The following is a 72,089-nucleotide window of genomic DNA, read 5'->3' as shown; positions in this document are numbered from 1 at the left end:
GCACCCAATAAGTACCTGTATTTGTAGACAGTGATGCTTACTGAACAGTATTTAGCTCTAATCTTGAGTAAAGCATCTTGTGTAGACACATCTACTGTATCCTAGAATGTTCTCAGTCTGGCCCTGGGTATCTAGCCCAAATTCTGGAAGACTAGAATGGACTTTGCAATATTTCTGTGCAGGTTATTATTCATGGAAATGCTGTTAGTATATTAAGCCCTCCACCTCTCAGTTGGTAATGTTTATTTTGTCCTTTTGCTTAAGAAAGTATTTGTATTGGTGTTTTGATTGCCTGGCTTTAAAAAAAAAATTATCCTGGATCTTGAATAAGTGCATATTTTATATTAAGGTCAGGGCTAACTCGATGAGTTTATTAACTAAGCATTTATACAGCTCACTCTGATTGATCAGGTTTGGGGTTTTCAGTGAATACAGATACCCACATCTCTGTAAATTACAATAGGGACTGACCACCTAACTCCTGCAGGCTTCTTTGGAAAAAAATATCAAAGCTAAGTAAAATATTAAAGTGTGTGTTAACACTTTTACTTGTTTCTGTCAGATATGCTGAACTGTGTTCTGTGATCATGTCACTGCTGACTGCTATTTCTTTTCCCATGACATTCCTTTTTTCCTTTTTAATTACTACCTCAAACACCAGCATCTATAGCAAGCCCTTACTGAATCTAATTCCCACTTTTTATTTAACAATAAAATAAGAGGAGGAAGAAGTTTCTTCTGTGAAAGGAATAAAGAAGACATCTGGCCCTTTGACTACTTTTCCATGCTGCTCATCCATATGGCCACTAATGATACTGCCAGGGTAGACCAAAAGTGACTGCATGGCTCTGGCTGAAAGCATGAAGGGTGCAGGAACCTAGGTGGTCTCATCAATCCTTCCAGTTAAGGGTAAAGGCCCAGCTGGAGAAGCTTTATTCTGGAGATCAACACATGGCTTTGCATGTGATTTTGGCTTCTTTGGCCATTCCAAGAAAATGAACTGCTGGGAAGAGGTGGGATCCACCTAATGAAAAGAGGAAAGGGTGTAATCTCATACAGGTTTGCTAATCTAGTGAGGAAGGCTTTAAACTAGGTTTACTGGGCAATGGAGAAAAAAACCCTGAGGTAAGCAAAGATCCAGGGGACCTGGCTGAAAATTTAGTAAAGGGAAAAAATAGCCCAGGAGGGGCACTTTTGAGAAGCCCTAGTGTAGGCGTGGCGAGCCCTAGAGAGGGGCACTTTAGAGAAGCCCAAGTGTGGGCGCGGACAGCCCCAGGAAGGGGGCAACATTGAGAAGCCCAAGTGTGGGTGCAGAGAGCCCCCAGGAAGGGGGCAACATTGAGAAGCCCAAGTGTGGGCGTGGAGAGCCCCCAGGAGGGGGGCAGCCTTTTAAGAAGCCCAAGTTGGGCACGGCAAGCCCCAGACAGGGGGCAACATTATCGAGAAGCCCAGTGTGGGTGTTGCGAGCACCAGGAGGAGGCACTATTGAGAAGCCCCAGTATGGGCGTGTTGAGGCCCCGAGAGAGGGCGACGGCGCAGAGAAGGCCCCGAGAGAGGGTGAGGAGACCCCCAGGAGGGGGCGGCAGTGTATGTAGAGAGAGAGATAGTGACAGTCCAACGTCCATTCCAACTGCGAGGCTTGGGGCGTGGTATAAGAGGTAGTTGGAGCCACGCATAGCCCATAAGGCTGGGTGCTCCGAAGCACCCGTTTGCAGGACAAGACCCATGAGGGGTCCAGGAGTCTATAGGACCAGAGGGTACAACAGACCGTGTCCAAGAAGACGTGAGGCAGCCTCCCAACTGATTTAAACCATCAAAGACATGGTGGGCGAGAAATAGAGGGTGCCCTTGGGCCAACTTGGCACAGAGAGGGGGCCTTAAGGAGATCACAGCCCTCCTGTAGGACCCTGCCGTGACAATTGGTGCATTGGCCGGGAACAACGGCCGTGCACAGGGAAGGAACCCATGTCCCCTAGGAGGGGGGGAATGAACCTTAGGGCTAGAACAAATATAAAGAAGGGTGAGGCAGTGTGATTGGGGCTTGTGAGGATAAGCCCAGATCAGAGACAAGACTGCCAGTTGAAATTATAGAAGAGAAGACGTTGGGTCAGGTCTAGAGAAAAAAAAATAGAACTATGGCAGAAATAGCAGCTCTAGGAGGCAGGTGGCAAGAAGCCTTCACCTGGCAGTTGCGGGTGGATGAGGCAGAGGAAAAAGCTGCCCGTCTAGAGCTGGAGTTAGAAAAGATGAGGTCATAGAAGGAGCAAGCCAAGGCAAAAGTGGCCGCTTTAGAGCTGCGGGTACAATCCGGGAAGAAAGAATGTGCATCTAAAGAGATAAAGTGCCTGATTGCAGCAGAGGCAGAAAAGACTCGAGCGCTGGAACGGCTCGTGGCAAAGGAGGCCAAAAAGAGCAGACAGCAAGAGGAGAAGCTGCAAGAGATGCAGAAGGAGATGGCTGAATGGAGGAGGAAGTCTCCCGAGCCCGGCATGGCCCAAACGGGAGGACAAAAGGAGGTAATACAAAAGCTAGAGATATCTAAGAGCCTCATAGGAGCCCTCCAGAAAGAAATCCATAGTAAAGTGGAACAGATAGAGAGCCTGCACGAGGACCTGGAGAACTGGCAAAAGCAGTGTGGCCAGGCTGAACACCTGGTTGGAGAGCTGAGGGAAAAGCTTACAGAGAGCCATACCCAGGCAGAAGAGACCAGGAAAGTGATAACAAAAGAAATGGAGAAAGTGAGAGAATATATGGCCAGTCATGAGGCATTAGAAGAGCAGAAGCAGTCCCTGGAGACAGAGGTGAGAGCCAGAACAGAGGAGTGTGCAGTGCTGCAAGCCCAGGGGAAAAGGGTAGAAAAGGAAAGAGACCAACTGGGGGAAGAGATACAGTCCCTGAGGACCGTTTTAGAAGAGAACACAGCCAGGGAGATGACATTGCGAGTAGAGATCAAGCAGCAGACGGTACAGGCTGCCCAAATCCAGAGAGAGAGCCTGACCACAATAGGCCTGCAATTGGAGGAACATGCACCCAGGGCTAACACAGAGTACCAGGAGCAGTTGCAAGAGCTGGAAGCCTTGAAAGGATTTTTGATAGAGACTGAGAGATGGGTAGAGACAGCACAGACCATATATCTAAAGGGCCAGGTAGGCCCAGAAATCCACAAGAATACTGGGCTAGGAAGCTCCAAGGAGGAGAGGGGAATAGAGAAATGAGTTAAGGGTACAATGACGGAAGGACCTCCCAAGACAGATGCGGCAAGAATGGGGAAAGAGGGTATCCTCACAAATATCAAGTACCTTGAGCAAAAGTGGAGTCGCTGGGCAAGCCAATATGCAGAGGAATTGAATGGCTTGAGGGGAAAAAGTAGAAAAACTCGCAAGAATGTATGATGCTGGGGTACTCACCATACCAAAGCCTGTACCGCAGAGCGAGGTAGATAAGGGGAAGATGGTAGCTGTGCAAGACAGTGAGAAGGTCAGTGGGAGAAATGAAAACAGTGACCCAAGCTGCCTCGGCCATGCTCAAAAAGGAGGACAGTTAAGACAAAAAGGCCAGAGTCCAAAAATGGCAAAGGCTCTGGTATATAATAGAACAGATAAAGCTTCTAAAGGGGAGACAGTGGCAGAAGCCCTGAGTAAAGGAAGGGTACAAGGGCCTGAGTTGGAAAGAAGGGGCCAAAACCTCAGCGAACTTAAGGGGGGAGGAGAAGGACATCTCAAGCTCCACCCTCAGAACGAAAGATCTAGCCCTGCACAACAGCTGAGACTGGACCGAGTACAGATGGCAGGCCAAGTGAAGGAGGCTGAAGGACCCTCTACACTGAAGGTAATCCGGTCGGGAGAAGCTCAAAAGGGAGAAAGGAGGCCATGTGTTTACATTAGTAACCTCCCAGGACAAGTCCAATGGTGGACTTTAAGGAAGCTTGTGGATGCAAGAATTAGTGGGGTAGCCTATGTGAAGATCTATAAAGGGCCTAAAGGAAGACCCGCCAGCCGAGGTAAGACAGCGTTTTGGGGAGAGGAGTATGCCCAGAAGGCATTGAAGAAACAGTGGGAGCTTTGGGGAAGGCTCAGGGACTGGCAAGAAACCTCAGGAAGAAGGGACTCTTTACAAGGGGCCCAAAGAAGAGGAGGTCCGGGGCACATGAGGAGTAAGAGGGGAAAAAATGCCCCAAGTAGCAGGGAGTAGCTCTCTGAGGAAGAGAGAGGAGGCCGGCTTGTGAAATTGAGGGGGCTGTGGAAAGGAAAAAAGAAAGTAGGCCCGAATTGCACCCTACCAGGGATGGCTAATGTGGGGGGACTACTTTTGGCAGGGTAACTCCCGAGAAATCCCACGTGGTGCGCCCTGGGTAAAAGGTGAGGAGGAGGCGCCTCAAAACCTCCGCCTCTGGCATTTGAGTCACCAGGTGCCAGAAGACAGGCCAAGAAGAGACACCGAGTCCGGCAGCATCTGAAGAGAGTGAAGATCCACCTCGGTGAGTCGGGATCTTAAGGGGGGAGGTGTGTCGCAGAGCACCAAGGTGCCCTGCTCCTAGAGAGGAAAAACTGCTAGAGGAAAAGCTCTGGCAGTGCATAGGGAGCCCTAGCAGTGGCTAAGGTGTGCAGCTGTGGGTTGCTGGGGCAATCGGGAAGTCAGCTGACGGGAAGGGGCAGGGCTTGGCCCTCATAAGGTCCAGGGACTGAGGCTAGGCTAGCAGTTACCTGCCAGCAGGCAAACTGAGATGAGCTTCTGAAGCTAAGATGCAAGAACTGCTGGTACTACTCAAGCTGAGTAAAGGATGGTGGCTCCGGGACATTGGAGCAATGTTGTTATAGCCAGGCGGCCTTAAGTTAAGTTGTAGCCAAGAGGCTTGTGTTTGCTTTGTTGTTAGGTATTAAACCGGTGGTTTGGGTGAGGCTATTAGGGGTTGGAGGAGGCCTCAGGGGGAACCCATAGCGGCGTGGGGACCCCGGTGCCAGTGAGGGTGCAGTATCCTCAAAGGGGCCGCACAGCAGAGTGTGAGGACCCTGGCGCCCAGGAGGGCACAGCATACGAGGTGTATAGACCCCAGCCCTAGAGAGGGGCACTTTTGAGAAGCTCTAGTATGGGTGTGGCGAGCCCCAGGAAGGGGGCAGCATTGAGAAGCCCAAGTGTGGGCACAGAGAGCCCCCAGGATGGGGGCAGCCTTTTAAGAACCCCAAGTTGGGCACGGCGAGCCCCAGACAGGGGGCAACGTTATTGAGAAGCCCAGTGTGGGCGTTGCGAGCACCAGGAGGGGGCACTATTGAGAAGCCCCAGTACGGGCGTGTTGAGGCCCTGAGAGAGGGCCACAGCGCAGAGAAGGCCCCGAGAGAGGGTGAGGAGACCCCCAGGAGGGGGTGGCAGTGTATGTAGAGAGAGAGATAGTGACAGTCCAACGTCCATTCCAACTGCGAGGCTTGGGGCGTGGTATCAGGGGAGGTTGGAGCCACGCATAGCCCATAAGGCTAGGGTGCTCCGAAGAACCCGTTTGTAGGACAAGACCCACGAGGGGTCCAGGAGTCTACAGGACCAGAGGGTACAACAGACTGTGTCCAAGAAGACGTGAGGCAGCCTCCCAACTGATTTAAACCATCAAAGATGTGGCGGGCGAGAAATAGAGGGTGCCCTTGGGCCAACTTGGCACGGAGAGGGGGCCTTAAGGAGACCACCGCCCTCCTGTAGGACCCCGCCGTGACAAACAGTAAAAGAGTATTGTATAGGCACTCAGAAAGAAAATTAGGGAGGCCAAGGCACAATCTGAGACGCAACGGGCAAAGGACATAAAAGATAATAAAAAAACATTTTACAGGGATGTCAAAAGAGGAAGACCAAGAAACCATAAAACTCTTACAGCAATGGGAGCCAAGCTTCTTAGCAGGCATGCCAAAAATTAGCCTCGCACCCTCACTGAGTGTCAGTCCAATCCTCTTTCTCTGCCTGATTAGCTGCTCTGCATTCTGCTGTCTGCTCTGTGCTCCCTGCCCAATATTTTTGTTTGGGTTGCTGCTTCCAGCCTGTGTTCCCTGCCTGATCTCCTCCTCTGCCTTCTTCTCCCTTCCCTATCTACTGCTGTGCTTCTGTCCCCTCCCTGATTTGTCATGTGTCACACAGAGGCTGCCTGTGCCACTGAGGTGGGGTCCAGGTCATGTAAAGGGACCTGTGACAGGGCCCAGGTTCACAGTGGGGCCTGAGGTTCATAAAGGAAGCTAGGTGTGAGGCTTCAGGCGCAGGGGACTGAGGCCTAGTGTTGGGCAGGGGATGAGGCCCCAGTGTGGCCACACCTGCAAGGTGCTAAACAAGTACCTCATGGCTGCGCAGTAACCAGAGTTACTACGCAGTCATGCCTAGGAACAGCTTTTTCATTCTGCTGACTGCTTAGTAGGTCATGACTATTGTGCCTTAGCAACTCATTATGCTTCCTGTCATGTATGTATGTATTGCAGGTAAGCAGTAGTACACTTAAAAATGAAAAGAGAAATTGTTTTTAAAGAAAAAGAAACTATTGCTTCCTTTGCCACCTCAAGCCATTATTTAAGAGTCAATCAATCCCTCCTAGAAGGACCGGGCTGCCTGTTGCTGCATGTGTCTCCCCTCTCTCTCTCCCTCTCACTCTCTTTACCTACTTGGAAAAAAGGTAAATCCTGGTTTCTCCAGACCTCCGTTCCCAGCGCTGCATGCTGCACCAGTTGCTTCAGGGTTCCTCTGATCCCCTCTCACCCTCTCTCTGAGGCCTGCCTCCTGCAGCTCTTCCAGAAGACCAGCATCGGGAGGGGAGTTCCCCTGTGCTCCAGACTTCTTGGTACAGGGATCACCCCCAGGTTGCCCCTCTCTGGCTGAAAGTCCTGGCTGCAGTGCTTCCCTGGTCAATCTGGATCTGGCATTCGCTCTGGAAGTGCTGTCCGGCCCAAGTGTGCCCTCCAGCAGGCTGACCTGGGCCAGCTCCATGTGACATAGGCAGTGTGGGGTTCAAGGCAGCCGGGGCTACACCGCACCACCGGGAGGCTCTGCCAGTAGTGGGCTATGAGTTCCCTGATGGCTGCTGCTGCTTTTGGTGGGGGAGGGGCTGTGCGCATGCTGGGGGGCAGGTGGGTGACCCACCCCTTCTGAACAGTCCCTCCACCCCCACAGTCCCTCCACTCACAGTCCCTCAATCCCAACATGCCTACTTACTGGTTACAGAGCCTGGGTCTGATCCACCCCTGCAACCTTGTCCTGCTCATATTTGCCCCAGCATGCTGTGGCAGTAGGGGCACAAGGAAGTCATAGAGATTCTCTGGTGGGTGCCAGATCACCTCTCTGGAGGACAGCCTCCAGTAGCTTCAGGGCACACTCCAGGAGCATGCTCTGCACCACTTTTTTCTGGTGTGTGGGTTTTTTTTGATATACCAGGATTTCCCAGTATCAAAATTAGAGTCCACGCTGCAAATATGCAGCACAAGAAACGTTTTTTCATTCCCAGTGTGCCTCCTGCGGCATCTCAAACTGCTTTGAGGCACTGCAACAGGCACATGCTCGCTCATCTGGATGTGCCCCAAGGGACTGTGCACCACCCTGATCCTCTGTCTTAATCAAGCCTGTGCATTCATTCATACATTCCTCACAGGATTCTTGAGGCTCTCGGGAGGGAAATCCTTCTCCAGAAGACCTTAAAAGACATGGGATTTGATAAATCCTCTGTCTAATTTATTTTTTAAATCACGTTTTACAGAAGATGTAACCTGTACCCCCAGACCTACTTTATCAATGCTGAAGCCAATATCACTTTTATGTCACCTTCCTAAAATTCACAAACAAAATGTAACTCTTGATGGGAATTTAGTTACAATCTTATACTTGGGAGTCATGCATCATTCCCCATAATTTCTCCCATACTTGGGAGTCACTCACAATAATGCACAGTACAGATCTATTTTTGAAAAAAAAAATACCATCCATCTTGGACAGATGAATTCAAAGTGGAGCAGACACAAAGAAGGGCTCTAAGATGACCAGGGAATGGAAAATAAAGAAAAAGTTTCTTTAGCCTAACAAATGCTGAGAAGGGCAAAACTGCTCTCTGTAAAAACATCAGAGGAATCAACACTAGGGAAGGAGAAGAGCTAGTCAAGCTGGCAAGAAAAGAAGTGGATATAAAGCGTCTATAAATAAGCTTTGATAGGTTATTTCAGAAAGTTTCCAAGCATTAAAGCAGCAAACAGGCTTTCAACAGGAGTAATAAGAGATTCAGAATGGAGGCTGGTAAATCAATGAAAGGGCTTATATAACGTAGCTGCTTGTGATAGTAGGGAACTTGATTTGATCCAAACTTTGAACCTAGGGTCTTTGTTGCAAAAATAAATTAATGAAATAAAATATGAAAGAGAATAAGGAAGTTGCATACGAAATGCTTTTCTGGAATGTTCTGGCTCTGACTTGTGTCTTCACAACTGCCAACAAATCTACAGTTACAGTTAATTCAGCTCAAAGCACACAGTTTGCATTGGTTTTTTTCCCCATAGCAGCAACATATGTCAAGGAAAGAGCAATTAATTCATCCTGGGATGCTCTGAAGCTCTAAAGTTTCTGGGTTTGAACACTTTTGATTATAAATTTAATCTTTAACCAGCTGTTGGTCCCTGCTGCAGGTCTGTGTGCACTCAGCACAAAGGGGCTAGAATAGCAACCTGGGAATGTCTTAAGGGCAAGGATGCTACTCTTTGTCTTTACTTGGGCCTAATAAGAAAAAGATAGAAAAAGAAAAAAGTGATAGAAAGAGACAGAGGAGAGTCAGGAAACAGAAGAGAGATATGGAAAAAGCAAAATAGATTATAAACTACTGAAATAAACAGCCTCCCTGTGTCTTAGACTAACGATCCTGGTACATGTTGATATATCTAACCACATCCACAGTCCGTGATTACAAATTCATAAGACACTAATACAGCTGAATCCTTCCAGCTCTCAAGCTCTCAATGTACAAGTGAATTTTATATAAGAAGACAAGAACTTAAAAAGGTTTTGCTCCTGGACACTGTTGGGGAACTTTGCAGCCCACACACCAGGTACCAAACAAATTATACTATCCCACAAAGGCTGTTTCAAAATTCGTAAGGCATAAAATTAGCTTGTAGGTTTGAGATGTGGCCATATGTCCACTGAGTGCAAAGGTAATCCCATCAAATATCCTTGTGACCCAACTTAGATTTAAATTTGTCCTCAGGGCCAAACAGCATATTGACATAGACCCTGGACATCAGAAAAGCAGATTTTGACTCCCTCAGGGAGCTGATGGGTAGGATCCCCTGGGAGGCCAGTCTGAGGGGGTAAGGAGTCCAGGAGATCTGGTTGTATTTTAAAGAAACCTTAACCTGAGGGTGCAGGAAGCAACCATCCCAATGTGCAGGAAGAATGGCAAATGTGGCAAGTGATCAGCTTGACTCAGCAGTGAACTCTTGGTGAGCTTAAACAGAAAAAGGAAGCTTACAAGAAGTGGAAGCTTGGACAAATGACTTGGAAGGAGTACAAGAATTTTGCTTGGGCATGCATGGATGAAGTCAGGAAGCCCAAAGAGTGCAATTGGAGTTGCAGCTAGCACAGGATATGAAGGATAACAAGAAGGGTTTCTTGTAGTAAGTATGTAAACAACAAGAGGAAAATCAGGGAAACTGCGGGTCCCTTACTGAATGGGGGAAGCAACCTTGTGAAAGATGCTGAGGAAAAGGCTGAAATACTCAATATTTCAGTCATCACAGGCGAGGTCAGCTCCTAGGCTACTGCACTGGGAAGCGCAGTTTGGGGAGGAGGTGAGTAGGCTTCAATAGTGGAAGAACAGGTTAGGGACTACTTAGAAAAGCTGGATGTGCTTTTCCATGAGGCCAGATGCAATGTATCTGAGGGTGCTGAGGGAGTTGGCTGATGTGACTGAAGAGCCGCTGACCATTATCTCTGAAAACTCATTGTGACTGGGAGAGGTCCCGAACAATAGGAAAAGGGCAAATATAGTGCTCATCTTTAAGAAAGGGAAGAAGGAGGATCCAGGGAATGACAGACCAGTCAATCCCTGGAAAAACCATGGAGCAGGTCCTCGAGGAATCTTTTCTCAGCATCTGGAGGAGAAGAAGGTGACTAGGAGTAGTCAGCATGGATTTACCAAGGGCAAGTGATGCCTCACCAACCTAATTGCCTTCTATGATGAGATAACTGGCTCTGTGGATGCAGGGAAAGCAGTGGGCATGATATATTCTTGCAAGCAAGCTGAAGAAGTATCGATTGGATTAACGAACTGCTAGGTGGATCGAAAGCTGTCTGGATTGTCGGGTTCAACGCAATAATCAATGGCTCAATGTCTAGCTGGCAGCCAGCATCAAGAGGAGTGCACCAGCTTCAGTCCTCTGGCCACTTTTTTTCAATATCTTCATTAACGATCTGGAAGATGGAGTGGATTGCACCCTCAGTAAGTTCACGGATGACGGCAAGCTGGGAGATGTAGTAGATAAACTGGAGGGTTGGGCTAAGATTCAGAGTGACCTAGACAAATTGAAGGAATGGGCCAAAAGAAATCTCATGAGGTTCAATAAAGGCAAGTGCAAAGTCTTGCATGTAGGACAGAAAAATCCCATGCGCTGCTACAGCATGGGGACTGACCAGGTAAGCAGAAGCTCTGCATACAAGGACCTGGGGGTTACAGTGAACAATAAGATGGATACAAGTCAGCAGTGTGCCTTGTTGCTAAGAAGGTTAATAGCATACTGGGCTTCATTATTAGGAGTGTTGCCAGCAGATCAAAGGAAGGGGTTATTTGGCTCTATTCTGCACTGGTGAGAGCACATCTGGTACTGTGTCCAGTTTGGGGCTTTCCACTATAGAAGGAATGTGGACACACTGGAGAAAGTCCAGTGAAGGTCAGTGAAAATGGTTTGGGAGCTGGGGCACAAGGCTTATGAAGAGAGGCTGAGGGAACTGGGTTTATTTAGTCTGCAGAAGAGAAGACTGAGAGGGAATTTGATAGCAGTCTTTAACTACCTGAAGAGTGGTTCCAAAGAGGATGGAGCTAGACTGTTCTCAGTGATGACAGAACAAGGAGCAATGGTCTCAAGTTGCAGCAAGAGAAGTTTAGGTTAGATATTAGGAATAACTTTCTTACTAGGAGGGTGGTGAAGCACTGGAATAGGTTACCTAGAGAGGTGGTGGCATCTCCAAACCATCTTAGAGATTTTTAAGGCCTGGCTTGACAGAGCCCTGACTGCAATAATCTAGTTGGGGCTGGTCCTGCTTTGAGCAGGGGTTGGACTAAATGACATCCTGAGGTCCCTTCCAACCCCAATTTTTCTATGACTCTAATACACTATCAGGACACCATCAACTTGAAAATCATGCTTCTGTCCAAGCTATCATTGAACTATTATTATAAATCATATCTACAATAATTTCAAGAAAGACAGAGTATACACATATAATTTATATATAACATGCTTCCTTTGTTCAGTTTATAGAACTTTGTGTGTGTTTAGCTAATAGATGATTCTGCAGTATTATACACTTGATGGAGGCTTGAAAGTGTGCAGAGACCCCCTACTTTCATTCACACTGCCAGTTTGGGGCCTATTTTGGTCAACTACCAATATTGTTTGTATGGGTCTTTTGAAAGACAATGTTGGCAAGAGAAGAAGGTGAGAAAAGAAACATTCTAAATTGGAAAATGTAATTATAAGACCTCAAAAATTGACAAAGGTACCTGAGGGCATATGTACTCACTGACAGTGAGTTTAAGTCATGTTATTTAAAATGACTGGTTGTTGCATTGCTTCATCCTGCTAATATCTTTCACCATTATCTAAATAACATGAATGTTGCACCCTGCACCTACTAATTATCAGCTGGAAGAAACTGGTCAAAGATTTAAGTAAGGCCTTCTACAGGAACACACTGTAACTCCTCTCCCAGACATTGTGAAACTAATGAAAGGCTCAGATTTCAAACTGTTAGATGGCTGCCTCTTGCCCAGAACCACTGTTGTATTTCAGTCTTTTCCACTAGGTGATCAGGGAATAGAGGAATTATCATTATAGAGATGAATGGTATGCTCTTGGGTGTATTACCATACTTACAAAGATAGATAGAGTATGAGCTATTTGCTGCCAAAACCACTGCTTCATTGCAGAATTAAGTATCGTAGAGGGACATGGTGTGGCTTGGCTTATATTTTGGACATTTGATTCAGATACCCAAATATAATCTGTTTAGAGGACAATAAAGCTATCTGAAAGTTAAACTGGCTCAATTGTTTGATTTGTTTTCAAAGCTATCCCTTCAGCAGTGCTGAACACCCTGTCATTGCTCCCTCGAGAGGCAGGCTAACATTTGCCTTCTGAAACCTGCAATAGGATCTATATTAAAAGTTACAGTTCACTAGAAATGATATTATACAATCTATGGTTGCTCTTTGTCTGGAACATGCTGCCAGAGCAGTTAAGGTATTTTGCCATGGACCCCTTTTAGAGCTTGCTGTAATTTTTTCATTTGTCCATAACCCGAGTTTTCCACTCAGACAATACCGGCAAGATTGTTCCATAGCAAAGCCCAGTAGAGCACACAGTCTTTCTCCACCAACCCACACACATTCTCTCACAGGGGAAAATTGCCTTAGGGGTTCCTTATTTATTTAAAAGCTTTTCTTGCTTCTTGCATCTTAATTCCCCTGCTGTCACTGCCAGTCTGTCTAGTGTAGCTGAAGCAATCTGATGAGTGAACTCTACCAGACAAGGTTTTTTGTTAAAAGAAAGGTCATATACTGAATACTGTTGGTAGGAATCCTTCATTTAAAAGACAGTTTTGCTAGTGGTCTAGTACAACTAATAGAATTAAAAGAGGAGAGCAGCATAGTAAGGGGTAGAAGGTAGGATGAATAGTGGTCAAGAAAAAAGGAAAAACTTTCTGGCTATCTGACTTAATATAAGGGTAGCCAACTACATTTCATTTTCCAGATACTAGTCTCAGGCACTCAAAAAATGTTCTTATACTGTGTGTGTAACACCTGAAGAAATAAAGCTGAGGCAATTTATAGTTGTGTTGCCAGTAACTGAAAATAATGATCAGCCTCTTACTCCTGCCCCTCCTACTAAATGTTATACTATTATTACTTCATATTTTTAACACCCAGTGTTTAGGATTGTTTCACAAAGAAACCAACATGCTTTTAACTGGGGTTGTTGTATATTCTTTCTGAAGACCTAACATAGTAGACTTAATGTGTAATTCCAGTTTTATGGTTTGCCTGGCTGTGAGAGACTTACTTAATTTCATTGTAATTTAAACCTAGACCCTTAGGGTGTGCAAAAAGAAGTCAAGAGAAGAGTCGTAAACATAAACATCCTTTTCCTTCAACCTGTAAGAGCTCTGTCAGTGTTTCTTTCCCAGTGGGAATGACTCTTAGATGCACTAGACTTGCCCAACTGGCACTGCGCATAGTTAGGATGATCATATGGGACAATGTGAAATCAGACTTTGATCCCACCCCACCTTTCAAATTAGTGGAGCTGCTGCAGGCAGAATCAGGGACAGGGCTGTGTGGTGCGGCTCTAGTATTACTGTTCAGGCAGCTAAGGGAGTCAATGACTTGCTAATGACACATTGTTTTTTACTTCACAGGCGTCAACAAGCAGCTCCCCTGTTTAATGGTGATTCCACTAATCAAGCTAACCTATTTTAGAGTAATTCTGCTGTCCACTAGAGATTTCCGTTAACAGATGTGCTGCTGTGTTGCTCTGCCTGCCTGCCCTGCACCTGGGATGCTTGTTTTAATTTTCACTGGCTGGCTAGGACCAGCCTCTAAAATCTGAGACTGTACCAGCTAAACTAGGACATATGGTCACCCTATACATGGTGCACCATGCTTTTAACTATCCTGAGCTGTCTTTATAATGATTATTGGCTAACAGCATATATGCAGGAGAGGCCAGAGACTTTGTGATCTTATACTCCAAAAGCTTTTACAAATAGATCTAGACAATTCTGCTTCAGATCTTACAGGTCTGATTGTATATCAAAAATGAAATAGAAGTACATAAAACCACTCTAGGAGTACATTAATACAATTCATGGATTTCATTGTGTCCTTTGTCAATGGGCTAGATCCACAAACTACGCTACGCAAGTAGTGTGCCATATAAGTGGGTATAAATTGCTACTGGACAGGAGTCATTGCTTGCTTCCACTTTATACCTAATTTACTTTCACTCTAAGCAACTATAAAACGTATAAAGATTCAGATGTGCACATTATTCTCAATGCAGATTACTTGAAAACGATCTGAGGGGGGAACATAAAAGTTTTTTGTGGCAAATATCGAATTAACTGGTATTTAAGCTCCAAGCGTCTGATTGTGGCCATATTTGGTCTACTACAAGTTGCTGAATGAACCGATGTGGCATCTGTGGAAGCCCTAGCAGATTAATATCTTCCAAATAAATGCCTGAGTGAAATAACGTACTAAGGGATAGGCCTGTTCATTGCACTGCTTCAAAAGTAGGTGCAAGTTAAAATAGAGTCAAGTGTTTTACAGAGTGCCCTGGCAACAAGAACTAATTGCAGTGAGTTGTAAGTCTTAGGAATGCAAGGAGAGTTGGGCAAACAAACTCAACTTCTAAGTTATAAACACAGGCTGCTGCACAGAAAGGCAACAATAATAATGAAATGTGTAAAGGAAACCTCTGAACACCATAAATCTGATGCACTAATGTAAGGAAGGGGCAAATATCAAAATGAAATTAGAAACTTTTTTTAAAGTAGGCTGCTCTAGATAAATTTTAGAAATACAGATAAGGCAACTAGAATAATTTTCAGGTCAAAGTATTTCACATACTCAAATTCTAACATTATGTTTAATTGATTTATCTGTGATATTAATTATTCCTGACATTACAGAATGTTTTTGTTTCAGAAAGTCCTTTTGATTGATAGGTAGGAAAATTTTCCAAAGTGGCAGGGTCCCAAGATATTTCCTAGACTGATCCTGGCAACATCAGAGTCAGTGCTTGGTTCTGGTATTTTGCTTGGGGAGTATCCACCTGTAGTTTGCAAAACTAACTAACATAGTTTATTTGCAAGATACCGGGCACGTCTACACATGCCCCTATGGCACCATTGTTACAACACCATCATTTAGTACTTCCTAAAGGACTTCCTACAGGTGCCAGAAGTGCATGGTTATTTTTAGCTGCTATGTCACTGTAGCGACACTCTAGCAAGGGGGCATGTCACTAGGGTGATGTACCTGCAGTATCATGGTTTGTGCCTGCTGATGTATGCACAATAGCATCTTGTGTAGACATGCCTATGGTTTATGATGATGCATGAACATATGCATTAGAGATCTAATCAAGTTGTTTAATTCCAACTTATTTTGGATGCGAATATACTGAGTATTGGACCAACACTGTGATCAAGACATTGTAAAGTGAATGTCATGGTTTACAACTGTGAAGATTTAATTTCCCCTATTATGAGTGTGCTCTCTTTCTGTTTCAGAAGCACTGAAGAGTAATTAACATGAAAATATTTTCTTCATTTATAGGTAATAATAAAGAAAAGAAAATTAACCGAATAAATCTGAAAAAAACCCCCAACATTTGGTCTGTATTCTGATTCAGAGAGATTATGAACAGAAAAATATGTTATTGATATGTTTAAATAGCACTAAAACGTTAAGAAACCATCTACATTTCTTTTATTGAATGTCACAGTTAAACGAGAAAAGTGTATTTCCATAAAACTGCATGACAAAGGCATGCAGTCTATGTGCCTTGTTTGCTGTGTTTCCTAGACAAGGGCATAATGTTAACTGGTAGAAACATACAATTTATTTGCATTTCTAAAGCATACACAAAAAATTCAATGTACCTTCAATCCTGCCAGATTATTCCATCAATTTCCAAAGCTTGGAGGGCAACTCTAGTCTACAATGCAGTATGGATACTGAAATGGTAAGTCAAGACAACAACTGACTCTCAGTAGTCATTAACTCACTTCAGTTTTTCTTATTTTTCTCACCTTATTCTGCATGTCTCGATGTCCAGCACATCAGCTTTGTCCCCTGAAATATGCCAGACTCCATAGATTCATAGATTCATAGTTGTTAGGGTTGGAAGGGACCTCAATAGATCATCGAGTCTGACCCGCTGCATAGGCAGGAAAGAGTGCTGGGTCTAGATGACCCCAGCTAGATGCATATCCAACCTCCTCTTGAAGACCCCCAGGGTAGGGGAGAGCACCACCTCCCTTGGGAGCCCGTTCCAGACCTTAGCCACTCTAACTGTGAAGAAGTTCTTCCTAATGTCCAGTCTAAATCTGCTCTCTGCTAGCTTGTGGCCATTATTTCTTGTAACCCCCAGGGGCGCCTTGGTGAATAAAACCTCACCAATTCCCTTCTGTGCCCCTGTGATGAACTTATAGGCAGCCACAAGGTTGCCTCTCAACCTTCTCTTGCATAGGCTGAAAAGGTCCAGGTTCTCTAGTCTCTCCTCATAGGGCTTGGCCTGCAAGCCCTTAACCATACGAATGGCCCTTCTCTGGACCCTCTCCAGGTTATCCACATCCCTCTTGAAGTGTGGTGCCCAGAACTGCACACAGTACTCAAACTGCGGTCTGACCAGTGCCCAATAGAGGGGAAGTATCACCTCTTTGGATCTATTTATCATGCATCTGCTGATGCACGATAAAGTGCCATTAGCTTTTCTGATGGCTTTGTCACACTGACAACTCATGTTCATCTTGGAGTCCACTAGGACTCCAAGATCCCTTTCCACTTCCGTGCCACCCAGCAGGTCATTTCCTAGGCTGTAGGTATGCTGGACATCTTTCCTCCCTAGGTGCAGCACTTTGCATTTCTCCTTGTTGAATTGCATTCTGTTGTTTTCTGCCCACTTGTCCAACCTGTCCAGGTCTCCTTGCAGCTGTTCCCTGACCTCCAGCTTGTCCACTTCTCCCCAGTTTTGTGTCATCAGCAAACTTGGACAGAGTAGACTTCACTCTCTCGTCCAAGTCACTGATGAAGACATTAAAGAGTATCGGTCCAAGGACCAAGCCCTGCGGGACCCCACTGCTCACACCCTTCCAGGTCGAAACTGACCCATCCACCAAGACTTTCTGGGTGCGACCCTCTAGCCAATTCGCCATGCACCGGACTGTTTAGTCATCCAAGTCACAGCCTCTTAACTTGTTCACCAGTATGGGGTGGGATACCGTATCGAAGGCCTTCCAGAAGTCTAAGTATATGACATCCACCCCTCCTCCTGTGTCCAGGCGTTTCGTAACCTGGTCATAAAAAGAGACTAGATTAGTCAGGCACGATCTGCCTGCTACGAACCCGTGCTGGTTTCCCCTCAGCATAATTTGTCCTGCCGGGCTCTCGCAAATGTGAGCTTTGATCATTTTTTCAAAGACTTTGCCAAGGATGGAGGTGAGACTGACTGGCCTATAGTTGCCCGGGTCCTCCTTCCTCCCCTTTTTGAAAATGGGGACCACATTGGCCCTTTTCCAGTCCTCCGGGACTTGGCCCATGTGCCATGAGTGTTCAAATATTCCCGCCAGTGGCTGTGCAATGATGTCGGCCAGTGCCTTCAGTACCCTCGGATGGAGCTCATCCGGGCCTGCCGACTTAAAGGCATCCAGTTCCTCCAAGTGACTCTGCACCATCTCAGGGTCTACGCATGGTAGTCTGGCATCTTGCTGCTGCCTCTCTACAACCCCAGTGAGAGACTTGTCGTGCCCCTCTCTTAGGAACACTGAGGCAAAGAACTCGTTGAGGAGTTCAGCCTTGTCCCCCCTGTCAGTCACCAATTGCTTATGCCCATTCAGTAGAGGTCCTATTCCACCCTGGGCCTTCCTTTTACTCCCTATATATCTAAAAAACAATTTCTTGTTATCCTTTACTTGGGATGCCATCCTCAGCTCCATGGTAGCTTTGGCCCGTCTAACTGCCTCCCTACAAGTACGAGCAGAGGAGGTATACTCCTCTTTGGTAATCTCTCCCTGTTTCTACTTTTTATGTGCTCCCCTTTTGGCCCGTAGGCTGCCCTGGATTTCTCTGGTCAGCCAAGGAAGCCTCCTGGCCCCTTTCCCTCTTTTTCCTCGCATTGGGATCGTCTCCCTTTGTGCTCGAAGGATCATTTCCTTAAGGCACAGCCACCCTTCTTGGGCTCCCATCACTTCAAAACTCCTATTCTGCAGTGTGTCCTTGACTAATCGTCTAAGTTCATTGAAATCAGCTTTCCTAAATTCTAGCACTTTCACCCTACTAGTTACCTTACCCACTCAACGTCTTATGAAGAATTCTATTATTAGGTGATCACTGTCCCCCAGATGGCCACCGATCTGTAGGTCCCCTACCATATCATCCCCCATTGCCAATACCAGATCCAGTAAGGCATTCCCCCTAGTGGGACTGTGTACCTCCTGTGTCAGGTGGAGGTCCTGTACACAGGATAGGAACCTGTGTGAACGGTGGGACTTTGCTGTCTGCGTCTCCCAGCAGATGTCTGGGTAGTTTAGGTCCCCCATGACTACCACCTCCTTAGCTTTTATGGTCTCCGAGAGCTGCCTCAGGAGCCCTGAATCTAGTTCTTCCCCTTGGTGTGGGGGTCTGTAGCAGACCTCTTCCACCAAATCCCTTTCTCCTTGCCCCCCATGTAACCTAACTCACAATCCTTCTACTTCCTCATCCTTTGATTCTGTCTTGATGAGGGTCGATGTATATTGCTCATTGACATAGAGCGCAACCCCTCCCCCTTTCTTCCCCACCCTGTCCTTTCTGTACAGCCTATAACCCTCAATATGTACCGCCCAGTCATGGGACGAATCCCACCAGGTTTCTATTAGCCTACTAAGTCATAGGTGTTTTCTGCAAGCAGGAACGCTAGTTCATCCTGCTTGTTCCCCATGCTCCTAGCATTAGTATATAGGCACGTGAGCCCTGTGACTGGTGCCTTTGCTGCCCCCCAGCTCCAAATCCCAAGGGGCCCCTTATTTCTTACCTGCTTATTGCTTACCTGTGCTGTACTGCTGGCCATCCCATGGCTTGCAGGTTCCCAATGTCCTCCTTCTTCAGGCTGGGCTGTCCGTGTGGGTGCCACATGGTTTGGTGGTCCACAGCTTCCCCCACCTTCATCTTCCCCTCCCCCCGATGAGCCTAGTTTAAAGCCCGCCGGAGGAGATCCGCCAAAATAGAAGAAAACACACGCTTACCTTTGGGGGACAGGTGAAGCCCATCCCAACTGAGCACGTCCCTCGTCGTGATGTGCGGGTCATTGTCCAGGAAGCCGAAGCCTGCCTCGAGACACCATTGCTGAAGCCACCAGTTGGTCTCTCTAATGCAATTCTCATGCCATCTTCCACATCCACTCACTGGTAGAATGGAAGAGAATACCACCTGTGCACCGAACTCCCTCAGTGCGCCGCCCAGAGCATTGTAGTCTGTCATCAGGTGATCGGGGATTCTCCTGGCTGCATCATTAGTACCCACATGGACTAGGACCATGGGGTAGTAATCGGTGGGCTGAATCATGGCCTGGATTACTTCCGTCACGTCCCGAATCTTTGCTCCGGACAGGCAGTAGACCTCTCGTGTTGAGGGGTCCTGGCGACAGATGGGCCCTTCCATACCTCTCAGGATGGAGTCGCCTATGACGATCACTCGTTGCCTCCTCCTCTGGGTCCGCTTGGATCTCTTGACCTGTTCAGAGTGTGGAGAATGTGGTGTTGCTTCCTGCCCAAGGGTTTCCTCCTCTCCTTCCATCTCCTGAAGGGTCACCAGGGCCACGTACCTGTTCTCCAGTCTTAAACAGAAGTATGATCTTTTCACCAGCAGACAGAATCTTATGAAAACATTTCCAAGTAAACTTTGATTCCCAGAAATGCTAATTAAATTGTGTACTAATGGTATCATTAAAATACTTTATTACATACATCTAAAGATGAATATTTTGAATTCCTCTGCAGTCAGAGCACATAGTCACTTCCTATAAAAAAAAGGATCAGAGAGTGAGTGACATTATATTATGACATAGTTCGTGGTGTGTTATCTATGTGCTGCAACTGGCCTCAACATTTACCACCTTTTTTTTTTCTTATTTATGGTACTTAAAACAAATTATATAATTTCAGGGGCATCAGAGCATGCTTTTTTATAACTTCCACAAACAGCTTCCCTTTGATCTTTAATGTCACAACCTTTCTGTTGTATTTTGCAATGTTGCACGTTATATAACAAGTTCTACATTCTTCCCTGGAAACTCTGATTTTCCATTCTACAGAAGTAGAAGGGGCAAAGTGTCAAGACATTTTTATTAACCGCACATTTCCCAGTTATATAGACTCACAGGATATGGCAAGCTCATTTCAGTATGACACTCCCTTCCAATACGTGTAATTCCAAACTGCTGAATTTATAAATTCTGGCATTGTAAAACCAGAAACAAGCAGCGAGATCATCTAGTCTGATTTCCTGTATAACACAAGTCATAGAGCTTTCCTGAATTAACTCCTATTTGAGCTAGAGCTTGCAACAATATCTAATAAGAGAATCATAGAATAGTAAGATTGGGAGGGATCTCATGAGGTCATCTAGTCTAACCTCTTGCTCAAAGCAGGAACATCCTTGAGCTAAACTATCCCGGTCAAGTATCTAACTAACCTACTCCTAAAAACACCCAAGGATGGTTGTGGCAGAGCACATTTGGTTCTCGCTATTTTAAGGGCAAGAGCAGACAGCAGGGCCGGTGTGGGCCAGCCTTGATGAGAAGGTCACATGACTTCTCATCAAGCCATGTCATTGGAGCCTTGCAGGCCATGCAGGCCACATCATCGGAGCCTTGCAGGCCGCGCCATGTCATTGGAGGAGAGAACTGAGCGGCCTCCATTTTAGCTCCGGCATCAGGCCTAAGCCAGCAATCTGTTGCTGGCAGCTAGGGCAACAACACCTAGCTGAGCTGCTGCTCACAGAACAGCTTGGAGGTAAGTGAGGAACTATGGGGATGGTAGGAGGTTCCTATGGGCTCAGTGGGGTCCCGAGCCCTAGGGAGAAGGCTGAGGCCTAGAGAGAGCTAGGCCCAGCCTAGCGAGTGGGGCTAACAGCTTGTAGGCCTACAAAGGGTCCAGGTAGGCCCTAATTTGATTGGGCACGGGTGAATCCAGGAGGCTAAAATGAGCCCAGTAGAGAGAGGCCCCATGCAACCTTGCTGGGGGCACTAGAACAGCCTGGGTTGGGGTGATGGCTCTATGGTGAGGTCTAGTGAGGCCTCACCATACTACTTTAAAGTATGCCTCCTACTTTAAAGTATGGAGTGCAGTGGCTGCCACACTGACCTTCTGATCCCTCAAATGGTCAATGTAAGGGGGCCAGGGCCATATGGCTGAAGGGCAACTGAGCCCACCACAAGGGGCAGGGCTATGGAGAGCCATATGGCACCCTAGCTGGCCTGGAGGCAGGGCCAGAGCCTATATAGGCTCTGGGTCCTCTCGAGGGGAGGACATTACAGCCAACAGAAGGTAGAGGTCAGTCTGCAGAATGCGGAAGTGCTGAAGGAGGCTTGAATACAGCCTCTAGAGGGGAGTATTCCAGAAAAGGGGGTCAGAGATGGGTCCATGAGAGCAAACAGCCTGAGGATTACATCTAGGACCCAGGAAGGGAGTTGGACTATTAGCAGGTAGTCCTGCATGGTTCTGGGTAAGACTAAAAACGTCTGGGCAAAGGTAGTCTGGGGGGCTGTTTGTAGCAGGACAGTCCACGAGAAATGCCAGACTGTTACCTCACCGGTGAAAGGTGGGTAGGGGTGCCTTAAAATGCTAGCCCCCACCATCCAGTGGGTTGTTAAGACTGGAGAACAGAGGAGCCAGGAATGCCCAGAGGGGGCACCTGAGCCTACTGTGAGAAGTGGGGCCAGGCACACCTAAGGGAAGGAACCTGAGCCCAGTGTGAGAGTGGGAGGCCAGGTATACTTGTTAAGAAGCACCTGAGCCACATGTGGCCCCAGGGAAGGGCAGTGGTAGCATTGTGGGTCCCAGCAAAGGAGCCAATTAAGAGTACAGAGCCAGGCATGCCTGTGAGGAGGCACCTGAGCCCAAGGGGTGCAAGACCCCAGGTGAACCCAGTGAGGGGAACAGTAGTAGAGTTGTTCCCCAGTAAGGAGGTAGCAATAGTAGTGTGGAGGGAAGCCCCAGGAAGGGGGAAGTTAGGCCAAGGTAAGTCCTCAGATGCCTGAGGCTGCAAGTGGGCCCAAGCCAGATTGATGCAGTTCAGTGGGTGTTGTGGATGAAAGGGGTGAGAAATTGGCCCTAATGAGGGAGTGAGAGTGATAAGTTACCCAGAGAGGGGTTTAGGTCAGAACTTTGCTCAGGGTGGGGTGTATTGGCTGGTCACTGTAAAGATGAGGGTTGTGAGAGGGCCCAAGTGGCTGCGTGCTGAGTAGCCAAGAAGTGGGAGTAGACAAGCCTGATGGCCCATGGGAGCCACTCAAGGGAGCAGGGCAGGTTGAGTGTGGCCCAGTGTGGGTCAGCATGTAAGAGGCCCAGTGAGGGCGAGCAGAGTGCGAGAGGCCCACTGAGAGTGAGTGGTATGAATGAGGCCCATTGAGGCAAAGAGAAAGGATGAATGTATGAGGCCTAGCAAGGAGTTTGGCCCAGCCTTGAGCTGGAGAATAGAACAACTCAAGGATGCCATCTGCAAGGCATGGGACATGATAAGGGAAGGTTGGAATTGTGTATAAACCCCTAGATATAGAGGTCTTAAATGGGCAGCCTCCCGCTTATTGTAACACCATTTTGCATTACATCAAAGGTGTGGCAGGTGAGACGGGGCAGACTGCCTTAGACAGGCAGGTGGGCTGGTACTGTGACTGGGCACGGCAGTTATCCCCCATCACAATCATGATTCTATAGTCTCTATGCATAACCTGTTACAATGCTTAACTACCAAAATTTCCCTTTCTGCATTGGCTCCTGATACTGCCACTTGCAGTCCATTATCCCCATGGAGAGAATAGTCAATTGCTTCAAGACAGGTTTTCAAATTTCCCCTCAGTTTTCTCTTCTCCAGACTAAACAATCCTAGTTCTTTCAGCCTATCCTCATAAGTCATGTTTCCCAGATCTCTAATATTTTTTTTGTCATTCCCTGCTTGGCTCTTTCTAATTTCTCCACAGCTTTCTTGAAGTGAAGGGCCCAAAACTGGATATGATACTCCAAAGATGTAACAAAGCAGCCAGGTGCCAGAGCAGAAAGACAGTTAGGTTACTGCACTACTTCAGGTGAGGTCTCACCAGTGCCAGATAGAGCAGAAGAATCACTTCCTGTGGTTTGCAAATGATGCTCTAGTTAATACAGTATGCTATTGGCCTTTTTTGCAGTAAAAGCACACTGTTGGTTCATATTCAACTTATAGTCCACTGTAACCCTAAGTCTTTCTTTTTATGCAGTAGTATTGCCTAGCCAGGCCTTCCAAATTTATATTTGTGCATACAGTGAATTTGTACAGACTGTATTATACAGTTTGTATATGTGTAATCTTGGTTTATAAATTTCCAGTGACAGAGAACCCACCAGAGCCCTTGGTAAGTCGTTTCAGTTGTGAATTACCATACTTATAATACATCATAATCTAAATTCCTCTAGTTTTAAATGCCAGCTGTTCTAATATCTTTATCAGACACAGCAATGTATTTAAAACAAGTCTATTTTCTCTTGTATGTACTTATAGATTGTGACCAAGTCATCCTTTGACTTTCTTCATTTAATAAGCTTCTTGGGCCTTCTTCTGTCTAACATATTTCTCAATACTTTAATCATTTTTGTGGATCTTCTCTGAAATGTCTTTAAGTTTTCAGCCTTTCCTGACATGATCACAGTACATATATGGGAAGGGACTGTAGGCAAGGTACCACTCTCTGAATAAACAGGTTTTATCATTTTATAGCTTAACTCCTTAACCTTTTGAGAACAACACATGGTACCAGGAGTGAGGTGTGAATAAAGAAAAAAAATGGAGCATTTTAGAATTCCTGAGGAGTTAAAGTTGTGCAGCAATGTAGCAGAAAACTGAAAGAAATGTAAGCACAGTTTCACCATATATATGATGTCCAGTGGAGCTACAGAGAAGGAAGATAGTTTTTCAAATATAACAGGCCTAGAAGTTCTATCTCTCTTTATAATAGCCTACAACTGTCAGAAGCAAAACAGAAAAGCTATGGCACAATAATAAAAAGTTTGAGGAATATTGTATACCCAAACAAAATGAAATCTTTGAATGGCATACCTTCCACATGAGACAGCAGAAACAATGTGAAACAATAGAGGTGTTTGTCAAAGACCTCAGACTACTGAGCCAGGCATGAAACTTTGGAGACCTAAAACAGTCCATGATTAGAGACCAAATACCATTGGGTATAAAGAATACAAGCCTCAGGAAAGGACTGCAGGAGGATCCTGAGCTTAATTTGGAAAAGGCAGTTAGAATGTGCCAAGCAGCTGAGATAACAAATGCCAGGCTGCAGAAGCTGGAGGAAAAAACAGAACAAACTGAACTAGACAGGATTACAAGATTGCAAAACCTAAGGCAACACACAAACAATACAGAAAGGTGGACCTCACTATGAAGCAAGCAATCGGAGGCCAAAGAGAATTGCTTGAAGAAACAACAGTCAGCTGCAGATGCTGTGGGGGGTTACCACAAACAAATGCAATGCTCTGCATTTGGTAAGCATTGCAACAAATGAAAAAGATTCCATAACTTTGCAAGAGTTTGCAGAAAGGAGCAGAATGCAACACACAAGAAACAGCAGGTGCATGCTCTATGTAACAAGGAAAAGGAAGAATTCCTCTTTGGCATAATGCAAGAAGAAGTTAATTCTTCTGAGGATTAGACACCAATGGACAATTGGTAACTTTTAAATTAGATACAAGGGCACAGGTAAATGTAGTACCAGAATACATTATTAAAAAATGAAAACTAAGCCTGTGTAATATGAAAACAAGGAAGTGAAACTTAGAGCATATAATGAGAATGTGATTGTAACCAAGGGTGTTTGTGCACTGCTTGTTAGACACAAAAGACCTGTCCAGACAAGCGTGGCCATGCGATATGTGGTGCTGCAAACATGTCTGCTGCCTCATACCACACAGTCATGTGCTCTTTGAGCTGCAAGGGAGCACTGCCTGTGCATGCGCTGCTCTGGGTTTTTTTTTCCCCCTGTGGATATCCAGAGGTCAAAAAAACCTTGGGGGGGGGGGGCGGGAGGGGGCGGAAAACCAAAGCAGTGCATGCACAGGCAGCATGCACTGCTGAAACATGGAGCCGGGCTGCCTGGAGCCAAATGGCCAGGAGGTCAGCCATCTCATTTGCCTTCTAGCTGGGTCCTTGGTTCCAGCCCCTGGGCAGGCTCCTCTGTCTGGGTCCTGCCACTTGCCTCACCAGAAGGGATCTTAGTGGTCCCCATCTTAAAAATTGCTAATACTCTGATTTTTAAAAGATCCCAAATTCACTCTTTAAAATACCCCCAAATCCACGTTCTTCCATGATGAAAATGAAATGCCACCAAATATATAATGGCATATATATCTATATAGATAGAGATATATATCAGTTGGGCAATGCTTTATTGATATGTTTGCAATTTTAAAGCAATTTGGAAACCTACCAGTGCCTGTATCATTATAATAAAATAAATTCTAAATATCTATATGCTTGGTGTTTGCTTTTGGTTTTTTATCATAGAAAAATCAGAACTCCCTCTGGCCCCTTCCCAACTTGAATATGGAGACAGGTGCCCCTGTGGCCACAGCTCCCACCAGCAGATCCCATCCTGTCTGGAGCTGGGCATGCAGGGTATGAGATGTGGGGTTTGCAGGAAGGGGGTGGGGGGTTCATGTGGGATTCTTGGGTGTGTGTATGGGGGGGTTCATGAGTGGGTGTGTGTGTGGGTATAGGGGGGATGAGAGAGATGGGTGTGTGGGTGAGTGTATGGGGTTTGTGGGGGGTTATGGGTGTGGGGTGATTATGGGTGTGGAGTCTGTGGGGGGGGGGCTGCCACATGCCTGCCCCATCCTTATACCCTGCAATGCACAGCCCCTGGCCCTGGTAGCTAGCCAGGCAATCAGGGCCATGGCCCCCTGCAGGCACAGCACTGCCTGATCCAGAGTTTGTACATGGCGAATGGGCCTGGCCTGGCCTGCCCCACTAGTGCATGGCTTTGGGAAGGAGCCACGGGTGGTGACAGGAGCAATCCTAGTTCTATCAGGCTAGTGGGGCGGGCCAGGCCAGGCCCATTCACCATGTACAGACCCTGGGTCAGGCAGCACTGCACCGCCATGGTGCTGTGTCTGCAGCAGGCCATGGTCCCAATGGCCCAGCTGACTTTGCTGCCAGAGCCAGGGGCTGTGTGCAGCAGGGGGTGGGTATGTAGCAGTCCCCACAAGCCCTCTCCACAAACCCTCCACCCACAAACCCCCCTCACCACCCACACATCCCACATCCCCCCTACATACCCACCCACACACCCCACAGCCCTCCCCAGAAGCCACACAGTCCCCTCACCCCACACATCCCTGCTTATCTGAGACAGCGCCTGGGTCCAGGTCATGCTGCTGCCTTGCTCCATTTCTATTTGCCCCAGCACGCTGGGGCAGCAGGGACACCATAGAGATACTTTGTCCAGATGCCAGAGCATCTCTGTGGAGGACCCAGCCTCTGGTTGCTTTGGGGCATGCTCCAGGAGTGTTCCCTGCACTGCTTTTTGGGGGGATTTCCTGGTATCACATTTAGAGTCCACACTGCAAATATGCAGCCCAGGGAACATTTTTTCATTCTTAGTGTGCCTTTTGTAGCATCTCAAACAGCTTTGAGGTGCCACAATAGGCACCTGCACGCTTGTCTGGATGTGCCCATAGGTAATATAGTAAAAGTTCAGTTTGTAACAGTCCCAGAAAAGCTACTGCCAATTATTTGGTTGCAAACATGTAAAACTCTAGGGTTGATTAAGAGAATGGATGCCACTTAGGGACTAGAAAGCAAGAATACAGAAGTAGAGTTTTAAGGCATAGGGAAACTGTCAACTTAGTACAAGATAGAATTAAGAGAACCAAATACTAGGGCTGTGTGGAATTTCACTGGCTGTTTTGATTCAACACTGTTTCAACTCATTTCAAGCTTGAAACAGTGAAATTGAATAAAAATGAAGGGCTTCAAAATAGCTTTGAAACAAAATGAGGCTAGTCAAAATTTTTCAAAGCCAGCAGCAAGTTGGTGGAAGACAGGTGAGAACCAGGGCTGTGCTCCCAGAAGCAGCTGGGAGCGCAGCCCTGGCTCTCCACATCTCCCACCACCAGGCTGCAGGAAGCCGATCACAGCACAGGGGAAGGAACTGAGCCTGAGGTTAGTTCCCCTCCCAAGCACTGTGATCAGCTGGGGATGGGAAGTCATCCCAGCTGGGCTGAGTTCCCATCCCCCGTGCCAGATCAGGCTGTGGATGGGAAGTCAGCTCGGCTGGGCTGAGTTCATTTCCCCAGCCCTGACCATCACGCCGGGGAAAGGATTCCCAACCAAGCCCGATGATCAGGGCTGGGGAAATGAACTCAGTGAGGCTAACTCAGCCCAACTGGGCTGAGTTCCTTTCCCCAGCGTGATGGTCGGGTGCAACATTGAAACAGCCTCACTGTTTCGACAAAGGGAAACGGAACCGCTGTTTTGACTTGAAATGAAATTTGAAACGAAATGCTGTTCTGTTCAAACCTCAAGACTCAAGTCAAAATGGAACAATGCTGTTTCACACAGCCTTACCAAATACTCCCACCATACATGCTCCAGGAAATGTTCCTCTTGTACTACGGGAGAAACTGAAAAAGGAATTAGATGGATTAGTTAACAGGACATTGTTGAAAAAGGATAACAACCAACTGCTTGGGTTCATTCACTAGTTACCTAGAAAAAAAGATGGATTCTTGAAATTGTGTGTCTGAATTCTAAGCAAATGAAGAGGTACATCAAAAGGGAGCATTTTGCCATTCCCACCATGGAAGAGGTTTTTGGCAAGTAGTAGAAGCTAAATATTTCTCCACTTGACATGTCTCTTTTGGGTTCTGGCAAGTTCCCCTAGAAAAGAATAGCACTAGATTATGTACCTTCAATATGCTCTTTGGAAGGTCTTGCTTTCATAGGCTTCCTTTTGAACTGTGTTCTGCATCTGAAGTATTTCATAGGAAGGTGCAACAAGTTTTTTAAGGTCTTGATGGAACTATGGTTTATACTGATACTGTATTAGTTTGTGGAAATACCATGGAAGAACAAGACTTGAGGCTAACAAACAAAAATGCAAATTCAGGGTCAAAGAAATAACATATCTGGGAGAAAAGCTCTCTGAGAAAAGGGTTCAAATCGATTCTGCAAGGGTTAAAACCATTACAAACATGTCACCCCTTACAGATAAGGTAAGAGTGCAGAGATTACTGGGAATGATCAATTTTGTAAATCAATATCTACCTAATTTAGCAGATCAAACCAAACATCTTAGATCACTCCTACAAAAGAATGCTCAGTGGATATGGGAACATGAACTTGAAGCTTGGTAAAGTCCTTTGAAAAAATTATCAAGGCTCACATTTGTGAGAGCCCGGCAGGGCAAATTATGCTGAGGGGAAACCAGCACAGGTTTGTGGCGGGCAGATCGTGCCTGACCAATCTAGTCTCTTTCTATGACCAGGTTACAAAACGCCTGGACACAGGAGGAGGGGTGGATGTCGTATACTTAGACTTCAGGAAGGCCTTCGATACGGTATCCCACCCCACACTGGTGAACAAGTTAAGAGGCTGTGACATGGATGACTACACAGTCCGGTGGGTGGCGAATTGGCTAGAGGGTCGCACCCAAAGAGTCGTGGTGGATGGGTCGGTCTTGACCTGGAAGGGTGTGGGGAGAAGTGGACATGCCGGAGGGCAGGGAACAGCTGCAGGCAGACCTGAATAGGTTGGACAAGTGGGCAGAAAACAACAGGATGCAGTTCAACAAGGAGAAATGCAAAGTGCTGCACTTAGGGAGGAAAAATGTCCAGCACACCTACAGCCTAGGGAATGACCTGCTGGGTGGCACAGAGGTGGAAAGGGATCTTGGAGTCCTAGTGGACTCCAAGATGAACATGAGCCAGCAGTGTGACGAAGTCATCAGAAAAGCCAATGGCACTTTATCGTGCATCAGCAGATGCATGACGAATAGGTCCAGGGAGGTGATACTTCCCCTCTATAGGGCGCTGGTCAGCCCGCAGTTGGAGTACTGCGTGCAATTCTGGGCGCCACACTTCAAGAAGGATGCGGATAACCTGGAGAGGGTCCAGAGAAGGGCAACTCGTATGGTCAAGGGCCTGCAGACCAAGCCCTATGAGGAGAGACTAGAGAAACTGGACCTTTTCAGCCTCCGCAAGAGAAGGTTAAGAGGTGTCCTTGTGGCTGCCTTTAAGTTCATCACGGGGGCACAGAAGGGAATTGGTGAGTATTTATTCACCGAGGCGCCCCCGGGGGTTACAAGAAACAATGGCCAGAAGCTAGCAGAGAGCAGATTTAGATTGGACATTAGGAAGAACTTCTTCACAGTTCGAGTGGCCAAGGTCTGGAATGGGCTCCCAAGGGAGGTGGTGCTCTCCCCTACCCTGGGGGTCTTCAAGAGGAGGTTAGATGAACATCTAGCTGGGGTCATCTAGACCCAGCACTGTTTCCTGCTTATGCAGGGGGTCGGACTCGATGATCTATTGAGGTCCCTTCCGACCCTAACATCTATGAATCTATGAATCTATAAGCTGAATTTAGAAACTTGAAGGAAAAAATAATGAATGCTCCAGCAATATAATACTATGACCCTAAAAGATGCATTAAATTGTCAACAGATGCTTCTAAAGAAGGTATTGGAGCAGCTTTGCTTCAAAAACATGGGGATGGCTGAAGCCCAGAGCAACTCTAGGGCACTCTCTAAATTAGAATGTCTATATGCACAAATTGAGAAAGAAAATTTAGCTCTGGTACATGGCTGTAAAAAAAATAAAAATCATATATTCATTTATGGGAAGCCTGTGACAGCTGAAACTGATCATAAACCTTAGGTTACTATAGCAAAAAAAGGCTTATCAGACATGCCACCCAGATTACAGAGACTTTTCTTTCAACTGTAAATATATGATCTAGGCATACAGTACACACCAGGAAAACATCTACTTATTGCAGATATGTTGTCCAGAGTATGTGACTCAACAGAAAATGACAGGATTCCAGACTCAGGCATAGTACATGTTAAGCTAGTTAAAAGAGTGATTCCTGTCACAGATAAAATGTAAGTACTAATTGAAGAAGCTATTGCTTAGGACACTGCATTGCAAAAAGTGATAATAGCTATTTGTGCTGGTTGGCCTGGAAAACATACCTAGCCACTACTCTCAGTTCAAGGAAGAGCTGTCAGTACTGCATGGCATTCTGTTCAAAAGCTCATGACTTGTTGTTTTAGCAATGCTAAAGACAGACTATGATAAGCAGAATATATCAGAGACATCTAGGTATTGAAAAATGCAAAAGGAGGGCAAAGGGTGCTCTATATTGGCCCAAAATAAATAATGACATAGCAGATGCTGTAAAGGATTATACAAAATACCTAAAGTACAGATCTGCACAAAGTAAAGCACCCATGATGATAATGGAGGAGCCTGTAGCTCTATGGTATTCAATGGGCATTGACTTATACACGCAAGAAAAAAAATTGTAGTAGTGCTGGATTATTATTTTCATTATCCTGAAATTGCCTTCCTTGAAAGCACAAGAACAAGCCATGTTATAACTCACATCAAATCAATTTTTGCTAGACATGAGATTCCTCAAATTGTGAGAACAGACAATGGACCTCAATTCAGTTGTCTTGAGTTTAAAGAGTTTGCAAACAAATATGGATTCCATCACAACACTTTAAGGCCTAAATACCCACAATCCAATGGTTTGGGGAAAAATGGAGTACAAATAGCGAAGAAATTGTTGAAAAAAGCTACAGATTCACACACTGATGTTTATGAGTCACTCTTAAATTACAGGGCAAAATCAAAGAAAAATGGACTGTCCCAATCAGAAATGCTGTTTAACAGGAAACTCAAAACCAGGCTGCCAAATCTTGTGGATGATGCTCATCAGAATGAAAAGCAACATGTGAAAATATTTAAAAAATTCAACAAACTCAAACAAAAATATGACAGGGGTTCCAGGGAGTTACCACAACTGCACAAGGATATGGTGCTTATTTCAGATGGACGAATGTGGAAACAAAAATTGCTAATTTTCCATCAAGTAGCTCCCAGATCTTATCAAGTAGTTATACTGGAAGGACAGTATCAAGAAGGTAAGAAACAATGGGCCCCTTGGGACTCGGAGCGGGGGGGCAGCAAAGGCACCAGTCGCAGGGCTCAAGTGCCTATATACTAATGCTAGGAGCATGGGGAACAAGCAGGATGAACTAGCGCTCCTGCTTGCACTAAACACCTATGACTTAGTGGGGCTAACAGAAACCTGGTGGGATTCATCCCACGACTGGGTAGTACATATTGAGGGCTATAGATTGTACAGAAAGGACAGGTCGGGGAAGAAAGGGGGGGGTAGCACTTTATATCAGTGAGCAATATACTTCAACCCTCATCAAGACAGAATCCAAGGTTGAGGAAGTAGAAGGATTGTGGGTTAGGCTACATGGGGGGCAAGGAGAAAGGGATTTGGTGGTAGGGGTCTGTTACAGACCCCCACACCAAGGGGAAGAAATAGATGCGGGGCTCCTGAGGCAACTCTCGGAGACCATAAAAGCTGAAGAGGCGGTAGTCATGGGGGACCTAAACTACCCGGACATCTGCTGGGAGATGCAGACAGCAAAGTCCCATTGCTCACGCAGGTTTCTAACCTGTGTACAGGACCTCCACCTGACACAGGAGGTGCATGGTCCCACTAGAGGGAATGGCATACTGGATCTGGTATTGGCAACAGGGGATGACATAATAGGGGACCTCAAGATCGGTAGCCATTTGGGAGACAGTGATCACCTAATAGAATTCAACATAAGACGTCGAGTGGGTAAGGTAACTAGTAGGGTGAAAGTGCTAGACTTTAGGAAAGCTGATCTCAATGAACTCAGGCGATTAGTCAAGAACGCATTGCAGAGTAGGAGTTTTGAAGGGATGGGAGCCCAAGAAGGGTGGCTGTGCCTTAAGGAAACGATCCTTCGGGCACAAAGCAAGACGATCCCCGAGTGAGGCAAAAGAGGGAAAGGGGCCAGGAGGCTTCCATGGCTGACCAGAGAAATCCAGGGCAGCCTAAGGGCCAAAAGGGGAGCACATAAAAAGTGGAAACAAGGTGAGATCACTAAAGATAAGTATACCTCCTCTGCTCGTACTTGTAGGGAGGCAGTTAGACGGGCCAAAGCTACCATGGAGCTGAGGATGGCAACCCAAGTAAAAGACAACAAGAAATTGTTTTTTAGCTATATTGGGAGTAAAAGGAAGGCCCAGGGAGGAATAGGACCCCTGCTAAATGGGCAGAAACAATTGGTGACGGACAGGGGGGACAAGGCTGAACTCCTCAACGTGTTCTTTGCCTCAGTGTTCCTAAGTGAGGGGCACGACAAGTCTCTCACTGGGGTTGTAGAGAGGCAGCAGCAAGGCGCCAGACTTCCATATGTAGATCCTGAGGTGGTGCAGAGTCACTTGGAAGAACAGGATGCCTTTAAGTCGGCAGGCCCGGATGAGCTCCATCCGAGGGTACTGAAGGCACTGGCCGAAATCATTGCAGAGCCACTGGTGGGAATATTCGAACGCTCGTGGTGCACGGGCCAAGTCCCGGAGGACTGGAAAAGGGCTAACGTGGTCCCCATTTTCAAAAAGGGGAGGAAGGAGGACCCGGGCAACTATAGGCCAGTCAGTCTCACCCTCATCCTTGGTAAAGTCTTTGAAAAAATTATCAAGGCTCACATTTGTGAGAGCCCAGCAGGGCAAATTATGCTGAGGGGAAACCAGCACGGGTTTGTGGCGGGCAGATCGTGCCTGACCAATCTAGTCTCTTTCTATGACCAGGTTACGAAATGCCTGGACACAGGAGGAGGGGTGGATGTCGTATACTTAGACTTCAGGAAGGCCTTCGATACAGTATTCCACCCCATACTGGTGAACAAGTTAAGAGGCTGTGACGTGGATGACTACACAGTCCGGTGGGTGGCGAATTGGCTAGAGGGCCACACCCAGAGAGTCATGGTGGATGGGTCGGTCTCGACCTGGAAGGGTGTGGGAAGTGGGGTCCCGCAGGGCTTGGTCCTTGGATCGATACTCTTTAATGTCTTCATCAGTGACTTGGACGAGGGAGTCAAATGTACTCTGTCCAAGTTTGCAGATGACACAAAGCTATGGGGAGAAGTGGACTCGTCGGAGGGCAGGGAACAGCTGCAGGCAGACCTGGATAGGTTGGACAAGTGGGCAGAAAACAACAGGATGCAGTTCAACAAGGAGAAATGCAAAGTGCTGCACTTAGGGAGGAAAAATGTCCAGCACACCTACAGCCTAGGGAATGACCTGCTGGGTGGCACAGAGGTGGAAAGGGATCTTGGAGTCCTAGTGGACTCCAAGATGAACATGAGCCGGCAGTGTGACGAAGCCATCAAAAAAGCCAATGGCACTTTATTGTGCATCAGCAGATGCATGACGAATAGGTCCAAGGAGGTGATACTTCCCCTCTATAGGGCGCTGGTCAGACCGCAGTTGGAGTACTGCGTGCAATTCTGGGCGCCACACTTCAAGAAGGATGCGGATAACCTGGAGAGGGTCCAGAGAAGGGCAACTCGTATGGTCAAGGGCCTGCAGACCAAGCCCTACGAGGAGAGACTAGAGAAACTGGACCTTTTCAGCCTCCGCAAGAGAAGGTTAAGAGGCGACCTTGTGGCTGCCTTTAAGTTCATCACGGGGGCACAGAAGGGAATTGGTGAGTATTTATTCACCAAGGCACCCCCGGGGGTTACAAGAAACAATGGCCACAAGCTAGCAGAGAGCAGATTTAGATTGGATATTAGGAAGAACTTCTTCACAGTTCGAGTGGCCAAGGTCTGGAACGGGCTCCCAAGGGAGGTGGTGCTCTCCCCTACCCCGGGGGTCTTCAAGAGGAGGTTAGATGAGCATCTAGCTGGGGTCATCTAGACCCAGCACTCTTTCCTGCTTATACAGGGGGTCGGACTCGATGAGCTATTGAGGTCCCTTCCGACCCTAACATCTATGAATCTATGACAGGTGTTAAGAAGGAATAGTCGAATTATGCAAGGTTCTCCACCTTGGGAGGAAAAACCTGCAGCATGGTTATAGGCTCGGTAGTGCTATGCTGGTTAGCACTACAGATGAAAGGGACTTGGGGGTCATAGTTGACCACAAGATGAACATGAGCCTTCAGTGTGATACTGTGGCTAGTAAAGTGAGCAAAATGCTGGCTTGCATCCATAGATGCTTCTCAAGCAAATCCTGGGACGTCATTCTCCCATTGTACTCGGCCTTGGTGAGGCTGCAGCTGGAGTACTGCATCCAGTTTTGGGCTCCACAATTCAAAAAGGATGTGGAGAAGCTTGAGAGGGCACAGAAGAGAGCCACGCACATGATCAGAGGTCAGGAAAACAGACCTTATGATGAGAGGCTGAGAGCTATGGGGCTCTTCAGCCTGGAAAAGCGCAGGCTCAGGGCTGACCTGGTGACCACCTATAAGTTTATCAGGGGTGCTCATCAGGATCTGGGGGAACATCTGTTCACCAGAGCGCCCCAAGGGATGACGAGGTCGAACGGTCACAAACTCCGCTGCGACTGATTCAGACTGGACATAAGAAAGGACTTCTTCACTGTGTGAGCCCCCAAGGTTTGGAATAGACTGCCACCAGAGGCGGTTCAAGCACCCACTTTGAACACGTTCAAGACACATTTGGATGCTTATCTTGCTGGTGTCCTATGTCCCTGCTGACTTCCTGCCCCTGGGGCAGGAGGCTGGACTTGATGGTCCTCCAGGGTCCCTTCCAGCCCAAATGTCTATGAAATCTAGACAACACTTGCAGCTCGCAAAAGGGAGAAAAGAAGCAGCATCATGAGATTCACCAAAGGAAACAGAACTAACAAGAAAAGCAACAAGAAATAACAGAGGAGACTGAAAGTGACGCAGCAGTAGAGACATCTGAACAAGAAAGCCAAACAAGAACTGAACCAATAAGGATTGTGAATGCAGAGAAATTGAGAAGTTCACTTAGAGCTAAAAAGCCAACACAAAGGCTAAACGGCTAAGTACAGACAGGCAAAAAGCCCAAGGCTGAATCAATTCAGTTTTTGCAGGTTAGTCTAAACTTCAGAGATTAAACTGAGAAACAACTGGACAGACATTCAGTTTTGATTCAGGAAATGCAGCCACATACCTGCAGTGGCTCAGGCCAGAAGCTGTGGGTGCTAGAGCATGGCATGTGCTGTGTATTTGCTTCTTCTTCCTGCTGCCTCCAAGTCTCTGGGATTTTCAGTCCAGAATTACAGCAGCAGGACTCTGCAGGGTTGCTCATCACTTCTTCTTCCTTCTTCCAAGTGCCTCTGGGATATGTAGACCACAGTCGCAGCCAGCAGTAAGTTTTTAGTAGGGCAGCTCAGGGAAAGGGAAGTTTAACTCCCCCCCCCCCCCCCCACCTTCCCCTTCCTGGCCCCAGACTCCAGCCAAGGTTTGCCTGTGGGAACAGTCCCTGCCTCCCCCTCCCAACCCTTCTCTTCTGGAGAAGACAGCACAGCACAGCACAGCACAGCCCAGGGCGGTAAGCATTCTGGGATGCTGAGGGACTGTGATTTATCTTGAACTAGGAAGGGGTCTGTGTCCATTCCTGATGAACACTAAAGTGTAATTGATGTCGGTCTTGCCTCAATTTAAGTAATCAATTAGTCTCAGATGGTTATCACCTTTTCCATAAAGTTTTCCTTTTCTTTTCTTTTTTTCTACTAAGGCGGTCATTACTTTTCAGTTGGCTGGCTGAAGACTGCCAGGACCCTTTTTGATGCAATATTCTGTACACCCACACTCTTGCCTGCCACAACTTGCTGATAAGGGAGAAAAGAAGAAATGTCTGGGCATGTAGTTTCTTGTACAATTGGTCCTTATGTCCGCCTTAGTATGGTGAGGGCTCCACTAACCCCTATGCCCTCTCCCGTTCCACCAGGTATTAACTTATAGCCCATATAATCTGCCAGCATCTATCAGAGTCATTCCTATGCCTCTGAGTCAAATAAGTTGCCACCAACTTAGTCCTGGTTAACCTCCACCAGGGCTTTAGAAAATGAACTGACTCTTGTTTAAACAGCCTCCCAGCTATGTGCAGCTAGTTAATCTTCACTATTACTTTGTGTCTAGGAGGGTTCTTCCCCTCTTCTCAGGTGGAGAAAACAAAGTTAACTTATCCCTGTCTTTCTATTCAGGTTGTTATGGTACCTCCATCTCAGTCCTTCTCACCGGGCTCCCGTGCTGAGGCTTCAGGTTACCTGAAAGCTGCTTTGTCTTGGCTTCTTTCCTGTCAGCTCTCTCACTAGAGCTGACTCCCTAAAGAGCCTTCCTTGCAGCCTCCTGAATGCTCTCAGCTGTTCCCACACTCACCTTGTTGGATTCAGGAACTTCCAGTTCTGGTTGTTCGCCTTTTGTCTGCTCCAAGCTTCTCTTTATAGCAGAACTCACGTTTCTTCCTCCTCCCCTCCAGAAACAGAGAAGAAGGATTCCTTTGTGGCTTTATGTAGCTTTATCGGTAGGGTGGCTGTGTGCAAGCACCCTTCCAACCCTGGTGAATTACTCTGCCACTGGTGTCTCTTCTCTTCCCTTACAGTCTGGGACAGAAGTTCCATAAACTGGTTTGACCCAAATTAGTTAAGTCTGATACTACATTCAACCAGGTTTATTTTAAACCATTTTCAGCCATTTTGAAGCTGGTTTACGTGCACTGAACTTCTATTCTGTTTAAACCAGTTTCTGATTATTTAAATCAGTTTAGGTGTAACTTCTGTCCCTAGCCATAAAGACCTGTTAAAATGTGTTTTAACTATTGGCTGAACTACACTGCCAATGTTAGTATTACATGGGGATATGTTACATGTAAAGGGAGAAGATGTGTGGATACCTGTAATACTGTTATGTATAAGTTGTTACATTTCCCTGGGGTTTGCAGGGGAAACAGCAGAACTGTAGGCAAGGTACTGCTCTCTGAGGAAACAAGCTTTATCATTCTGTAGCTTAACTCCTTAGTCTTTTGAGAACAACACAATGTGGTAGTGATGTCCCCTTTTCATTATTTCCCAACCTATCATCTTCAAATTTTATCACTAATGATTTTATGTGCTCTTCTATGCCACTGATAACAATATTAAATAGTGTAGGACTGAGAACTAATCCCTGAAGATTATATAAACTAACCAATTCAATAACTTCATGTGTATGATTACATGTTGAGATGTGACCATTAGCCAGCTTTTTAATCCAGTTATTGTGAGCCTTGCTGATTCTGTGTAATTCAAATTCTTACTCAGAATGTTGTGCAGTACCAGATCTTATGCCTTACAAAAAAGCCTATTATAATGGCACCATTGCTTATATTGACCAAAATTGCATCTAGTCATCAAATAAAGGTATCTAGTTTGACAGAATTTATAGTCCAAAAAAACTATGTTGATTGGCATGAATAATATTACCATCCTTAATCTTTAATAATCAAATTACACATCTGTCATTCCTTTCTTTTGTTCAGGATCAAGCTGACATACTATAATAATTCAGATCAGGGGTTTTCAACCTTTTTTTTGTCTAAGTACCCCCAGTGGCCAGATGCCGAGTGGGGAGAGTGGAAGGGAGGGGTAGTGCATAGCCTGACACAGACCAGGGAGGTGAGGAAGGTTCACAGGCAGGTAGGGATGGAGCACCACTGCCTCCCAGGAGCAGGGCCAGGGTGGGGAAGCTTACTGGGCTGGGATGAGGGCAGTGGCACACCTCTGTGGGGTAGGAAAGCTCATCGGACTGGTGGGTAGCAGTGGTGGCAGCCTCTGCATGTGAGTTACCCTGCTGCCCTCACCCTGCCCTGGCCCTGCTCCTGGGAGGCAGCAGCGCTCCATCCCTGTCCGCCCTTGTGTACCCCCTAGGAATGCTCTCCCAGCAAGTTTGCAGATGACACCAAGCTGTGGAGAGCAATAGATACAATGGAGAGTAGGGCTACAGTTCAGAAAGACCTCAACAAATTAGAGGATTGGGCCAAAAGAAATCTCATGAGTTTCAGTAAGGGTAAGTGCAAAATCTTGCCCTTACGATGGAAAAATCCTATGCACTGATATAGGCTGGGGACTGACAGTCTAAGCAGCAGCTCTGCAGAGAAGGACCTGGGGGTTACAGTGGACAATAAGCTGAATATGACCCAATGGTGTGCCCTCATTGCAAAGAGAAGAAATGTTGCCAGCAGGTTGAGGGAAGTTATTCTGTACCTTTATTTTGCACTTGTGAGGCCACATTTGGAGTACTGTGTCCAGTTTTGGGCCCTCCAGTACAGAAAAGATGTAGACAAATTGGAGTGAGTCCAGTGGAGGGAAACAAAAATTGTTAGGGGGCTGTAGAACATGACTAATGAGGGGAGGCTGAGGGAGCTGGATTTATTTATTTATTCTGAAGAAGAGAAGACTGAGGTGGGATTTAATAGAAGATTTCAACTACCTGAAGGGGGGTTTCAAAGAGGATGGAGCTAGACTGTTCTCAGTGGTGGCAGATGACAGAACGAAGAACAATGGTCTCAAGTTGCAGTATGGGAAGTGTAGGTTAGATACTAGGAAACTTTCTCACTAGAAGGGTAGTAAAGCACTGGAACAGGTTACCCAGAGAGGCTGTGGAATCTCTATCCTTGGAGATTTTAAAGACCTGGCTAGACAAAGGTTTGCCTGGGATCTAGCTGGGGTTCGTCCTACTTTGAACAGGGGAATGGCCTTCTGAGGTCCCTTCCAAATCTAATTTTCTATGATTCTAAGAACTTTAGTAGCAGGCTTGGGGTGTTGTTGTAACTGTGATAGAGTCCAGGAAATATGTGCAGAGCAAGGTTCTTTTTTCAGTCACCTCATTTATTTGAACCAACTGTATAGTTGGGTGAGATGTTAGCCAAGCCTTCAGGCACAGAGTGCTCTTTAGGGCACGCAGTATCTTTCATCTAACTTTAGCAGCTAATGTTTAACATCCTTCTAAGTTACTATTGGAATGGAGCATTTTGAGATATGATTTCATTATCTTTTTTCCTAAAATGCAATGTTTTTCTTTTAATACTTCTGTTTTTTTTTCTGAATTAATTATACACACTTTTAGGGTTTCCTTTGCTTCTAACATATTTAAAAAAACCAACAACTACTTGTTGTCCTAAACTCTGAAGGCCATAGGTTTTTCCTTTAGTCTTTTTTGTTTCCCTTATCGATTTTTTTAAAGTCACTGCAGATTGGCTGAGAGGCAAAACCAGCATAATTAAACAGCAAATTCCATGGAAATATCATATAAATTGCTGAATTATTATAAATCTAGCTATTAAATTTAAATCTAAGTCTTTGTGTTCCAGTAAGCATTTGGGGGGGCGGGGGGAGTCAATTCTATGGTAAACTGTGGCCAATACCATTTTTGGCAGTGATAGCAGAGACTGTTGTTTTTCACAGTTTCTGCAAAACTGTGATTGAAGTAGGTCCCTATATATATCATGAGACCTCTGATGTATACTATTGTATTTACTTGAATACAAGGTGAGGCCTCCTCCCACAGGCAGCATGGGGAGAAAAAGCCCCTCATCTTATATTAGTGTACAAAGCAAAAGGGTAAGCAGGCAGCTGCTGCAGCACTAACTCTGGTACTGAGCCTGCGTTGGGGCCAGAGTCAGATCCACAACAGTCTCCTGCCACTTCTCCCTGCTCTGCTTCCCCTCTGCACCTTCTGCCCCAGCACCCACCCCCTTCCTTTACTTTCAGGTGCTGTTCAGCTTCAGCTGGGGCTGTGGTCTCTTGCTGGCATGGAGCACATGGAAACTCCTTCCCCTGCCCAGCCAATCATCAGTGTAGACACTTCTGCTTGTCTTTAGCTAGGCTTTAGATACGATCTCCCACAGCATTCTTGCAAGCAACCTGAGGAAGTATGGGCTGGATGAATGGACTGTAATGTGGATAGAAAGCTGGCTGGATTGTCAGGCTCAATGGCTAGTAATCAATGGCTCAATGTCTAGCTGGCAGCCACTATCAAGTGCAGTGCCCCAGGGGGCAGTCCTGTGGCTGGTTTTGTTCAATATCTTAATTAATGATCTGGAAGATGGGATGGATTGCACCCTCAGCAAGTTCACGAATGACACCAAACTGGGGGGTATACTAGATATACTGGAGGGTAGGTCTATGATTCAGAATGACTTCGACAAATTGAAGGAATGGGCCAAAAGAAAAATCATGAGGTTCAACAAGGACAAGTGCAAAATCCTGCCCTTAGGATGGAAGAATCCCATGCACTGGCACAGACTGGGGACTGACTGCCTAAGCAGCAGGTCTGCAGAAAAGAACCTGGGGGTTACATTGGACAATAAGCTGGGTAGGAGTCAGTAGCCAAGAAGGCTAACAACATACTGGGCTTCTTTAGTAGGAGCATTGCCAGCAGATCAAGGGAAGTAATTATTCCACTCTATTCTGTACTGGTGAAACCATATCTGGAGTACTGTTGCAGTCAAAAACAGGATTCGAAGCTAGTGCAGTTAAGGATTGACATGACACCTCATTTGATTAATGATAGAAAGGCTTTAATAACTATACCACACATAAGCTATAAAACTAAATGGCAGAGAAAAGACTCCTTCCCAATATTCAGTAAATGAACTAGTACAAAAGTCCTAGTAGATGTTATCTGCAAGAGTGTCTCTTGCCAGTGCAAGCAGGAAGTGGTTTCAGTCTTTGCAGTCTTCACTGGACATGGATCATGGCCAGGAGTGATCATCCAGGTGCAGGTTACAATGTTGCAGTGATTTCTCTCTCCTGGAGTGCACCTTTTGCTCTTATACTGTTGAAATACATAGCTTCATAGTTAATAGGGTCAGAAAGGACCTGAGCAGATCATCAAGTCCAACCTCCTGCCATGACCCCAGGAAGGTGATTTTCTAGCCTCCTTTTGAAGACCCCCAAGGTAGGAGCGAGCACCACTTCCCTTGGAAGTTGGTTCCAGATCCTAGCTGCCCTGACTGTGAAGTAGTTCCTCCTGATGTCTAGCCTGAACCTACTCTTGATCAATTTGTGGCCGTTATTCCTAGTTACTCTGGGTAGTGCTGGGGGGAACAGGGCCTCTTCCATTTCCCACTGGCCCCCCCGGTAAGTTTATAGATGACAACCAGATTCCCTCTTAGCCTTCTCTTGTGAAGGCTGAACAGGTTCAGGTCCTGTAGCCTCTTCTCAAAGGTCTGCCCTGTTACCCCCTGACCATGCTAGTGGCCCTCCTCTGGACCCTCCCGATGCTGTCCACATCCCTCCAGAAGTGCGGTGCCCAGAACTGGATGCAGTACTCCAACTATGGCCTAACCAATGTCGCACAGAGGGGGAGGATCACCTCCTTGAACCTGCTTGTGATGCATCTGTGGATGCATGACAAGGTGTGGTTAGCCTTACTGCCTGCGTCCTCACATTGGCGGCCTATGTTCATCTTGGAATCAATAATGATTCCAAGATCCCTTTCTGCCTCTGTACTGATGAGAATGGAGTTCTTCAGCCTATAGGTATGCTGCTGGTTCTTTCTCCTTAGGTACAGTACCCTGCACTTGTCAGTATTGAATTCCATCCTATTATCATCCACCCACCCCTGTAACCTGTCCAGATCTAGTTGTAGCCTATCCCTCCCTTCTAGCATGCCCACCTCTCCCCACATATTAGTGTTGTCTGTGAATTTGAACAAGGAGCTTTTCACCCCCTCGTCCAAATCACTGATAAAGATGTTGAACAGTACGGGCCCAAGGACTGAGCCCTGGGGGACTCCACTGCCCACATCCCTCCAGGTCAAAAATGACCCTTCCACCACCATTGTCTGGGTGCGGCTCTCTAGCCCATTTGCGACTCATCTGACTGTGTAGGCATCACTGCCACAGTCACCTATTTTTTTTAATGAGAATGAGGTGAGAGACCGTGTCAAAGGCCTTCCTGAAGTCCAGAAAGATTATGTCCACCGAGATACCTGTGTCCAAGGATTTTGTGACCTGATCGTAAAAGGCAACCAGGTTGGTTTGACAGGACTTGCCCCTAATGAACCCATGTTGCCCCTAAGCATCATTGCCCCTGCTGGTCCCTTGCAGATGTGCTCCTGGATAATTCTCTCAAAGAGCTTCCCCAGGACCAAGGTAAGACAAATGGGCCTATAGTTACCTGGGTCCTCCTTCCTCCCTTTTTTTAAAATGGGGACCACATTGGCCTTTTACCAGTCCTCTGGCACCTGGCCAGAGCAGCATGAGTGCTTGTAAAGCCGTGCCAGGGGCCCCACAATGACCTCTGCCAATTCCCTCAGCACCCTGGGGTGGAGATCATCTAGATCTGCTGATTTAAACACATCCAGCCCCACCAGAAGTTTCCTAACTAGGTCCTTCCTGACCCCAGGCCTAGCGGTGCCTGTCATGAGTCCATCCGGAACCCCAGTGGGGGAAATGTCCTAGTCCCTGATCAGAAAATAGAGGCAAAGAATTTGGTAAAGAGGTCAGCTTTTTCATCTGGTGCAACTACCAGATTGCCAAGCATGTCCTGCAGGGGACCCACATTACCCGGTGCCATCTTTTTACTGCCTATATATTTAATAAAGGACTTCTTGTTATCTTTGATCCTGGTTGCTAGTCCTAGTTCCGTCTCTGCCTTAGCATTCCTAACAACCCCTCTACAGTTTTGAGCAACGGAGGTATAATCCTCCTTGGTGATGGCTTCTCCCTTCCACCGGGTGTACGCTTTCTTTTTAGTGTTTAGACACTCCTGAATGCCTTTGGTGAGTCATGGAGGCTTTTGAGCACTCTTGTCCCCTTTGATTCACATTGGGAATATCACCCTTTGGGCACGGAGGATTGTCTCCTTAAGAAACGACCACTCGTCTTGGACTCCCAACTGCCCTAACCTCCGGGACCTCAGTACCTCTTCTACTAATCTTGTTAACTCATTGAAACCGGCCCTCCTGAAGTCAAGGGCTACTTTCCTACTTCATGCCTTTGACACCCTTCGCTGGATGGTGAATTTCAGTAGGTGATGATCGCTATCGTCCAGATGGTTGAGAACCCACAGTCCCCTCACCAGGTCATTGCCTGTGTGCAGGACCAGGTCCAGCAAGGCATTTTCCCTGCTGGGACTGTGCACCTCCTGGGTTAGGTGGAGGTCCTGTATCTCAGCTAGGAACCTACATGAGCGGTCAGACCTGGCTGACTGCTCCTCCCAGCAGATGTCCAGGTAGTTTAGGTCACCCATGATGACCACATCCCTTGACTTTACTGCCTCTGCGAGCTGGCCCAACAACTCCTGGTCCAGGTCTTCTCCCTGGTTGGGTGGTCTGTAATAGATACCCATTGTTAAGTCTCTTTCCCTATGACCCCCTTATATTCTTACCCAGAGCACTTCAGTCTGCCCCTCCTCTGACCCCGTCCTGTTTGTTGAGGATGTGTATTGCTTTTTGACGTAGAGCACCACATCCCCACTTTTCCTCCCCATTCTATCCCACCTGTACAGTCTATAGCCCCTAATGTTTACCACCCAATCATGGGTTGAATCCCACCAGATTTCAGTGAGCCCTAATATGTCCAGATTTTCCAGCTAGGAGGAGGGCAAGTTCCTCCTGCTTGCTCCCCATACTATGAGCATTAGTGTAGAGGCATTTAAGGCCTCCTATGAGTGCTTGCACCACCCCCTTGACCCTAGGATTATCCGGACCCCTTTCACTTACCTGGGTACTTCTTATGCTGTTTTGGCTGGGAAGTGTCCTCGTGTCCCCCTGTGGGCCCCATCCCCCGGTGAAGCTAGTTTAAAGCACGCCGTATGAGATCAGCCAACCTGGAAGAAAAGACACGCTTGCCTTTAGGGGAGAGGTGAAGCCCATCCCACCCGACCATGCCCCCTGCATGAAAATGCAGGTCATTGTCAAGGAACCCAAGGCCTGCCTGGTAGCACCAACTCTGAAGCCGCTGGTTGACCAGCCCAATGCAGGCCACTTACTGGGAGAATAGAGAAGAATACCACCTATGCCCCTGTCTCCTCGAGCTTGGCCCCTAGGGCCTTCTAGTCCTTCATGATGTGGTCTGGACTGCTCCTGGCCATGTCATTCATTCCCACATGGATTAGGACCATGGGGTACTGGTCTGAGGGTCAAATGAGGTGTGGGATCATGTCTGTAACATTCTGAATCCAAGCCCCAGTCAGGCAGCAGACTTCATGTGCCATGGAGTCAGATTGGCAGATGGTACCCTCTGTTATCCTCAGGATGGAATCTCTGATGACAAAGATTTGGCATTTCTTCCTCTTGGTGTTCTGTCCTTGCTCAGACCATGCTGTGTGTAGAGTAGCATCATCCCCACTGGAGGCATCTGCTTTGACCTTCTCCTCTAAGGCTGCCAATGCCTCAAATCTGTTCCCCATTAATACCTAGGGAGCCACCACCACGCTAGCCGAGGAGCCCTGGTTTTGGTGGGCACCATCTGCCATTCCTTTGCTGTGCATCTCTGCTGTGAGGTCTGCCCATGTTAATTTTGTCCTCTGCTGCCCTGATCCCCTGTAGCCTACTCACCTTAGCCTGGAGCTCCCTCACCTGCTCCTCCAGGGCCTGAAGTCAGGCACAAGAGGGACAGGTGAGGGTGCCTCCAGACCCCTCTCCCACCCCCAACCAAAGGGCCCCTGCCAGGCAGCCCTGCCAGACAGGGGGGGCTACGTGCCGCCAACCCTGCCATAGGCTCCATCTAGGTGGAGGCCTCAGAGAAGCCCAGGACAGGTGATGCCACTGGGACAGGTTCCATAGCAGCAGCTTACCGCATCCTTACCATGTCCATGGAGCTCCGAGTCTTTTTCTCTTCCCTGCTGGAGACTCCCTCCTGGCTTATTCCTGTGTGCCTGCCTAGCACAAACACCAGCACAAATGCCAGTGTGCACTTACAGAGCATGCCTGTTTGCATGCTCTGTTCATGTGCAGCTCAGGAGTGCGGCTCCCTGCCAGCTCAGTTAAGAGTGAACTGGGGGGGGGGAGGGGCTCCCCCTCTGGATCCTCTACAGCTGTGCCAGCTCCCCTGTCCCACTTACCTTCAGAGAATCCGCCGCCTCTGCCTCTGCCACCACTGCTGCTGGTAGGTACAGGGGGCACACATGTGCTGAAGGTACACGTGCATCCACTCCAGACTCAAGCCCCAACTGCCAGGGGCTTGATCAAACCATGGCTTTTAAGGGCCGTGGTTTGAATTACCTGTGCTGGCCCAGCATTCCTTCTTGATATTTGGTCAATTAAAGTCCGAACAAAACAGGTAGGAAGGGCCCATCACATTACAATTGCTAACTGCTCAGATCTTGTTTTGAGTCATCTAGCTGTGAAACTTGTTTTTGCAAGCTTTTGATCGGTCCAAGGGTTACATTTCAATCAGATGGGCTAGGTTTTGGATGGGTCTTTATTGACTGAATGGGATGCCTTGGGGTATTAATCATGAGACACTGTTTTGGGTAGTTGTTTTAACAATGGGACAGAACTCAAAATAGTCTGTACCAGTGATGGTCTGTGGAGATAGTTGCAAAACCCCAGACACACATTGAATGCCTGTTCTAAAAAATATGCCTTAATCAAGGGAGGATGTGTCAACAAGGAGGGTACAGTCACATAGGGATATGCAGTTATTTATGAATGGTTTAGCATAATAAGACATTGGGTAGCAACTAGCACAGGAGATTAAATTGTAGCAGAAAGCCCCTTTTTCCTCTTGCCTGCATTTGCTTTCCCCTCTTTGGATATGTTTCTCCTCTTCTACCTTTTCTTCCATCCTCTTTCTTTCACAATAAGATAAGGAATTGTGTTTTAAAGTTTGTATGTGTGCATTTTGTATCTCCCCTTGTATTTTGGTATTTTTATTTATTTGTGTACCATGGCATTACTCTTGTAGCTTATATTTTATACTCTTCACTTTTTAACTAAATGTGTTTAGTTTCAGAAGTAAGTTATACATTGTAACAATGTTAACAAGGGCAGGAATCAAACTGCTGCTTCCCTGTATCAGGCGGGCCCCTGAAAGAGCGAGTGAATCAGTGATTGAATGTGTAACACAGTAGCAGGCTTCAGTAACAAGGGTCAATTAACACCTATGAAAACCGCAGATCAACCAATGGAAGAAATCAATAGGAGACAATGTAGTAGCCAGGAATTCTCTAAATTTCACTGTTCAAGGGCTAGAAGCCCCGGTCTGAGTTAATCAACGCTGGGGACCAACTTTTGGGGTTGAATATCTCCAGATCAACCACTCCCAGAGCCCTATTCATGACAGCAGTAAATTAATCAAAAGCCATCAATGGACTCCCAAACCTGCACGTACATGTGGATGACCCCTGGGGATGACAGATGCCATCCAGTAGCCACGGAGGGGGAAGTCCCACGAGGGTCAAAGACCCCTGGATTGGGAAAACCTGAAAACTGGGGAGTCACCAAAGTCTGCCAAGGACAGATAAAAGGCAATGAAAAGTGACCTTCAGGGGCGCCCTCTTGATCTCCAACTTGACCAGCACCCAACCTGTCCAGCCAGAAGGACCAGCTGGCGACCTCCCTTCTGGAGAATAACACCACACTGGAAGAAGCCTCGATTGGCCATCGACGGCAGACTCCAGTGCCTGTGGGATAGGTATACCCGACTCCTGTAGCTCACTACTGTGTGTGTGCGTGTGCGTGTGTGTGTGTGTGTGTGTGGGGACCAGCCCCAAGGTTTATGATTTGACTTCATTACAGTGTTTCAATCTGCCTAATAAACTAGAATTTTAAGGATCCTGAGTTGGACATTTATGCCAACAAAATCAAATGGGATTGCTTTATTTTGCATGATCCCAGTCACAATCTTGCATTCTTATGCAAGATGCACTATTATTTTAATTTGGTCATTTAAAGTTCATGTGTAGATCCAGCCAAGCTTTCACAGTCATCATTACTCCGTCCAGTTTTTGGACCCCCACTATATAAAAGGCTGTGGACAAGCTAGAGAGAGTCCAGCTGAATGCAATGAAAATAGTTCAGGGGGTGGGGCACAGGACTTCTGAGGATAGGCTGTGGGAACTGGACTTATTTAGTCTGCAGAAGAGAAGTGAGGTGGCTGTATTCAAGAGCATCAGGCTAATGGGGGTCCAAGACGGTTGGAAGTTTCTCAAGGGAGTGATCCTTGGGACACAAAAGGAGTTTATCCTATTATGCAGGAAAGGGGCTAAGGGGATAAAAAAGTCCCCTTGGATGAACAGGGAGCTTCAGGAAAGACTGGGGGCAAAGAAAGAGATGTACAGGCAGTGGAAGCAGGGGGCAGCCACCAAGGAGGCATACACCACCCTGGCACGCTATTGCAGGGAATCAGTTAGGCAGGCCAAGGCAGGACTGGAGCTTAGGCTGGCTACAACAATCAAGGACAATAAAAAGAGTTTCTACAGATACATAGCGAGCAAAAAGAAGGTGCAGAGTAGCATTGGGCCCCTGCAGGACAAATCAGGTCAGTTGGTGGTTGACACAGACAAAAAGGCAGAGCTCTTCAATGAGTTCTTCACTTCAGCATTCCTTAATACTGCCCAAGACAATCTGTCCACCTTGAGCATAGACAGAAGTCCAAAAGGCACCAGACCACCAATGGTTAGTTATGACTCAGTTAAAGGGCACTTGGAAGGGCTGGATGAGTACAAGTCAGCCGGCCCAGATGGCCTCCAGCCATAGGTGCTGAAGGAATTGGCCAGTGTCATTGCTGAGCCACTGGCATGGCTGTTTGAGTACTCATGGTGCTATGGCCAGGTCCCTGAGGACTGGAAAAAGGCCATTGCAGTGCCCATTTTTGAGAAGGGAGGAGCCGGGTAACTTTAGGCCAGTCAGTCTTACCTCTATCCCTGGGAAAATACTAGAGAAAATCATCAGAGAGCATATTTGTGAAAGCCCAGCATGGGAAACAATGCTGAAAGGAAACCAGCATGGGTTCATCACAGGTAGAGCCTGCCTGACAAACCTTATAGCCTTTTATGACCAGGTCACACACTGCGTTGACACAGGAGCAGAGGCCAATGTCATCTACCTGGATTTTAGGAAGGCCTTTGACACAATTTTGCATCCTAGTCTCATAGGGACATTTACAGGCTATGGAGTGGACACCTACACACTCAGGTGGATGGCTAACTGGCTTAGGGACCACACCCAGAGAGTGGTGGTTGATGGGTCATTCTTGGCCTGGAAGGAGGTGGGCAGTGGTTTGGTCCTTGAGCTGGTGTTATTTAATATCTTCATCAGTGTTTTAGACGAGGGTGTGGTGAGCACCCTCTCCAAGTTCGCGGATGATACCAAATTATGGGACAAAGTTAATACACCAGAGGGCAGGGAGCAGATACAGGCCGACCTGGACAGGTTAGATCAATGGGCAGAAAATAATAGGATGCAATTCAACAAAGATAAATGAAAGGTACTCCACCTAGGAAGGAGGAATCCCCAGCACACCTACAGGTTGGGGGATGTCCTCCTCAGCAGCTCAGAGGCTGAGGCAGATTTTGGAGTCATAGTTGACTCCAAGATGAACATGAGCCAGCAGTGTAACAAGGCCATCAACAAAGCTAATGACTCCTTGTCGTGTATTAGCAGATGAATGACCAACAGATTGAGGGAGGTGGTGCTCCCCCTCTATGCAGCATTAATCAGGCCACAGTTGGAGTAGTGTCCAGTTTTGGGCACCGCACTTCAAGAGGGACACGGAGGATCTGGAGAGGGTTCAGAGGAGGGCCACTCAAATGATTAGTGGTCTCCATGAAAGACCCTATGAGGACAGGTTGAGAGATCTGGATCTCTTCAGCCTATACAAAAGATGGCTGAGGGGTGACCTTATAACCACCTATAAATTTATGAGGGGAGGACAGCAGGGAATTAGGGATGTGCTGTTTACCAGAGCACCCCAAGGAGTAACTAGGAATAATGGGTGCAAACTAGTGGAGAGTAGATTTAGGTTAGATATTAGGAAGACATTTTTTACAATAAGGGTGGCCAGAGTCTAGAATTGGCTTCCAAGAGAGGTGGTGCTATCACCTAACTTGGAGGTCTTCAAGGGGAGGCGTGACAATCACCTGGCTAGGGTCATCTGACCACCGTCCTCTTTCCTGCCAGGGTCAGGGGGTCGGACATGATGATCCATTGGGTCCCCTCTGACTCTATCATCTGTGAATATATGAAAAAAACGGAGAGGGGATTCAGTAGCAGCTTTTAACTACCTGAAGGGGAGTTCCAAAGAGGATGGAGCTAAATTGTTCTCAGTGGTGACAGATGAGTCATGACAGAACAAGGAGCAATGGCCTCAAGTTGCAGCAAGGGAGGTTTAGGTTGGAGATTAGGAAAAACTCTCAGTAGGTGGATGGTGAAGCACTGGAACACGTTACCTAGGGAAGTGGAAGAATCTCCATTCTTGGAGGTTTTTAAGGCTCAGCTTGACAAAGCCCTGGCTGGCATGATCTAGTTGGGCTGGTCCTGCTTTGAGCAGGGGGTTGGACTACGTGACATTCTGAGGTCTCTTCCAACCCTAATTTTCTATGATTTTATGCCTAGACAAGGGCTGTGCTTCCATGTTTTGGGCTCAGTGAGGGAGCTGCCTGAGTAGCATCTGACAGTAAGTGGGGGGAAGGGGAAGAGGCAGAGTATGGGAGCAGGAGGTGGGGGGAAAGGCAGAGACTGGGGGGGAGCAAGGGGGAAGAGACAGAGAGTGGCATGGAGGGAGCAGGTGACGGGGGCAAGAAGGCTGCAGTGGGAAGAAGTGGGTGGGGCAGAGGGCAAGGGGGTCACCTCATCCCTCCCCCTCCCAGTCACTGCCTACTTTCCTTGCTGTTGCAGTGGGGGTGGATTCAAGACAACTCTCCAATCCTTAGACTCAATACCTAGAAAATTATAACTAATTTATAATTTTTCCATATGTAGAATCTAATTATGAGGGGCCATCTTATATTTGAGTAAATATGGTACTTAGACCCAATGATAATTCAGCTATTCTTTCTTCATATTGCAGAGAGGTGTTTTAGAAGTCAATCATCCCATTTCTACTGTTTTTTGATGATCTTTCCCAGACACTAACTGTTGCTTTACTTTATGCTTTATTTGTTTGGACTTTGATCCATAAGTACTTTATGTTAATTGTACATGCATAAATGAATAATTCTAAAACTTTTTTTTTTATCTAGGCCAGGGACACTGAGTCATTCACCTTGGGGAGTTCCCCGCAGGTCTGGAAATGTGGCAGTGGTGGTGTGGTGGAACCAATCCCTTGCTACCAAATTTCTGGACCCATAGGGAGCCCCATGTGCGGGATCGGGCAGGGACAGCGCTGGACCCCGGGGCCCAATCCTGGCATACACGGGCCATGCTGGGCCATAGGTTCCAGGGCCCACTCTTGGTGTAGAAAGCCAGGAGGGGATATCAGGCCCCTGCAGCCCAATTGTGGCATACAACAATGAAAATGGTGGTGCCAGTTCCCTGGGGCCCAATCCTAGTATGCAGGGCTTAATCCAATTTGTAGACTGACCCTACACCATTCATCTAGCCTGTGGGGCCAAAAGCCACTGATCTAGGCCACTAGCATTGGATTTTGTCTTCCCATTTCTTACTGTCTCAGCTAAATATCTTGAGTTAGTGTTAAATAAGAATTAATTTGTTCCTACTTTTCATCTTTTGTTGTTACCTTAAAGTCCTGAATACTTCATCCAGCTTATTCCCTACAATACTGGTTCCTCTTCTACTGACAGAGAAGTTACCCCAGCTGTATGGAACCTTCTCACCATGAAGGGTAGACCAGTGCTTCACAAATCCCCAATCCTGTATTATGTACTACTTATTCAGCCAACACTTCACTTTTAGTATCTTCTGCTTTCTCTGTTTGATTATAGGACTGGAAAAACGTATATGTTAACTTGGACATTCTTCACCTTCAGCAACCAGAATTTTACTAAAGTTATCTGTTATCTGTTGAAGCAGAAGCAATGAAGTAGAAGCAATATGGGCTGCTAGCTGTGGAATCCTGTTCAGCAGCCTCAGAAGACTATAATCATATCTCATGTTTTGGTACTAGGAGGACAGCACACCAGCTGATTGACTGTGAGTTGTTTGTTTGTTGTAAGCCACTCAGAGCTTTTGCATAGGGCAAGATATTAATCTTGGATATATTTTACATTCTTAGTAGATGCTCGTTTATGCAGAACCTATATCTTCTTGGGACATTTTAAGATCTCTCTGTGGAGAAATTGGTTACACTTGATTGTTTGGACAGTCTGAGAGGCCATGGACAAATATTTTGTATGGAATTCTTCACTCTATTTCCATGTAGGATCTTCAAGGATTTTCTGAAGTTTTATGATGAGCATTTAGAATGCTATTGATTTGTTTTGACTTGTTTTGCTTTGGCTATGAACTTGTTTCTTGGTGGACAATTCCCTTTTCTTTTGAATCTTGGTGGCGATGCTACCCAATGTGACTGTTCAAGGGTTCCTGTAGGAAAGGAAACATTGTATATTTATTTCTGGTCATAACATTTGTTCCATAGCTGCCAAATTCTGATTTCTCTGTTCATTAAAGTTCCATAGCATTCAAGCTTGTGGCTTAGCTCACCATTCGTGCGGGCTATAAGGGAATTCTGATCTGTACTATTTCTCCTCTAAATTCTGAGGTATTTGGGTGAAGGTACTGGAGCTGGGAATAATTCTAATTTAAGCAGTGCTTGTTACTCCTTATTCCACATGACATTGCAGTTCTGGTTTTGCCATTCTTTATGTTGACAAAGTAGTGAAAGTGAGTCTCTATTTATAAGTGTCACCTCTAGGTTTGTATGGGTAATGCAAGCAAAGGTATCCAACAGTCATTTTGATTTTGTAATAGGTTATCAAAGAAATATGTAAAATATGAAGACTTCTGATATCTTCTTAGATTGAAATCTAGTTAACACAGAGACTAAAATCCATAATTAGCATTTCCACTAAATGAATCACTTATATAAGAACAATTCGTATAAATGATACTCAGGGAATGATAGTGAAGAAGTGTATCCTAAAGTAACAGTCATTATTTTCATAAAATGTAAAATTAATATATTCAGTCTGAACAAGCAAATCAAGCAATATATATTTTTTCCCAATGGCTATCTAAACAAGCTTATCAATAACTTAAGAATTGTTGAACATTTAGTGCCACTTATTATTTTCCAACATCAACAGTTTGGATTGTAGAAATTAAAAAGTATTCGTTACTGAGGGACATTGACCCAGATCTGAGATGGTATTTAGATACCTAACACTCATGTGGACATCCATAGCCTTGGCATCAATGGAAATAACAAGAGTTAGGAACCTATATAGGAATCTAGGCATTAGTTATTCTGTGCAAACCTCAAAATGTTTATTTCTCTACCTTTCAAAAAAGTTTTCAAAGTGAAACTTTTTCGAAGTTTTCTGGAGAGAATTTTTAGATGTGTATATGCAGGAACTAGAAGATGATTTACTAGAAGTTCACCATCTACTCTAATGGCATATATATTTGGGACATCTAACTAGCTATATGTTTGTGTAATTTCCTAATTTACATATGAAATCTTAAATTACATTTAAAAGTGTTAAGATTTATGCACACATGTCAATAGATGCTTACATTCCCATTATTTTGTGCAAACAGGTAAGACATTATTTTCTATTGGCTATCTGTCTAATAAGTTTCAGAAAGGATCTGATGTAATGAAAGTGCAATACAAATAAAACTGCATTTGTAAAGACCCCAAATGACAAGATCCAAACCAATGGACTGAAAATGAACTTTGAAATAGACCTTTCTTTGATTTGAAAAAAAACCACACAGTATTTAGCCATTTAATGAATTAACTCAGATTTTCACACTTTGAGTGTGGTCATTTTATCCAGATATATTTGAACAAGCCAATATGACACAACAATCTGATGCTACATTGAAAGGAATTCTGTCTATTGGAGCTTATTGAAATATATTGCTACAAGGACCCTGGAGTTAGGTAAATGGTCCAGAAAATTTACAACTGTTTGAGCTGCTGTTTTCCAAGTATGTGGGGAATTTGAAAACAAAATAATGAAAAGGGAAACTAAGCAGAGGACTCCAAATCACAACTTTGAAAAAATAGGTCATGATTTTGGGAAACAGGATTGCATGAAGTGGCATTTTCCCCACCCGTAAATATCTAAGATGGGAGAAAAACAGGGCAGTGTTTGATAGTAAGATACCAATGATTTTATTTATGCATGCTTCTAATGAAATATAAGGAAAGTCCACAGAAAGAGCAATTAAATGAGGCCTGACATCTTACTTGACATATACTGAATATATTATTCACAAAAGAAAGTGTGCACTTCTGAAAGACAGAAACACAGAAGTTGATTAGGAAAATGTGCATCTTTAGATGGCATACTACATGGGTTGAAGCTTATAAGATAAATATATGATTTTAACATAGAGATAATAATGTTAATCAAATCCTGTAAAAAAATTATACTAGGTCGTCACTCTCTTGGGATTTAAGTCAGCAAGAGGTTACATTGTGATAGCAGAAATTTGTAATTCTTGAGAAACTTATACTTGAAAAGGAATATTTGTGAAGCTGACAGACAGGATTAAAAGGTACAGGAGATTTTTCCTCATTTAAAAGATCATTGTGACATCACTAAAGATGATATACCAGCTCATTCTTTTAAGTTTTTATTATTATTATTATTTCTCTGCCCCCTTGAATAGCTTGTTCTTTTGACCAAATTTTTTTCTTTCCATCTTTCTTCTTATCATTCTGCTTCTCCTTTGCTGATCATTCATTTACCAGCTGCTTCAGTGGTTCCTTACTGTTTCCTTCTCATTCAGTTTGTTGGTAACTGTCAGGATTCTAGTCCTCTGTCCCATCTCTTAGGGCACATATTCTCTATTGAGTTCAACTACCAGTTAGATTTAGAAAGTATTTAGCTATCACTCCCTCACTGTCTTCTCCCACTTTCTTCAGTCTCTTTCAGTCATTACTTTAATTTTTCCCAACCAGATTATAACCTTATTTAAGAACTGCATTTTTTCATCTGCTTTCCTTCCAATCTTACTAGCTTTCCTTCATCAGCCCCCAAAACTCAGTGAGCTTTTAAATTTAGATGATAATTATTAAACTCATACTTGCAAAATGATTCACTAGAAATGATACTTGGTTAATTCTAAAACTTCCATGTTTGTAACAGGCATTTCAAGAGATATGGTACATTAAGGTCACAAAACTTATCAAGATTCCCTCAATTCCCACCAGCCCAGTTGGAACAAATGATTTCTAAGCCTACATTTAAAATCTATGAGAAAAGTTTCTACCCCAGTCAGATTCGCTTCATCTTGAACTCATTCCTTCAAAACTCGAGATGCACAAAGAGTTATAGCTGATTTTATGCTGTCAGCAACTACCATTCTTCCTAATAGCAAAGCAACTTCAAATCTACTGAAAACAGTGTAAACAATGGCTGCCTTCACATAGGGCAGCTCCTTGTTGAAATCCTGTGGAAGAACATTTGTTCAAATCATCAGCCTCCAATTTAAAAGAAACCTTCAGTTATGAAAGAAAAAAATGTACAAAACAACCCCCAGTTTAATTATATGGGAGTTTCAAAGGGGTTGCATTATTCTGTTCATATAGTGCGGTACAGGGGAGTTAAGCCTGTTGAGTGTCCCATTTTTTAAACTAATCACATTAGTAGACACCATGCTGCACTCACACATTCATACATCAGCCTGCATAATATGGCAAGCCGGTATCAATAACAAAGACAAGGCATACCCCAAGCATATGGATGTGCAAATAGCACCACAGTACTCATAGGCTGGGTATTGCTTTAAAATCTGCTAATCATAGGCAAATATTTATCAAGCCATGCCAGGCTTTTTCCTGAAAAGTTACTTTAAGTACCAATGGGACATTTAGAGGTGCTTCCTACCTCAATGGTGGCCAGTGGTGGAGGTTCTGTTTCCAGATTCTCCTAAGGAATTAGTCATATGGAGCAGTAGTTTTGTGTAATCATAGATTAAAAGTATAGGCATATGAAAACTTTACCAGAGGGTAAAGAAGGTGAGGCTTTATTGTTTATCAGCTACTCCATGGTAACCACCCCTGTGCCTACACTTTTTCCAAAGTGAGTGGGAGCTAACTTGCAACAGTTTAGCCATCAAAAAAAAGAGAGGAAACTATAGGCCCTGTGTAGATGAAACAAGGGACATGTGTGCATGACAATTTAAAGGGGGCTAAATGCTCTTGCACCTCCTCAATGGTGTTGGTGTTTGCACACCTCGGTGGTGTATTGCAAATTAATTCTAGCCACTGTAGGACATTTAGTGGTGTGATGCACCTTAAATGACTTGGGGTGCAGCAAACTAAAATGCCTTGGAACCTGCCAGCCTGCCTGAGCTGCATGAGGGCCCAGTGCTTTCCTCCGCAACTGTGGTACCCCCCGGGACTGCCTGATCCAGGTGCCTGCAGGCAGGTGCTGCCGGGGGGGGAGGGGGGGAGGAGGGGCGCCACTGCCTTGGAGGGAAGCACCAGCCCCACCCCTCCCACAGCCCAGGAACTGCTCTGCCCACTGGCAGCTCACCCACCCATCCCCTCCCCGCCTCTGGAGAGGCAGGTAAGTGCGGTGTGTGCACGACATGGGGGTTTACTTTGCCCTAAATTAAAGCAGTAGGTTTAAAAGCCCACCGCTTCAATTTAGGGCCCCCGTTTCATCTACTCACATCCATAGTGACTTAGTTTCCACTAACCCTGGGGCAAGGTCAAGTACAGAAGTACCAACCATGAAACAGTTAATGCACTTATCATACCTTTTTTACCCCATCATAACTGTAATCAAGTCTAAAAGCAGAGATTGAATGACAGCAACACTTTTACAAAAATATACAATTTTGATTTCACATTTGCCAGTGGTAGAAAGTCTGCCATAACTCTTTTGTAAGTAATTCCAGAACTTAATTATCCTCACTATTAAAAAATGTGTATCTTATTTCTAGGCTACATTTGGCGCTCTTCAATTTCCAGGCACAGGATCTTGTTATACCTTTGTCTGCTAGATTGAAGATCTCTCCATCCTTAACACTTTTCACTTTCCCATGTAGGTACTTGTAGATTGTAATCAAATTATTGCTGGGTGCATCTACACAGGAAATTAATGTGAAGGAATAAACTCTGGGGCAGTTCACACTGGAGTTAACTGCTCCCAGGTGCAGCACCTACACATGCACCTAGGACAGATGCAATTTGAGCTATGGTGGAGCAGGCCCGTGGCTGGCTGGGCTTACCTGGTGCAATTTATGCCCCTGGTCTCTGTCTACACATATGTTTTCTTGCAGTAAAGTACTCTGCCATAAGATAGTACTGTCCCTGACAGTACTATCTTACATAGGAGTTAATTAGTTTACTGTCTGTTAGTACCAGCACACGTTTTGACTGTGACACTTTACTGCAGGATTAATTAGTCTATTCCTCAGTAAACTGTATGTGTAGATGCACCTCTTAATATTGTTTTTGATAAGCTCAATAGATTGAGCCTCTTAAGTCTCATGCTTTAAGGCATGCCAGGGAATCCTTTAACCTTTTTATGACTTTGCTCTGAACACTTACCATTTTTCAGTATCCTTGAATTGTGGCCACCAGCAATGGACACAATATTTTATCATCCAGTGAAAGACAGCTGAAGATTGCACTGGCTGTTTTGAATACAGTGACATACAAAGCTCCTGTTCAGTTGCTTATTCACCAGAACTCCCTTCAACCTCCACCCCCCAAAAACTCTTCACTCATTAATGTTGTAATATAAACTATTGTATTATCATTCTGTGGTAGGACTATATTATTTAGTTTTATGGCAAGTGGCAATTTGGATGAACAATTGCAAACTTTTGGAAGTGCATACCCCTTTTTCATTGCTGGTAGATCTGACCCATTCCTACCTGGTTGGTTAAAAACAAATGGGAAGTCACTGACCCCAGTTTTGTGGGGATTATTGATGCCTCCTTATGAAATTAATGCAGCTAACTTTTGAGATTCAGCTTCTGTTCAAAAAGTAATCTCTAGGCTTGGTCTATTTGTTGAGAATTATTCTGTTTCAAACGTCCAAGATTATAGAAAAGGTTGTGTGAAACTCCTGTGGAGGTATCTGAAATATATGACATCCTTGGATCCTGATCAATCAATAGGCCTAGGTAATGGAAAAAAACTGCAATAATAACTTCCCAGTATTGCATATGATAAAGTATCCCTGTTGATGTTTTTAGTTCCATCAGCAAAATTTGGCAGCTTTGATCAAGTGTATTCTATCACCTTCACACTATATCCAGGAGATCTGCAAGGAAGCAACCCCTCTGACTGCACATGTCAAATCCCACAAATGAGGCAATGCAGTTAACTTAGAGCAGTGCTGAGTACTCAGGGTGCTCTGGATCTCGGGCATGTTCATGGCACATGTTTAGTGCATCTCACAGATAACTATAGTGCTTCGTTTTCCAGATGCAGAACACATGGGTAGGAGGAAGTGGGCAGAGCCTGCTTCATAACAGCAATCCTGGGTGTGGCAATGAGAGTTTAGATAAGTTCTATCAGATGTTGTTACATTCCCTTGTTGGAGTTGCATTCCTTTTGAGAATGGAAGACCTAGGTGGTAGTTAAGGGTGGACTTAATCTCCTCCACCTTCTCCTCCACCTCCTCCACCTTGTGAAACCTTCTTTTCACAATTCCATTCAGTCCCACCAACCCCAGGCTACATTTTAAGCCCACAGAACACATGCAGTTCTTTGAGTTGTTCAGAAACCATTGAAACTCAAGTCTGGTAGAGCTCTGTTTCTTCATTTAGTGTGTGAGTTCTTATCTCTCAGCATTGTATAACCTAAGCCTAAAACTCAGCTCCTGCTGTTATATGCACCCCAGGAAGCATGTCCCCCCAGATCTGCGTGCAGGGTAAGGGTGGACTGCCTCTGCGGGCTGGGGCTGGGGCTGCTCCAGGTTCTTCCCGGCAAGGGGCTGGGCTGGGCTGGGCTGCACTTGGGGTGGACAGCAGTTGCACTGGGAGGGGGCTATGGGGCGGGGGGGGGGGGAACTGGAGCCATCTCAAAATTCACCATAGCCCCCCAACTCTTCCTTCCCAGCACCATTGCTGTCCGCCCCAAGTGCAGCCTGGCCCAGCCCCCATGCTTGGAAGAGCCTGGCACAATCCCAGCCTCAGCCCACAGAGGCAGCCCACCCTTACCCCATGCACAGATCTGGGACACATGCTCCCCATGCCCTTCTGGGGTGCATGCAGCAGCAGGAGCTACTGCCCCCTCCCTGTGCTAGATGCCCCTTACCAAACCACTTTCAGCTCTGTTCCACACCCCACTCCAGCTGTGCAGGGCCTGCCCCTGCCCCACTTCCTCCCTCACTGCCATAGGGAGAGTGGGGCAAATTGAAGCCCCAGTTGTGAGGGAGGGAGCAGGGCACAGGTGGGAGGAAGGGCTGGGGTGAGTGGGGACCCAGCTGGGCTGGGTGGTGAGACAAGTGGAGGTCCAGGGGGCACATGCCCCCCTGATCTGTACATGGGGTGGAGGTGGCTGCCACTGCACACTGCACTTTGCTTCCTGCTGCAGCTGTGCCACGTCCCCTGCCCACCCAGCAGCAGGATGCACATGGCATTGTGCAGTTCTCAGGGCAGCAGGGCTCAAAGCGCAGCACATAGTGGTAGTCACCTCTGCCCCATGCACAGATCGGGGGGAGCATATGCCCCATGGGCCTCCACTTGTGGCACCACCTGGCCCAGCCAGGGCCCCACTCACTTCATCCCCTGCTCCTGCCTGTGCCCCACTCCCTCCCTCACTGATGGGGCCTTGATCTGCCCCCCCCACCATGGTCCTTGTTCTTCCCCCTGCCCCTTCCCCCACAGACTTACCTGTTGGGGGGTGCCTGTGCGCATGCAGACATGTGCTCAGCCCCACCAAATAATTTTTTCTCCCTCTGTGTATGGCACTGAGTAAAACAAAACCATTGATTCATTTGGAGCCTGTGCCTTTATCACTCTGAGAATAAACTCTTCTAATGAACTCTGGGGGTTATATCTTGTGATCACCCACAGACTGAAGCTGGTGCAAAACATGGTGGTAAAAAAGGGCACAAGTGTCTGCAGTCTAACTGATTACATCTTCGAATAATTGTAGGATTAAATTTTCAGGCCAAGGAGACTAGTAATGAAATTTTGGCTCCTAATAACCTTCTGTGGTAAAAGTCTTTGCTGAGGGTTATTCTCTGGCTCTGTGGTTTTTGTTGTGGTTTATTTTATGGCATTCCCTATCTTTGTTTCTCAAACTGTTTTCAATTACAGCACATCTCAAGAGAAGCAGCATGTTTTGCGCTATAGGCCTACTCAAAGTGGTAAGAAAATATTTTGAGACAGATTATTACTTTTATGTGGCATACACATCTGTGCTATCTTAACAAAATAATTTTAATGAGCGTAAGTCAAATTTCACACACAAGTTATCAGAGCAAGTGCCTATGCCATTTGACAGAATAATTCCTAGTTACCTGATGCAACATGAAGAAGCCTCTACTTGCTATTATTTTGTTTAGTCTGCATAGGTATTTAATTACAGTTCTTTTGATGTCAGAGAAAATTATTTAATTTCCCCTGCAGACATTGTGAATACATCTGCTGTACTAAAAAAAATATATTTTCCCATACCACAGTTTGAGCCTACCAATTTCTCTTATGTTTTGTATGTACCATTTGTCTTATATTGAAAATTATGTCAGTCATCTATATTTCAAATATATTTGGTTTTCATAACAAAGCAAGAGCACAAAAAGTAATAGATTTGAAAGACATTTTTAGTATCTCTGTTAGAAACTAGTGTATGTCTGAACTCATATAGTTTGCTTCCATTTTATTTATAAAATGTTTAAAATGTATTGGTCATTCAACTGTGGTAATTATTGTGTTTTGCATTTTGACAGTGTTAAACAAACTATTATTTCCTCATTTTATTTTTCTAACCTAAGTAAATATTATTGGATAGCTCTGGGATGCTTTGAGTAGGTTAGAGTTGCATTTAAATGGACAGAACCAAATAGCAAACATAAGATCTAGAACATAATATTTGAGATAATTCAAACCTATGGATTTGGTTTGGATCCATCTCTCATGGTTTTATTATTCCATTCTTAGACTGAGGGAAATAGTGGTGTGCAGTTTCATAGTTCATGTAAAGACTGAAAACATGTAATGGAAATGGCAGAGTCATGAGCATAACTTAAAAGGGCCTGGATCCTGGTGCCTAGTATTAATTATAATTAGAGACCTACCAAATTCACAATTTCACAATTGTTGCAAATTTGGTTAGCCTCTGCAAAAAAGTCCAGTCCCTGTGAAAAAGCATGGGGACTGCAAAAAGGCACAAAAACATCAGTAAGTGGAGGAAAAAACGTGCTGCAAAAACAGAAAAGGTGTCTTGGAGCATGGAGGGTGGGGGAGAGGCAGGGAGATTTTTGCAGAAGAGTGTGGTGAGCCCCCACACCTTTGATTGGCTATAGGGCCCTGGAAGTCCTGCCCCTCCCTGGAGATTAACAATTGTCAATCTATGAGGAGGGCGGGACTTCCAGGGCCCCTCAGCCAATCAGAGGTATGGGTGACCCTTCTGCACTTCACTGCCAAAATGGCAACTGGTGCCATATTTGGACCGTGAAACTGGGGGGTAGCCAGTCTAAATTTGGTAGGTCCCTAATTCTAATTAACAATGATTTAGTTGTTTAAATGTTTCTGGTGCTCAAGGACAAGCGTAGATGAAATGGGGGCCCTAAATTGAAGTGGAAGGTTTTAAAAAACACTGCTTCAATTTAGGGCTAATTAAACCTCCTGTGTCATGCACTCACCCTGCTGAATTACCTGCCTCTCCAGTGGGGAGGGGAGGGCAAGCTGCCAGTGGGCAGAGCAGTCCCTGAGCTGTGGCGGGGCTGGTGCTTCCCTCCACGGTTGTGGTTCCCCTCCCCTCCCAGCAGCCCCTGCCCGCAATCACCTGGCTTGGGTGGTCCCAGGGGGCACCACAGCCATGGAGGGAACCACCAGTCCTCTGCACAGCTCAGGCAGGCAGGCAGGCTTCAGGGGGAAAAAAAAAAGATCAGGGTTGCCACTTTTCTTGGGCAGAGCCTGCCTACCTAGGCTGCTGCCAGGCTGCCTGCAGGGCTTCCTGCAGAGCCATGGAGCTGCACAGAGCCTGGTGTTTCACTCTGTGGCTGTAGGGGCAGAAAACTAAAACTCCTTGAAGGATGTAATGGAAGGAGTCCTCCTTGAAGGAGTTTTACTTTGTGGTGCCCCAAGTCATTTCAGGTGCATTATGCCGCCAAATTTCTTACAGCAGCTGGAATTAATTTGCAATACATTGATGAAGCATGCAAACACCAACACCATTAAAGTGGTGCAGAAGGATTTAGCCCACTTTAAAGTTTCATGACCACCTGCCTTTCATTTTGTCTACACATGGCCCAATGTACTAAAGCATGGTGTCTCATTAAAACAAGACACATAGTATTACCACTCCTGTGTCATTTCCTCTGCTTCTATTTTTTAAATGCATTTTATTTAAACCTGTAAAATATTTTAGGTTCATTGTTCAATGGGGCCATCACTTCTTGCATTTGGAATAACAGAATATCTTTGGGAATCACATGTTTGCATCATTAAGTTAGTAAAATAAGGTACTTCCAATATTCTGCTACTTATGATTTGTCACAGAATTCACACTAATCTATGCACAGTGATATATCCTAGGGACAGCCATTGTTTGGAACCACATTACTGATATATTTTTCAAACCTCATAGTGTGAGGTCCAACCTGAGGAGGCTTCTGGGAGGAAGCCAGTCTGACACCCTGAAGCAGGGGTCAGTTTCATGGAACCCGGAAGCCACGAGGTAATGTCCTAATGCATCTTCTGCAGTTTGCTGATGAATAAAGAAAAAAAGGGGAACTGCCCTAGACTGACCAACAGGCCTGGAAAGTCCCGAGCTTAGTGGAGTGCAAAGATAGCAATTTTACTTAGAAGTATCAGCTTGCAAAATGAGATAACAGCTTGGCTTTAATCCCAGAAAAGGCAGTAAGGCTAAAAGTGAACCCCCACTTTCTGTGGGAGATAACCGGTAGGAGGAAAGGTATATAAAGTGGAAGCACTGGGTCCTGGGTGGAACTACTTTGGGGAGGACAAGGCTGAGAACCCGATAAAGGAGGTAGTCTTGCCACCCTGGATGCAGGGTGGGGTTCCTGAGACCTATCAGGTAATCACACTGGTTAGGGTGTGGAGTGCCTTTCCTCCAGCCCGACGCGCTTGCAGCTCAAAGCTTGTCATAGTATTATCCGTGTGTGTGAGTTATTAACTTTTCTTTTACAATAAAGAGCACCTTTGGGCTTACCTGGAGTGTGACTTGTAGGTTACTCACCTATCCCTTTGGGAAGGGAGGGAACCCCTAACAAGTGGTGGAGAATGCAGGCATGAGAGACCCCTCCTTGGAACAACCTGGCCAGCTGTGTCAGAGGAGCAGTAGACATGTTCACATGCTGGGGAAAACCCACCAGTCTCTCCGAACTTAGTAAGAAAGTACACCCATGGTCCCCCTCTGGATTGCCGCAGTGGAGGGAGTTTTCGCCCAATGGCAAGCAGGCAGGAAACCAGGGAAGATGGCATTACTGGAAGGCGCTATCTCTTTATTGTGGGAAATGGTGGGAACTTTGTTGCCATTACAGGATTCAAAATCAGAGGAGGGGCAAAAAGTGGTGACAATCAATCTGGTCAGGGATCAGAACGACCAGCCTACCCGCTCCTCTTTAGGGACAAAAGTGGAGACAACTCTGCCGGAGAAATCAGAGGTAAGTGCAGTTATGAAATCCAAGGTACACTAGGCACCAGATGGGAGGCCTGCTGGGCAAGGGTGGGAGGTGGTCCCTTGGAAGCTGACGGACCTCCAGACTGAGTTGGCGGGCTGGACAAAGGATGCAAAAGAGACCTGGGGCATGTGGGCTAATACAGTAGTGTCCCAAGGGTTAGACAAATTTTGCACTCCTCAAAAATCAATAGCAGTAATGGCAAAGATCTTTCCAGGGGAGTGGTACAAGTCAGCCCAGGCCTCCTCACTAGTAAATCCCAGTCTAATGGGACACTATGCTTACCAACTAATGGGGATGGCATTAAAATCATTGAATGCCTGGGAGTTATCCAAAAATCAACACGCTAGAGAGCCAAAGTGGATAGAATGGGGTGGGGGGAGGGTGTACAACAATTAAATGGGGATGTTTTCATTAAACCAGCTTTGTATGGCCAGTTAAACAGTAACCCCCTGCAAGTTATAGTCACTGGAACCGCATGGGAAAGCACTCTCCAGAAAGGGACAGGCCCCTTGCAGAATCTCCTGATGCAACGATATGATACTTAAATGAACCATTCCCTAAAGGATATTATAAAGAAGTTACAGACTTTGATTAATTTGACTGGGGAACACCTGAAATTGAAACAAGTGGCAGTAGTAAATGGAATATCAGTGGAGGTGAAGAACATCCCCACCAACAGCTCTGAATTGAGCTAAGGAAGGCGGGAATCCCCCTAGAGCAAATTGATGGAAAACCCACCGGCGAATTGTATAGGCTTTGGAAAAAGAAAAACCTTGGAGAAAAGGATAAGACTGTTGTGCAGTCGCGGCTGTCCCCTCAGCTTCCCCCACTGAAGAGCCCGATACGCTGACCAGGCTCTACCTCAATTTAAAGAACCTGCACCTAAACTAGGGAGGCCCCGGGGAGGGGAGGTGAGAGACATCCCCTCCATCGGTCTCGATTGGGCGAGTTCCCGGGGATTCGAGGGGGTACCTATTTGCTCAAATCACAATCCAAGGGGGGCAAGTGGCAGGGTGGTTTCTCATGGACACTGGGGAGGAGGTTACCATTTTCCAATGGGAACGCCCCCCCCCCCCCAAGGGGGGCGCCCCATAGTATTAAAAGGGGTGGGGAGGGCAATCCAAGAAAAAAAAATTAAAGGTGGACCTCACACATAGTAGCATAAGTTATATCCAGATGGATCTTCAACAGAAAATTAGAAGTAAGCCTGATGAGAATAGAATGAATACGAAGTGATAGATATTACTTATGACCCTCATACAGTATGAAGTTTAGTCATGTTAATAGATCCATTATGGCCAAATTTAAGCACTGACTAGCACTGTTCTACATGAGGCTTCACACAGGACTTCATTCAGTACAAACATTACATTTTTACTTGCAGAATTATTGCTCCCCCAATATGAATCACAAGTGTACAAGTATTCATCAAGTTTTTCCCACAGGAAAAATGCCTCCCACAAGATAAAGATCTTCCTCTTTCAATGAGGAGGATTGTGGGAACTCTCTTGCAGGAAAGAACATCTGTACATTTCCCTACCACTTGACTCCTCCCAAGGACTGCATATGGGGGTGACCCTGCTTTGGGGAGGGCATCATCTAACATGGGGAGCAGATGATGCTCACATTTAGAGTCAAGCAGCAGGAAAAGGCTGCGGTGCCTTCCCAAAACTGGGGTTATTTGGTTTGGAAAAGGTGTGTGGAACATTGGTTCTAGCCCTCCCATGAACTATTCGAGAAGGGGAGGAGTAGCAACCCTGGAGACCAGAAGCAGAGCAGAGGAGCATCTGCTTGCTGCTCCCTAGACCAAGGGGCCCTGATATGAGGAACAGGCTGGGGGGTTTTCCCACCGCCCCTTCTGGGCACTGGGATGCTTGTCTCCACTCACCTCTGCTCCTGTGCTGTGCCATGCCCTGGTGAAGGCAGCTGGTGTTGGTTGCTCCCAAGGCTGCTGCAGCCAGGGCTGGAGTCAGTGCTGCACCCCACGCTGCCCGGGGGCACTGCTTGTCTGCACTCACCCCAGTTCATGCTGGAGCAGCCTCAGGAGCAGCCGACACCATCTGCCTGCACCATGGCATGGCACAGCCCAGGAGCTGGGGTGAGCCCAGGCATGGGGGGGGACAGGCAGAGCAGTGCAGCCCAGCGGCTGCAGGCAGCTGGCGCTGGCCACTCCCAGGGCTGCTACAGCAGGGGCTGGGGTGAGTGGAGGCACAGCCCTTTCCCCTCCCTCCACAGACTTACCTGCTTTGGCGGGGGGGGGGGGCATCTATGCTGATCACATAAGAGTGAATTTACCTTGCATATAACAAATTATGGATCTAAATATGCACATCACATAAAAGCAAATTAGCATATAAAGAACCCGCATAAAACAAGGGAAACCTTATTAACTTACTGGTATGCATCAATGAATGAGTATAAATAGATTGCAAAGAATTTAAAGAAGTCTATGTTTGTACAACTTAAAAAGGGCTGAAATAGGGTCCATTTCACCGTTTCAAACTCACTCAGAGTAGATTGACACTTTGAGTTCTCTTAGGGTTACAATATTTTCCTGGTTTTTGTCCAATTTCAATGAATAAATATTGACTTTCTGACAACACTGTTTTTCTATGTGATTTTGTATAAACTTTTACAAGGAAATAGTAATGACAGTGATGCTAAATAGTCAAAACATTACTGTAATACTATTAAGATTTGCAATAATAATATTTTTAAATGATTTTACAAACTAATAGTAGAGATGGGACACAATTGAAAGTATAACTTTTTACTCCTCTAATGTCTTTCAGAAACCTCATGAAGATAATTGAATTTTCAGTATGTAAGATGGTGAACTTATAAAAGTTGCTCACAAGATTTTACACCATAAATCCAAATCGAGATTGAGTTAAACAATACAAATCCCCAAATCCACAGCTACCTTCGTGATTCACCCCTAATTAGATATACATTAGGGGGAAACATGCCATTTGGTTGTCCTGACAACAAAATGTATCATTTGTAAAGACCTTTTCATCCATACAGTTCAACACTGGATGCAATTTTATTGTTTTTGCTCTACAAATAGGATAAACGCCTTAGAAAAGCGACATGCATGGGCAATTTTGCTTTTTGACATTCCTCAACTTCACTATTAATTTAACATTTTTTATGGTAAACTGATAATATGTCACTGACACAAGTATGTTAAGAAAATGGTTTGTGTTCAAAGTGGCAAAGTCAAAGCTGTGTGATACCCTGGTTCTGATACTGGTATGCATTACATTACATTACATTACATTACAGGATTTAGTTATGATTACTTGCTCTTTATGAAATAGTATACCCTAGTATCATATAACTGTTCCTACAATCTTATTGGCATCTACTATGACTGAGTACTACTAGAATCTAAGCTTGTTTCTTAAAAATGTAAAGTAAATTATTCTTGCCTCTTCTATTGTGCATCATGTATTAAAATAATTTTCATGGATTGTGTTTACATGGCATACACAATACATAGAAAATGATACCCAGATTAATTATTTTAGGGATAGAACATGATTATAATTAAAGCTGCAACTGGGGTTCTACAATCAACCCTAAATTGTGAACCTTAGGAATCAATTACAGATATGCTGTTCAAAAGGACCCCTCCAACTCCAGTTGTTGCATTACCTCTGCAATCTCCTCCATGTACTTTCCTAACCCGCCAAAACCACCATAGGCTTATACAGACCCTCAGTTTTAGCTAGATGATGAATGGCATTGTCTGAGGACACATCTACACTGTAATCGATCTCAAATCAAGATCAGGTTAACCATGACAGCAGTGAGCTTTGCAAGGGCCGGAGAAACAAGGGAGGTGCTATACTCATGGCTATGCTTTTAGTAGCTAATGACTGTCAGCTGAGATCACTATCAGAGAGAATAATGAAAAGCAAATGAAAAGCCCTTTACCTCCACCAGTTTGAGAATGACTCAGCTGTATTGATCTTTATCCATCATCATGAGAAGAAAGCCATAAAATGCTCTTTGTAATACATTTAGCTACCAAACTCTCCCCCTTCCCACCCAGTACAAAAAAATTACCATCAACAGATGTGAATATATGTGCCTAACTTGGTATAGAGTCCCTGCTATCTAGAAAAAGCCCTTTAATATAGGCAAACAAATAGTTGCCCTATCACCATTTGCAGTAGAACTGAGATATGATCATGGCCTTTAATAAAAGATTAATTTGGCAGCTTATCTAGGATCTTTTTCAAATAAGCTGTCACATTAGTCACAGTATTGTAACATGTTCGTTCAATATATTGTTCTCAAGAGTGAAGCTGTGATGAATCATGGCCTTCCTTGAAAAACCCCTGGGTGGAGATGACAAAAATGATTTTGCAGATTATGTTTAGGTTTACCAAAATAAGAGGGTGAAGTACTGGCATATCTGATTACACAGCACTTTAGGAAGTAATATAACAATATAGTACAACAAAGCACTTTGGACTTGCTGCTATTTATTTCAAACTCCTTGAGGACATATAATAATTTAATTTTAAAAGTTTGAAGGCATTTACTCAATCGCATAAATATAAAAATACATATTATAGTAATGCTTCTGCCAGGTGCTGATGGCAGTAAGAAGGCTGGGTTCAAATATTTAAGGAGATAGTTAAAAGCAGGGGCAGATCCAGAAGTGGTGCAGTGATATCCCTAAAACAGGTAAATTTCCTCCTTGCTCAGAGGCACCCCCCTCCCCTCCTCTTTCCCTCTCTCCCCAGCCTATTGGTGCTGCTTTCCCTGCTGTTCCAGAGGACCAGGCAGGGTGGGGGGAATGTCTCTCTTGTTATTCTGCTACTGCTGTCCCCACCCCAGTTGAGCCCAGCCCCCAAACAGTGGACAAAGCAGGGACAGCAAGCAGGGAGTTTTCAGGAGGTAAAGGGAGGGGAGAGGTGCATCTTTGAGCAGGAAGGGGAAGTGAGGGAGGATTTTCACCTGCTTTAGGGACTTAAAAAACTCCTTGGAGGCTCCTGCAGCTCTGTCTGCCCACACTGGTGGAGGTGAAGGAGTCTGGGAGCAGGGGTACAGCCTCCTCTGCAGTGCAGGTTGCTGTTTTGGCACTCCTCTTCGGGAAATCCTGGATCCACCCCTGGTTACACATTACAATTAGCAAATGCTACCTCTAAGGAATGTTAATCATTATTAAAGTTTGCACAGTGCTGTGAGTAGTTGCATGTGAAAAGTTAATACATTCTCTAATGTGCACAGCTCTCACCTGCCACTAGAAGATTGATAAGCAGGGAGCTGTCAAGCCTGCTCTGTGCCTGCTCTGCTCAACAGATAGAGATCTAGTATCAGTACAGGCTGGGGGTGGGGAAAGGGAGGGAGGTGGAAAAACTCACAACTTTGGGTTGTGACATCCCCCCTTGCTGAGAGCATAGCTAAATTATGCTATACACTCATCACTCTAGAACCTTGTCGTGAGTCGTCAAACGAACAGGTAAGCAAACAAACAAATAAACAAACATAAAATTCGCTGCCCTGGGATTAAGTTACATAACAATCAAGAAACAATAATTAACACAAACACATAATCTGATTCATAACAAAATTGCACAATCAGGGCTTCAGTGGATGTCATGGCGAAGTTGCGCGTCAGGCCTTCACTTCTTTAGGTGATATCATCCCTCTCAGGGCTCCTCTTCGCCACGCACTCTGAATCTCAGATCTGTAAACAGAAAACTCTCAAAAAATAGATTAATGATTTTATTCAACAGATTTAAACAATTTCCATGACTCAACTGGATGAAATCGTTGAGGATCCATCATCTGGCTCTTCTAAATAACGAAAACCTAACTCATAAGCCAATTGCCATTGGCCTGCGTCTCCTAAAATCCAAAGCTGCCGCTTGTTAAGTCCGGAACGCTGCAGGAGAAATCCAAACATGTATTGCTCCTCTAAGGTTCTCGGTGGCAGTGGTGGAAGATCGGATTCACGACGTCTGGTGCCTTGAGGTCCGGTCGGGTGTCGACAGTCCCGATCAAGAGACAATCTTGGCTCCATCAGGATATGCAGTCGTGACAACTGACAAAGAAGATTACTCATGGGTTGGTTTACCATTGGACTGAGCAGAATCTGAAGGACGATGATGTTTTTCTGCCCATAAACCTTGAGGCACTGTCTAGGCTGTGAACGGTTACTGGAACGGTTCCAGGATCTCACAGGTGACGATGAGGCCATGGTCTTATTCGCTGGAGTGATGTCAATCCCAGCGCACATGCTCTGGGGTTCCAGGCACAGTACGAGACGCCGATGATTGCTAGCATAAGATGCTCTGCGCTGATATATTCTGGCCATCCTGCATGCCACATGTGGGCTTTCTGACTAATCAGTCCTGCAACAAGCGCTGGCAGTGGAATAGGCCAGTGAGTATTAATTGTTATCATGTCGATGTCAGTGACATGTCCTCTACTCCATGAAGCTTGTCTAACTAGGAAGCTTGCTTCTTCCTGGTTCAGCAGGTCGGATCCAAGTTCCACGACTAAACGTCCTAACCATACAGCTAGAGTCTCTTCAGGTTGAATTCTTGATGCTCTACACAAATCCTGCAACTCAGCTCTGGTGCGAGCATAGTAGGCCGTAGCAATTTGATCAGTCGTTGTTGTAGGGAAAGCTGTTCTTTCAGGAGTTGATGTTGTTATAGGCTGAACTGCTGCTGCAGGAGTCACTGTTGCTGTTATTGCTTCAGGCAGGAGGGGCGGATGCACTCCTCTGCTTAACTCTCTCCGTCGGCAGGAAGGCGTGGTCGGTAGAGGCGTCGCTGCGTCGCTAGGCGGGGTTGCCGGCGACGACGCTGCATCGATGGGCGGAGTCACTGACCGAACTCTCGCGGGTTCCTCCGAAGCTCCACCCTTCTTTTCCGGTTCTTCCACGCGGTCTCCCTCTTGCTCGGTGCCATCTTGGACTGGCGTTTCAGGCTCCTTTTTCTCATCCGCTTCTTTGACCGCTTGGATCACCATCTGCAGCTGGGCTTTCAAACTTAAGTTCTTGTGCATTAGATTCATTACAGTACGAAAAGTTGCACTACATTCTCCCCCCTTGTTGTACCATGGGGCCACCCTCTCATCTGCGGCTCGTTCCTCCGCTTCCATGTCTTCACGGAGCTCGGATGGTAGCTCTCGACCCCTTAATCTAGCCGCCATGAGGGGAGGGAACCGGCCGATTGGCTCCGGTTCTTCACTCTCCCGAGCATATCGTAGGCATCGGGCACATTCCCGGGTGAAAGTCGTGTTTGTTTTGCCCGCCGGGTTGGGTCTGGCGAGGGACACAGTATCGAGGGGCCTGAACAGGACCCGTTCGTCTCTCATTATACACCCGAACACCGCGGGGACCAAATACACTTCCCTCTCTCTGGGGGCTCCGTCTTCGGAGACTCCCTCTTCTCCCTTCAGCGACAGGCGTCCGCTCACAAATCTTTCACCCGTTCCGCCCGCCTGGTGGTAAGCGAGATGCGCCTCCAGTTCCTCAAAGCTTTTCACTTGGCGTTGGTTATCGCGCCAAGGGCAGTTCTTAACCAATTCTAGCTCTAGCGTGTCCTCTCCTGATCCCATCCTCGTCACCATGTGCGGGCCGGGAGTGAGCCGGGCCCGTCTTTGCGCACATGGGCTGTGGCCAGCAGCCCGGGCACGCGGGGCTGGAGAGAACCGTGTGGCGGCAAGGCGCGCATGGGTTGGAATTAGTCACAGAGGCGTAATGGTTGATTTAAAGATTATTTACTTACACCCAAGATGGTCGTGGTGTAGGCTGGACAGTTTCCAGGTGCAGCTCTGCTTAAATCCTCATTGGAGGACTACGACAAATTCGGTTCTTTGGCCCCAGAGTTGTTTAGGCTCCGCGGGTTCGGCAATTTCTTTCCCACGGAGTTGTCGAAGCTCTGTGGGCTCTGTTCGGTTCTCAGGCCCCGGAGTTGTTAAATCTCTGTGGGTTCAAAAATTGAGTATATAGGAAAGGGATATGTCTAGGATTGCGCTTGGCGACAGGGAGAGGCCAGAGGCTGTTTAGACCTCTGTTGCCTGCTTAAGAAATGCATTGGGTCCGTGAGGATCCGCAGCACTTAGAGATCTTCACACTCTTCAAGTGATTTCTCTCCAAGTGATTTCTCTCCAATTTGGGCAGAAGCCACCCAAGCACTTTATACGGCTAGCAAGCCAATCGCTAGCCGTTACGTGTGCATATATTAGAGTCGGCCAATAATGTGGCACGAACTCTCATACAAATGGCGGGAACTCCTTTGCACCGTGCATCTCTGAGATGCAAAAGAAATGCACCATGCAAAGAAAGCTACAAATTGGCGGGAAATTCCCCGTTGCACCGGAGTTCTCTTCTGCAGCAGAGAACTCCACCATGCAAGGAAACTGCAATTTAGCGGGAACATAATTTAGCGATGCCGAAGCGCACACAAACAAAAACTCACAACTTTGGGTTGTGACAGAAAGAAGGGATAACAGTAGTGAGGCAAGTAGGGGAAATAGAGGGCTCCCCCCCACATTGTCTGGATCACCCCTCTCTGCCTCATGCCAGTCAGATTGCACCTGCCATTCTCTCACCACTTGGTTTGCCTCACCCCACCCCCACCGCCTTACCACCTAAATTGGCCCACTCTACCCTACATTGCTTGGATCATTGTCCTGGCACCCAGATTAGCCTGCACCACTCAGAACACACCTCTTCTGCCTCCCTGCTACTTGGATTGCTCCCCTAGCCCTGGTCAGCCAGCTTATTTGGCACCGCCCATCACTACTCAAATGATACCCCCTGCAGCCTCTGCAGGGGGCAGGTCTGAGCAGTGCAGCAGGGCAGAGGGCTGTGATTCAAGCAATATGTGGCAGTACAGGCCAATCCAAGTGGCAAGGGGCAGTGTGATGTGGGG

General features: G+C 46.0%; 1 protein-coding gene across 1 annotated transcript; it reads right to left on the bottom strand.

Moving 5' to 3' along the window:
• Positions 1 to 46,768: 46,768 nt before the first annotated feature.
• On the bottom strand, positions 46,769 to 71,683 carry LOC109281537 (uncharacterized). Its single transcript, XM_059726153.1, has 2 exons — positions 68,155 to 71,683; positions 46,769 to 51,751 (listed from the first exon to the last, which is right to left on the bottom strand). Exon 1 carries the CDS (start codon positions 70,780 to 70,782, stop codon positions 69,379 to 69,381), a length of 1,404 nt encoding a protein of 467 aa, XP_059582136.1. The 5' UTR covers positions 70,783 to 71,683; the 3' UTR covers positions 46,769 to 51,751; positions 68,155 to 69,378.
• Positions 71,684 to 72,089: the final 406 nt, after the last annotated feature.

This window comes from Alligator mississippiensis, chromosome 4 (assembly GCF_030867095.1).
Source record: "Alligator mississippiensis isolate rAllMis1 chromosome 4, rAllMis1, whole genome shotgun sequence".
Lineage (NCBI taxonomy): Eukaryota > Metazoa > Chordata > Crocodylia > Alligatoridae > Alligator > Alligator mississippiensis.
Note: the sequence above shows the minus strand (reverse complement) of the source record. Positions and strands in the feature narration are given on the sequence as shown.

Bases quoted from the DNA above. Each gene is read 5' to 3' on its own strand.
- LOC109281537 (XM_059726153.1), bottom strand. From the start codon at position 70,782: ATGGTGACGAGGATGGGATCAGGAGAGGACACGCTAGAGCTAGAATTG.